A 72089-nucleotide genomic window follows, 5' to 3' on the forward strand; every position below is an offset into this window, starting at 1 on the left:
TCAGGCCAAGCATGTAGTACAATATTGGTGAACTCTCCTTTTTACCCGCAACATCTTTTTTGCATAGGCGGACTTTTTGGAGGTGTTTAGTAATAAGAATGCCCTTAGTGTATCTCTTTTGTCAAATTCAAAATTTGGTGGTTACTCTCATATATTCAAATGTTACAGACTTACATTTTTTATAGATGTCAATTTTTTATTAGAGGACTTGAACAATTTCGACAAAATAAACTCGTGCACCTTTGCTCTATAAAACAAGTACTTAATCACCTCTCTAAACACTTTTGCTAAGTCAATCGAAACCCTAACTTCTTTTTTGTTCAATCTTTTTTCCTTCATCACTTCAGTCTCAAATTTTTCATACGTAATCTTTGCTTTCTTCACTTTCTTTCTTTTTCACAATTACAAATGAAGATGTCTAGATCACACACTTGAGGGAGAGGTTGAAACCAACGTAATCAAAAGATCAGTCCCAAAAATTCCTTCTCTTTTAGACCTCAAGGTCCCATTGATACTTCATCAAGCGTTGAAACCCCTTCATATGAATGTAGAACCACTCTACCAGTACACTCGTTCTTTTGCTAAATACTGATTGAGTATGGCATTGCACTTGGACAACTATCAACGTTGTCCTGATGGACTTTGGTTGTCTTCTTCATTGATTGTTGCATGCACAATGAGCCAACACTTTTGGGTGTGTTCTAAAAATTTTATAAATTAAAAGTTACAAGGTAATGTGTTGGTGTTGGAAATGCCCACTTTAGTGTTCGACTAGGTTGTGATCCAATCATTCAAAATAGTATTTCTAACCTACACCTTAAGATGGACAAATTCATACTGTAGATTTTAGAATGGGTTTGGTTTTCCCATACGCTAGTCTTTTCATTAGGAATATATTTGTGCTCACTGTCTTTCAGTTGATTTAGAAGTATCCTTAAAACAATACCAACGACTACAAGGGGGCTTCCACTTGAGCTAGTGGAAATCGTTATAGTTAGGAATGTCTTTCAATACTATTTACAGAATCAAAACCTAAATGGTCGTTGGGAAACCATCCCTAGTAGTCGGTTAGATGACTATAATGTGCCCTCAGCCTCAGAGGCCTAACCTTTTAATTCCACAAGCAATCTAGCACAAGTTTTGACTAGGCGAATAAGAGAACCCCTTTTCTTTTTCTACGAAGTTTGCGGAATTCACTCTCGCAATTTGATCATCACACCTCCTAGTATTCTTCCTTTTTATTCTTCTCCAAGTTGGGCTATTTCTCCTATTAATGATATAGGATTTTTTCGAATTCTCACACTACACCCAAAAAAGCACATGATATGGATTTCACAACATTCCTAGGAGAAGCTCGTTCTAAGGAGAGAGTTGTTGCTGCTCCTTCTAAGAAGTCAGTAGCAAAAACAAGTTAAAATTGACCCAGAGTAACTGCGGATACTATTGAGTTTGATGAGAGTTAACACCCACAGTTATAACAGAGTAGATTTAGAAAGGGGCTACCAACACCAGAAGTTTATTCTTCTCTAGTTCCAGTAGTTCTTACAGTGTCTATAGTCCCAACAAAATCCGCCCAACCCACAGACTCCTCAGTTCAGTATGTCAATCTTCCACTGGCTGAGGTCCCAGCAAAAGCATTACCATCAAAATATAGAGTGGTTCCCACCAGTTCTCAACTTTATCAAACCTTATCTGTAGAAACAAATAATTTCTTTCCATGGCGTAACCTATATTCATCAATGACATCTTCTATTTCTATAAGTTCCATCTTTCAGAGTTAGCATAGTATGATACCAACTCAAATGAAAAAATTTCTCGGTTCTTACCTCTCCTCCAATCCAAGATTATTCCCTCTTTCAATATTAGTAAGTCCTCAAAAGCTTTGCCAGTAGAGTATGGTATTTGGAGTGGTTTCCTTCAAGAAACTAATGACTTCTATCATGAAAAAGTTGCAAGTTTAGAAAAGGTGATCAAAGCTGGTGGACATACTGTAGGTGAACTATGCCAAACTGACAAGAATAATAGGGCAAGATCAATTCATGTGTCTTGGCCTGGAAATCCAAATACTTAGATACATAGTCTAAGTGTAAGGACTTGGAAGGGAAAGTCAAGTCACTAGAGGAGAACATATCCTCTCTTAAGGAGCAACTTAAGGATCAAGAGTTGCGCCATAAAGATGAACTGGATAGTTTATGCCAATCCAATGAAGAAGCCTTCAAAAAATATTAAGAAGACACCACAAATAACTTAACTAAAGCACTGCCTAAGTTAAAGTCTAACTTTGTTCTTCACACTCAAGTGGCCCAATGAACCTAATGAACCTAAGTGAAGTAGACTTCGATTTTCTTAAGGATATCTCTACTGGTTCTCTGAGCTTTGATTTTCTTAAGGATATCTCTATTGATTCTCTGAGCTCTAATGTTTATCATCCCAAAGGCAAAGATTGGGTTGATTTTAAATCAAAATGGAAACAAACAATTGGTTTCCTATCCCATAGTACACTTAAGCAAGAGGAAGAAGAAAATTCGAAAGGCTCGATTAACTTAGAATAGAATCTAGAGGACGAGGGACAAACAGTAGAGGTCCCTACAACAGAAGAGGTTCCTTGTAATACCCCTTACCCAATCGAGACATCAAACTCAAATAATAGGATGCTACATGCAACAATAATGGCAACATCTGAATTTTATATAATATAATTCACATATATTGCAATGAAATAAATTGAAGTTTATAAGGGTTTAATTACGTGATTGGTGTATGAAATAGGATTGATTTGTAAAATTTACAAAGTTTTAAAGTTTCGAATTTGTATCGATATTTAATTCTTGGGTATTGATATTGTATCGACACCATACCTAAATAACAATACCAAAATTCAATTATGTTTGTTAGGCAAAAATAAGGGTATCGATATTTGTTTTCTAGTATCGATATTTTAAGAAAAGTATCGATACTCATATGAAAATCAATACCATTTTAGCATACTATTTGTTTCAAAATTTGTTCATATGGTCTAGTATCGATACCAAGTATAAAAATATTGATACTTAAAGTTTAGAAATGGTAAAATTCTATCTTTAAAATGTCTATTTCATGTTCAAAGCATTTAAAACTCAAATGATACTCTTCAGAAACAATTAAAGACCTAAAATCATCAATAAAAAACAAACTAACTAATAATCAAGACTTCTTGTATTCAACTAATTATCATTAAAGCGTTTTCAATACTAATCTTCTAAGGGTTATCACACGCAACCATATCAATATGGTCTCAATGGCACCCCAAGCAATAAATCAAACATTCATTTATTCAACTATTCAAACAATCTCTCATTTGACCCCACGCCACCCATGTAACTTATGAACAAAGCCTCACCAAGATCACACCTTTAAACAACTTAAAACACATCAAATATTTTCCAAAATAACATAAGTTCCTAGTTCTAACCAATATGCCTTAAGGCACCATCACATCTAATCTAATTTAACAATTCATATCATATATCAAAACATTCATATAGTCATCAACTAAAGCATAAACTACACACAACATTCCAAGTTCAACTATTTTACAAAATAGAATAAACATGACATTTCCAAAATAACTTCATGACTTCCATCATGAAAGCCTACCACGAAAACATGAAATTCAACACATTACATGCCAACTTAAACATATTACAATTCCAACTAGAACTTCAATTTTTACCACTTCCAAAACTCTATATAAATGTCACAAAATCGAAGTAACGAGTCAAAATCTACCAAGATAGGGGATTGATAGTGTAAGCCTTGAAGTTGATCCGTCCAACAAGTTTCGCAAAATGATAACTATAGGAAACATAAAAATAAATAGAGTAAGCTTATATAGCTTAGTAAGTCCATAGCTAAACTAAACTTACTTACCTCGATCAAGTAATTGAATTTAACAACTTAACTTAAAGTAACCTGATATTCAATTTACAAAATAGGTGAGATTTGCATAAGATCAAATCATCATAGAAATCATATTCACCGTAAATTTAATCAGGATCATGAAATATATATACTTTTACACATTCTATCAAGATAAATCATGTTTACTTAATAAAAAATAATTTCTATATACTCATTTAGTTCCATTCATCTTTTTGATAATTAATCTCATTTCTATCTAGCCTGATGAACTATAAAAATATGAGTCCAGTTCTCGAGTAACTATACCACAGCAGAGAGCATTGAAATGCTATTCAAAGGCACTGAAGTGCAAACCCGTACAAGTGTGCGTTCTAATGTTATTGGCATGCCAATTGTATCCTAATCATTTACTAGGTTCAAACCGACATTTAACAAGATTCATAACATTTTTCATCCAAAGGAACTTCTAGAATATCCATAAACATGTTGTAAATCAATCATGTTCTTTTTGAAAGCATATATATATAACTAATGTTTCGTATATGTTCATCACTTTACAAATAAGTCTTACTCACCTTCCAACTAATTTTAACAAATAGCAATCTCAAACCAACCTTAACATTTCAACCACAATTTAATTAACAAAGTCATGACAACACCAAATATAAATATACATATATCTATACTATGAACTTACCTATTAATTTAGCCAACGATTGACTCGTTGGGATTAATCTACGATTTTTCTTTTCTCCAATTATCTTCCAAATGCGGTTCAATTCTTAATCTATATAATAAATAAATTAAATTTGTCAAATTCAAATACATTACCATACTCATTTTTATACACATGACTTATAATATTCATTTTATAAATGTTCCTAAACTTTTACACCTCATTCAATTTAGTCCCTAAAACCAAAACTATTAAAATATTTACATTTAAACCCCAATACACAAAACCAAATCTTATTACAACCATAATCAGTCCTCAACCACTTAAAATTATAGAATTTTCATGCTAAACTTTACTTAATTTAATTTTAGTCCTTAAGCTCAAAACTAACAAAATTCCTTTACAAAATAGTCCTAATTTACAACAAAGTTTACAAATTCATAATTTAAAACCAAGATTATAACAACTCGTTTCAGTGAAATCAGAACAGTGGTTTCGAGACCACAAATTTGATGAGTAAATTAATATGTTATTATTTATTTAATGTCTATGGAATGTTAGTAGGGTCATATTAAAATTTCATCAAGAAATTTTGACATTTGCATGCTTACTTAAGTGAAAAGGACTAAATCGTAAAAGCTAAAAAAGTGAAACTCTATTAGTTAAAGGTGTCAAATAGCTATGAAACCTTAAACTAAAGGACTTGGATGATAATTAGACGAATTAAGTGATAGTGGATATTTATGGACATGGTTTTATTGAAATTATTAATGTTTTTAAAAGGAAAATTGGTAAAATAGTAAATAAATCATAAAAACAAAAGAAAGAAAAAGAGATATCATCTTCATATCACTGTCTTCAATCGAATTTCACCATAGGAGCATGCTAGGATTCGGCCAAACTTAATCCCACTTGCATGGTCTGGTATTTTTTCTCGTTTTTAATAATTTTTATGTTTTCAGGATCGTTGTAGCTTAATCTAGCAAGCTCTGGGATCAATTTGCAAAACTGTTAAAGATTTAGGGTTTTTCCATTATTTTTATTTTATGATTCTTAATTTTTTAAGTAATATTATGAGCCTTTTTTGATAAATAAACAAGTTTTGTAAAGTGATTTTTTATGAAAATGTCATTTAGGGACTTATTTGTAAAAGTAGTAAAATTTAATGGTAAATTTGTCAAATGCTGATTTGTATGGGTTGATATAGGTCCCTAGTGAATTCGGCTAGCACGAAATGATGATGAAAATGCTTAGATTTCATGATGAAGAAAATGTTTAGATTTCAATTTATGAGCTTAAGGACTAAATTGTAAAAAGTTAAAATGTTAGGGGCAAAATTGTAATTTTTTAAAATATGAAATATGGACAGAATTGAGTAATAGTAGTTGACTACATTTTTATGCTTTGTTTGTCGAGGTAAGTTCGTATGATTAAATAACATTTTAATGTTTTATTGATCTATATGTTAATGTGTTATTTTCTATGTAACTAAATGATGTATATGCAACGATGTCATGATGGTTATCAAGCCCCGTTTGAACCTTAGAAATTTCTAGGATACAAATGACATGTTATTAGGGTTTTCATGTTTCAGGTGCTGGTCTTGAATGTCCTACCAATGGCTTAGGTCCTGCATTTCTTGCGGATACTCCATAGCTCGTGTGAGTAGCATCGTGTTGCTTACATTCCGACCCACAGCTGGTGTGAGCAGGCCCATTTCACAGCGCACGTGAGCAACAATGTAAAGGAAAGATTACGGTTATATGTTTAGCACACTTTGTGTGATCTTTCTCGAGTATCCGATGATATTCTAAATGGTTCAACAGGCATGAAAAGGAAAGGAACAATAATTTTTCAAATGAATTATATCATAAAATCATGAAAAGGATTGAAATGGAAAGCTTCAACGGAAGTATGTTTATGTTCATGAAAATGATGCATTCAAAAGAAATATGTTGTTGATGGTGCTTAGGCTTGTGCCAAGCTTGTGGTTGGATTATGTTATGCTTAATCTTAATGTTATGTATTGAAATAGTAAGTTATCTTCATGTTTTAGGAACTTACTAAGCATTATGTGCTTACATAATTTTCTTTCCTATGTTTTATAGATAATCAGAAGCTTATCAGAGATCTATCACACTATCCAACGATTATATCGGTAGTTTTTGATGTTTTGGCCAAGGTTATAATGGGATGTATAGATGGACTTGTCTTTAATGTTAGTTGAATGTTGGTTGATAACTTTGGCATGTATAATTGTTTTGGCATCATACGATGTTGGTTGGTTTGTGTCATCTTGGTACCTTTGGTGCCTATTTAATATGAGTTAATGTAACTATGGTTTGATGCATGTTTTGATGGCTAATATGGTATGTGATGGATTAGTTTTTTTCTTTTTCTTTTTTTTTTTGATAGAAAACCAAAAGGTCAACTTCTATTTAAATTGAATCACTAATAACCAAGTCATGGATATCCAAAGGATAATCCATATTAAAAGACCAATTACAAGAATTCTCAATAGCATTTTTACAAATAAAGTCAGCTACCCTATTGCAACTACCGTTGGCCCAAAAAATAGGAGCCCAATGAAAATTATCCATTATTTTTTGAATTTCATTGATGCGCCCCTTCCATGTTTCTTCATTCGGTTTACTAGACTGGCGCTGTCAGTATTAAAAACCACTTTAGAAATGTTAAGAGACCACGCCATATCTAAGCTTTCCTCAAATGCATATAATTTATCTCGTTCTGCCTACAAAGTTTCTTCTTTGAAACCCCCTCCATCGCTAATGGCAAAACCATCCTCATTTCTAATAATAAACCCATAGCTTGTTTTGTTATTGTTAATAGCAGCATCAAAATTAATTTTTGGCGTAGCCTCTCGGGGGTTTCTCTAATTTTTTACAAGCAGGAATAATACGATCATTCACCAGATTGTAGATACAGAAGCTGTAGCTTAAGGGTTTGGCTCTTTCCCAAAAATATACGCATCATCTTCCTTTCCACAAAATATAATTATTTCGGTTGTTCCAGCTGTTCCAAAGAGTTGCTATAAAGTTGGCAGTAGCTTTCTTATCTAACACGCGCATAACATCCTCCAACCAGTCGATGCAACAATTACACTCTTTTGTAAGAAGCCTATTGTGTAGGCCACCAATGGAAAGGATGGTCCTCATTGTTGGGCAATCTTTAAGGGCTTGAATAAGAGTTTCTTTTTCAGCACCGCACCTTGGACAATCCTACCGAAACCCCTACCGAAACCCCTGCCAAATGAAGACACGAATCTTGGGGAGGGTTTTCAGTTTCCAAATAGCTTTCCAAAAAAATCTATGGGAGCCAAAACCCACTTGCTGCAACATGAGCCAAGAGTACGCTGCTAAAGTGTAATAGAAGCCGTGGGGGTTGTAAAACTACACCACCCTATCCCTTTGATCCTTATCAGGGATTTAATTAGCGGTCCGTTACTGAAATAGCGACCGTTATATAGCAATAGCGGCACCGTCTGAAACCACTACTGCCAAAACCGTTATTATATTTTACAATAAGTTGTGTGAATTTTTTTTAAATTCACGACCGCCATACCCGCAATGACTACAATAGCATCCGTTATGTCTGCAACCGCGATAAACGCAATGCGACTGAAAATGCGCCCCCTATCACAATTTAAATCCTTGATCGTTGTCACCAATCGAAAGGTTACTAATTTGGTCCCCCAAGAAGCTCCCATATATCACACACACTCTAGCTTTGTTCTATCTCCTGTTTTCCTCATTCCATAAGACTTTAAGTCTTCTCTAGTGAGAAGCCAAAATAGCTAGTTTCAGCACATTGCCGTTTAAGCCTTCAAAACCCCAATTGTCTGATCATATATTGATGCTTGTGCCATTTCCCACCTGCCAACCAAAGCCATCTTTGATAACCTTAGTAGCCTCTGCAATGCTAGACCAGGTGAAAGATGGTTTGTCCATTGTTTTTGGCTAGAAAATATCACCCCCAGAGAAATACTTGGAGCTCAAAAATTTATAGCATAGAGTGTCTTTGAATGAAATGAGTCTCCACACTTGTCTGCCGAGGAGAGCCAGGTTAGATAGGTGGAGATTCTAAAAACCAAGACCACCCATACCCTTGGGGTGGCAAACTTTCTCCCACGGAAGCATAGCCTAAAACCTTGCACTCTTTTTTCTCTCCCATAACATTCTACAAATCATTGATTGCATGTCATCCACGACACCCCTAGGAGCCAACAAAACCAAAAAAGCATAAGTTGGAAGGGATTGAAGGACAACTTTTATAAATATCTCTTTACCACCAAAGGAAAGAAGTATCTTTGACCAGTTATTAACCCTACAAGAAAATTAGTTAGTAATGCCATTAAAAGCCTTAGACTTTCTTTTACCAACAGGGAGAGGCAAGCCAAGGTAGTTGTCCAGGTTATCCACCACTTTCATGCCAAAGCCACCTGTCGATCCATGTGATCGAAGGGAATGTTGAATATCTATAACAAAAAGGGTGTGATCTTGAAATTAAATACATCCAGCTTTTGACCTTTTACAAAAGGTAACATGGTGATACGAGTCACAAAGGCCCAACTCAAGCTCAAGAATGTGATAGGCTCAAATTACCACAAGGCCCAATAACAAGGTCAAAGGCTAGGCAAATACGTATGAAACTAAATGGAATCGTTCAAAACTTTATTAGCAAAGCCTTAGACACATATACAAAGGAAAAAGAAAATCAAGATTCACTTTCTTGTTTTCAAGAAAATCAAGAAACCGAATCTTGGTCCAATTTTGCTATTTTGAGCGATTTCAAGAATTAAGAAAATCAAGATTTCAAATATTGGAAATATTGGTCCAAGAAACCGAATCTTACAGTTAAGGCCCATTGGATCTCAGTTACGAGCATCAACAAACCAATTTCAGGAGAGAACAGATTACAAGCCTAAGTTATTGCAGATACGACACTTAGTTGAAAATCAGGCCAAATTGTCAAAGTGGCCCAATTTGTAAAATTTTAATTCTTTAAATACTTAGTTTTAATTTTTAGACTTTATGATTAAATTCCTATGTAACAATTCAGCCCAAGAAGCCCATTAAAAGCCTTGGCCGAATTTCCCTTGAAATTAGTAATTAGTTTTTTTTAGATTTCCTAATAGGGTTAGGAAAAATACTTAGAATGCCTATATTAAGGCTTGGCCGTCCAACCTTAAAAAAACACACAACAATAGACTTGAAATCAGATTTTAATTGCTTGCAAATTCTCTTGAGTTTTTCTCCAAGAATTTTCTCTTGAGTTTTCTTTAGAAGTAGTTTTAACAATCTTTTAGATTGTGGGAGCCATCTTCAGCCTTCTTCTTGCCATTGTTCTTCATTGCAGGGGAGATTAGAGCCGTTTGAAGGGATTTGTGAAATCTTTTTGGATTTCAAGGCTTCTTAGGACTTTCTTTATTTTCTTGCTGTTCGTTCTTCTTTATTAATTTCTACTTGTGCTGATTTATTGATTAACTTGGGATTAATTGTTCTTGTTGCATTTTAGTCTTTCCAAACTTCAAGATCTGTTTCGGCTTCATTCTTAGGCATGAAGAAATGTTCTTCATTCATAATTTCCAGATTTCTTGCTGCCCAAGTATTTCTTATTCTATTCGATTTGGGTTTCTTGATCTGACAAGTTTAGTTATTTGTTTTCTATTTTCGTTGCAGCCAATTTGTTTATAGATCTCGTAAGACTTTCCCGTGACTCGACGACTCGATCTTGGTCTGTGCGCAACCCTCTATCACATGGCAAAAAGACATTGATAAAATAGCCAAAGAGAGAGAGGTTTAAGATCCTCGTTCTTTCTTCAATAATTCCAATCTTAGCCAGTATCACTCCCTCTTTTAATGAAACAAAGTTAACATCTTTCTTTGTAAACGAAAGAGATTTAAGAACACGATACATTGTATCTCTGTTAACCTTTCATCAGACATGATTTTACCTACAGCCCACGCTTCATATCCCTTACCATTTGTTGAGCTCATGTTCGAACTGACCACTCTTATGGATTCTTCTTCCGAGAAATTAAGCCTTTCCAGGAGCATGTTTATATCCTCCACCATACTTAGCGCTCAGAGGAAACACCCAAAAAAATTAAGAAGCTAGTAACCTCCAAATCAGGGAGACCAAGAAGTTACCCTTCGAGGGAATAGAGGGGTCCTACGCAGAAACACAACAAAGAGCAACAGTAAGAAATTCCAAAAAAAAAACCAAAGAAATTAAGAAAACTCACAAATAAATTACGAGGATCCAAAATCAGGCACCTTTTGGCAATTAAAGTAAAGAAAACAAAATAATAGTTGAGCACAAAACCTCCATAAAGTAGGCAAAAAATGCGTAAAAAGTAGGGATGAGCCGCAATGCCAGAAACATACACCAAAAAGCTTTCCAGACCACAAAGTATAGAAAAACCCGAAAAAATAGAAAATCGATAACACTTAAAAGAGAAAGACAAGAGGAAACTTTAAGAAGAGAAAAAAAACCCTTAAAAACCTACGTACTAAAAGAAAATAGATAAAGACAAAAAGAAAAGAAAAATAGATGTAATTAATGCACCTTTTGTAGAAAACCAACAAAAAATTTAGAAACAAATCAACAATTTTATGGAAAAATCAATGAAAGAACGTACCATTAATGAAAGCCAATTGGAACTAACGAAAACCATACAGAAAAGAAGTAAGAATCATGCGTAAGTACATACCATTTAGGCAGAAAGTGATAATAACAGTAAACGACAAGATAGCTCATCAAAACAGGTATCCTTTCCATCGACCATTCCCAGGCACAACCTAGGCTTCACAACACCAACCACGTAGGAACCACCATACACTCTCGAGCAGTACGCTAACAAGTCTTGGAAACCCCACCATGCAGTTGGGACACACACATAACTCGATCGTCTAATTATTCCTTTAACCAAAGAATAAAGACGGACCATCACAAGGAAAAATAAGAAAGAAAGGCTTCAAAATCTTGGAGAAAATCATGCGCTTTTTTACTTTTTGCTTGTAATGGATTAGTTTCTATATGGTCAAGATAGGGTATGTTTTGGAAAGGTATTGGAGTTGATGTGCATGATTGAAATGTGGTATGTATACATGTTTAAGTAAGATTTGAATGAATGCGTTTAAGGTACCTTGTATGGCATATTGGTTGAATGGAATTGGCCTTTTGAATTGGTCATTTAATGCATGTTTTGGCATGGTTTTAGTGATTTTGTCATGTGCACAAAATGCTTTTAGGTACATGCTTGATTTGGTGATAGAAATGACTTGATTTTAGCCAATTTCATGTCCACTCGGCTCGAGACACAGGTGTGTGACTCAACCGTGTGTGACACACGACCAGGCGACACGGACATGTGTCCCTTGTACGTTTTACTGCATGCAAGTTAGATTGTTACATGGCCTAGCACATGGCTTGGCACACGTATGTGTGCGGCTATTTCGAAAGTTACACAGCCTAGTGTACGGGCATGTGGCTTGGCCGTGTGATCCAACTTAGAGAGTTACACAGGCACGGACATAGGTTGGAACATGAACGTGTGTCTCTATTTAAATTATTACACGGCTTGAGACACGAGTGTGTGTCTCAACCGTGTGACCCTTGCAGTTCAATTTTTCCAACTTTTTCTTAAGCTTTACAAATGTTTCCAATTTAGTCTTGGATTATTCTGAAGTATTTTTAGGGCCTCGAGGGCTCGATTTAGGGACGTTTTGTATGTGAATGAATGGATTATATCATGTTTATGTTTATGTTTGAAATGTATGATTTAATGTTCTGTTTGTACGGTAATGCTCCGTAACCCTATTCTGGTGACGAATACGGGTTAGGGGTGTCACATTTAATGGTATCCGAGCTAGAATTTCGTTTGTTCTTGAGCTTAACGTAGCATGTACGAGTCTAGAAATACATGCCATTATATAACATGTGATAGTGTGATAACTCATGACTTGATTTGAACTATGTTTTCATATAGATAAAATGTCATCCAACCAAGCTGATTCTGATGAAGTAGAAAGTAACGCGCAAGCCTCCATTCATGGGGCAGCACCTAGTGGAAGTAGGCACATATCTGAGGGCAAGGGAGGAGAGGCTAAGGAAGCCTTTTTCTAGATGATGAATGAATGGTTCACCGAGTTCGTGGGAACAAACCCAGTGACTCAACGACCTCCACCTCTACCTGTACCCCAACCGATACCCATAGTTCCTCAAGGTTTGGAACCAATACGTGTGAGCAAGCCTCCAATTGATAAAATTCCTAAGTATAGGACTGTAGAATTCAGAGGTGCAACCGAAGACGATCCGAAAATAACCTAGTTTTGGTTAGAAAGCACAGTGAGAGTTTTTGACAAATTATCATGTACTCTTATGGAATGTTTGGAATATGTTGTATCATTGTTCAAAGGTTCGACCTATCAGTGGTGGAACACATTAGTTGTTGTTGTGCCAAGAGATTGAGTAGACTTCCTCTAAACTGAATTCCGTAAGAAATATATGAGCCAGAGATTTCTTGTTATGAAACATAGAGAGTTTCTTGAGCTGAAACAAGGCCAGATGACAACATTTGAGTACGAGAGGGAATTTGTTCGACTCAGTATGTATGCCTAATAGTACCAGAAAGAACATATGTTTTCTCCCTACTAATTGGTTAATTTGTCCCTATTTAGTTATCTTTAGCACATAATTTAATATTTTTAGTTCAGTAAATTCCATTTTATAACTCAGTGAATCTTAGCCTATTTATCCTTAATTTTGTCACGTTTTGGTACTGATGTCGCTGTATAAGTATTTCCAAATTGCACCCAAAATTGTCACCGCACCTGACAGCTATTAGGATAAGAAAAAAAATGTGTGAGCTGTCCAATCTAGTACAATCAACTTGTACATACAGAGGTAGCATGATTCTGATGAAAGGACACTTGTGCTATTTGGATAAATATTAATATTCACGTGAAAAGAAAAAAAAAGGGGAGGCTTTTTGGGGGTTATTATCTTCTTCAACCTATCTTTTGAACCTTTTTGGCTATGGTGGCTTAAGTCTCTTACGGGTGAACCGACGTGAAAGGGACGTAGATCAGCTCCTGATGAGGAACCCTAAGTGGACACAAGAGGGAATAGAGAGATTCAAGTCGAGATTTTCTAGGAATAGTATTCTCCACTTGTTTCTTTTATATTTCTTTTCTAAACGATGGTGATTTCTTTCTATTTCATGTTTGTACGAAAGTACGCATGATTTTTGGGTGAAATGTTATTTTATTCAATCTTACTTCTACTATTTAATCTTTGGGTTTGAATGTTTTTATCATGGAAGTGTTATTGCTGTCACTGACACTGGAAAGTGTAGTGACAATTCAAGCTAACAAGCATGACAATGTATGTTGCTTGAAGACTAAAGGAATTTAATTCACTTATTCTTAATAGTGTTTCATTGCCATCATTGGAAGTTATGGTTAATGTGCATGTTTAAGTCTTAGATTAGATATAGAAGTTAAGCTTGGTAAGATATTAATTGTAATTTAATGTATCAACAATCACTTATCCTTTTATACCTTGTGAACACTTAGTATTCTGTTGAATATTCACGTTGGGGATCCTATTTTATCATTATCATATTTTATCTTATTGTTTTCAAGTTATTGCTTCAAAAACTACTCTCACAATTTATCTTGTTTCTATCTATTTATTATATTGACATTGATAGACAAAAGACAACCTATCTGTCTAATATACTTGCATCGATAATGTACGCTTGCACATTATTGCTGTGACGTTAAACAACCTATCAAGTTTTGGCGCCGTTGTCGGGGATGGTGTTTGTTTGATATTTATTTTTGTTTTTGCACATTTTTTATTATATAATATTTAGTTTCCACTAACTTGTTTTCTTTTTGTCGCTATTTTCACATTTTATTTTAGGTGTTTGATTACCCGAAACAATTCAGAGTTTATTGTTTATTTTAATCCAGAAATTGAAAGAACCATTCAGAGACTTTAAGAACAAAGGAATATGGCTTTACCAAGAAATAATGAAGCCATACCCCAGGTGCAGCACCAAAATGCTAATGACCCACCGTTGCCGCAAGACGCTCAAATACAAAATAGGATTATACGAGACTTTGTAGTACTTATCTTGGATGACTTACAACCGGGAGTTGTTAGGCTAATAATCCAAGTTGGGAATTTTGAACTCAAGCTAGTAATGTTTCAAATGTTGAATTCTAGTGGGCAATATGTTGGACTGCCACATGAAGATGCACAAAAACATCTTAAATCATTTTTATTGATTTATGATTCCCTTATTCAATAAGGCGTTCCTGATGACGCTTTGAAGATGCAATTATTTCCTTATTCATTGTAGGGATGAGATCATACTTGGTTCGTTAGGCTATCTGCCGGATCAATTACTTCTTGGAATGCACTAGCAACAAAGTTTGTTTTGTGCTTTAACCAACCAACAATGAATGCTCGTCTCCAAAATGATATTACAGCTTATCATCAGTTGGATGATGAGAATCTTCACACTACATGGGAACATTATAAATCTTGGTTTCGACGTTGCCCCATGTACGACATTCGGCAGGAAATACAAATTGAAATTTTCTATAATTGACTGAATTCACACACGAGAAATCTTGTTGATGCATCAACCAATGGTCCTTTGCTAGATTGTACTTATAATAATGTTGTTGGAATTCTTGAGAGAATTGCTTAGAATGATTATCAATATTCTATCTCTAGAGCTGTACAAGTAAAAGCTACTCCGTGAGTTATTGAATTGGATACAATATTTGCACTTAGTGCTCAAGTTTCTTCTCTTGCAAATATGATAAAAAATATGCAAGGGACTAGTGACATTGCACCTATACAAGTCACTCAACAAGTTGATGTTCCTACCTTTTATTGTGAGATTTGTAGTGACAACCATAGATATGAAGGGACTTACAATCAACAACAGTAGAACTACAATCAGCACACTCAGATGCATTCAAAACACTCTTCAATGCTGAATCAACATGATCAAGGACATCGACAACAACAATACACACAAGCTTCTCTTTCTGACCCGTTAGCAGCTCTTAAGGCTTTAATGCGAGAGCATATTACTTGTACAGAAGCTATTGTGCAAGGGAATTCATCTTATATTCGAGCATTGGAGGCACAACTAGGACAACTTGCTTCAAATAAGAATACTCAATCACCGGGCACACTACCTAGTTACACAGAAAATCCCAGTCTGAGCGGGAAAGAACACTGCAAGGCTATCACTCTTAGGAGTGGTAAACAAACTAGCAAGTCGACTACAGACTATACTGTAGCACCTTAAGATACTGGTGAAGTGATCCCTGGTGAGAAGGTTCAATCTAAAGAGCTTATCAATGTACCAGACAAAGAATTTCCATAAATTATCACTCATATGCCTAATTTCTGACCCTTAAAACTGTCAACACCATCAAAGGTGTCGGTGCAATCAGATCTATCTCCACCTTTATCTTTTCCATAAAGATTCAGGGAGAATGAGCAGGATAAGCAGTACCAACAGTTCTTGAACACACTGAAGCAAATTTAGGTCAATATTCCTTTAGTAGACGCTCTTGTGCAAATTCTGAATTATGAGAAATTTATGAAGGAGCTCGTGTCCAAGAAGAATAAGCTTAGTGATATTGAAACTATTGCACTCATATAAGGCTGTAGTGTTGTTTTGACAAAAAAGTTGTCCCCGAAAATGAAAGATCCTAAGAGCTTTACTATCCCATGTTCAATTGGCAACCATTATTTGGGTAAGGCTTTATGCGACTTGGGAGCTAGCATCAACCTAATGCCACTATCTACTTTTAGAAATTTGGAAATTAGTCACATGAAACCTACTACAATGACATTGCAACTAGCAGATCAATCCTTGGCTCAACCTAAAGGGCAAATCAAATACATCTTAGCTCGTGTGGATAAATTAGTTTTTTCAGCTGATTTTATCATACTTGAATCCGACGCAGACAAGGAGGTTCCCATAATCTTCGGACGACCATTTTTAGCCATTGAATGAACTCTTATTGATGTTCACAAAGGTGAACTGACCATGCGACTTAATGATGAGCATGATACCTTCAGTGTTTTCGAATCTATTCAATGCAAGGATAAAGAAGAATGCCATACTGTCGATGTGCTAGCTGATCTAATCGAGGAAGAATTCAATGACCAAAGCACAATACTTTTTGAGTAGTTTGCAGTGCATATAATGATGAATTCTTAAATGATTGTGATAGCATGGTTGAAGTTCATAATTTTAAACTCAGGCATGGATGGCAAATTGAATCCTTAGACTTAGCCAACAGAACAACTCCAATTTTTAAGCCATCTATTGACGAAGCTCCTACTCTGGAATTGAAACTACTACCTACTCATCTTAAATACATCTTTCTTGGTGCTAACAATACCCTCCCAGTTATTTTCTCCGCAACATTGAATGTAACTCAAGAAGAGAAATTGGTCTATATTCTTAAGCAACATAAACGAGCTATTGCTTGGAGTATTGTCTATTTGAGGCATTAGTCCATCCTTTTGCATGCACAAGATCAAGTTGGAAGATGAAGTCAAGCAATCAATTGAGCAACAAAGAATATTAAATGAGAAGATGAACGAAGTTGATAAGAAAGAAATTATAAAATCGTTTGAAGCTGCAATTATTTACCCTATTTTTTATAGCAATTGGTTAAGTCTAGTGCAATGCGTTCCTAAAAAGAGTGGTATCACTGTGGTTAGCAACGACAAAGACAAATTTTCTTAGATAGCTAGAAAACAACTTTCACCTGTCCCTTTGGTGCTTTTGCTTTTCGTCGTATGCCTTTCATCTTTGCAACACACTAGCCACATTTCAAAGGTGCATGATGGCAATATTCTCGGATATGATTAAAGATTCTTTAGAGGTTTTTATGGATGATTTCTCAGTCTATGGGAATGATTTTGATCATTGTGCTGGCAATTTGGATAAAGTATTGAAGCAATGTGAATACACACATCTTGTTCTAAATTGGGAAAAATGTCATTTCATGGCAACTAAAGACATTGTGTTAGGCCATCGCATTTCTAGTCAGGGCATTGAAGTAGACAAAGCTAAAGTGAAAATCATTGAGAAATTACCTCCACTGAAAAATGTGAAAGGTATTCGCATTTTTCTTGGGCATGCGGGGGTTTACCAAAGATTTATTAGAGGTTTCTCAAAAATTGAAAAACCCTTATGCACATTGCTGGAACAGAATCGAAAATTCTTCTTTGACGATGCATGTCTGGATGCATTTATTCAATTAAAGAAGCAGCTAGTAAATACACCCATTGTCATTGCACCAAATTGGTCTCAACCTTTTGAAGTTATGTGCGATAGAAGCAACTTTGCTATAGGTGCTATTTTAGGACAACACAAGGGAAAATATTTCACGACATCTATTATGTTAGCAAAACTCTTATAGAGGCTCAAATAAATTATACCACTACAAAGAAAAAATTGTTGGATGTAATCTTTACTTTCGACAAGTTTTGTTCTTATCTTGTCAGCGCAAAGGTTACCGTATTTACTGATCACTCGGCGTTGAGATACCTTTTTGTGAAAAATGATGTAAAACCAAGACTGATACGCTGGATGTTATTGTTGCAAGAATTTGATATCGAGATAAAAGATCGCAAAGGTTCAGAGAATCAAGTTCCAGACCATCTGTCTCGATTGGAAGTTGGCAGTGAGGATGAAAACATACTTCAAATTGTCGATGCATTCCCAGATGAGAAGTTATTTACTTTAGATGCAACCTCTTGGTATGTGGACTTGGTTAATTATCTTGTGTGTGGAAAACTCCCATTGGGTGTCATAGGCCATAAAAAAGAAAGATTTCTTCATGAAGTAGTGAAGTATCATTGGAACGAGCCGTATTTATTCGAGGTATGCAATGACAACATCATTCAGCGTTATGTTCTGAAGGAGGAGATGCTTTCAATCCTGAAGTACTGTCATAATGCTCATTATGGAGGTAATTTCGGTTGCATGTGAACTGCTGTTAAGGTTCTCCACTCAGGATTCTACTGGCCTTCATCATTCAAAGACGTCTACAATTTTGTGAATCAATGCGATAGGTGTCAGTGCACTGGTTCTATATCCCGACGCAATGAAATGTTGTAGCAGCCAATTATGGAGGTTGAATTGTTCGATGTTTGAGGTATGGATTTTATGGGACCATTTCCAAGTTCATTTGGAAATATTTATATATTAGTAGTTGTTGACTACGTCTCGATGTCGGTTGAAGCTGTCGCAATCCCAAAAGATGATGCAAAGACAATGCTTAAATTTTTTCACAAGCATATACTCACCCGCTTTGGCACACCAAAGGCATTGATTAGTGATCAAGGTAAACACTTTCATTGCAACAAGTGGCAGCCACATTGAAGAGATATGGAGTTAATCATAGAATGGCTACTACTTATCATCCGCAATCTAATGGACAAGCCGAAGCATCGAATCGAAAAATTAAAAACATTCTTGAGAAGGTTGTGTACCCTTCGAGGAAAGATTAATCTTCCAAACTAGATGATGCTTTATGGGCATTGCAGTCAACATAAAAAACTCCATTAGGGATGTCACCGTATCAACTTGTTTTTGGGAAAGCATGTCACTTCACAGTTGATCTGGAGCACAAGGAAATGTGGGCAATTAAGCAAGTGAACACGGACTATGAAGCTGCTGGAAAGAAAAGGCTGTTAGATATCACTGAACTAGAGGAGATTAGGCGAAATGCGTATGAAAACATTGCAATTTACAAGGAAAATACCAAACAATGGCATGACAGAATTATTTTGCTGTGACAATTTATTGTGAGTCAACAATTTCTATTATTCAATTCTAGACTAAAATTGTACCCAGGAAAATTTTGCTCATGTTGGTTTGGACCTTTCGAAGTTGTCGAAGTATTTTCTCATACTGTAGTCACAATAAGAGATTTACATGATGGACACCAGTTCAAAGTGAATGAGTGGTTGAAACACTATTTTGGGAATATTAATCAAAAGCAGCCAGAGACCATTAAATTGGTCGAAAAGTTTTAATTTTTATTGAATTTATCATTATGTGATTTGATTTGATTTTTTTTCTTCAAGTTTGTTTTATTTTTTTTCAAAATAATTAGGAACCATTGCCGACACACTTGGGCTTTCTTGTCAACGCAATTTGTACTATTGTACTGTTGTACTGTCACTACACTCGAGTTTGTGGGTGCAAAACTAACAATTTAGAGTGAGATGGAGCTAGACCGGCAGAAGCTGCAGAGGAAGCAACCGATGATGTCGGGGCAGAGCCAGAACCTGAGGAGCGATCCAAGGATTGTGCAAAGCCCAAAGAAAAGAAGAGAAAGCGCTTCAAGGACAAAAAGCGCAAGAAAGAGGAAAAAAGAGGAGGAAGAAGAAACATCATGTAGCCACATCTATGGTTGAGGAAAACTGAGTTAGTTTATTTTCAATTTCTTTTTAGTTGTAGTGTTCATGCACAACACGTAGCTGTATTTTTTATTTTGTTAGTATAGATTGTAACACCCCGAACACTTATCCATTGTCAAATTAGGGTTACAAGGCAATACTGAATAAGACACAATTCAACACAAACATTTATCTTTTTTTAAACCAAAGAATAAAGATACATTTGTAACATTACTACAAATACATTATAATTACAATAGCCAAAACTTGTGGCTATATAGTAAAACATTTGGTCATTTATGTAAACATCAATCATATGCCACTTCCATAAACACAACTTACATCAATGCATCTATTAAATAAAACTTACTCACTTGTGCATGTTTACACCACAACATGTAATGTCATTTCATATCATTAACTAATGTCAATATAAATTATTTATAAGCCTTATACAAGTACATATTAACTTAATTTGAATTATACCACATGGAAAATAGGTAAAATTATACACGTACGTATATGTATATATAATTAAAATTTCGCATACAGTACATTAAAGCTAATAAATCATATTACACTACTTAATATGCGTTTAAATATAAAACATTATAATGTTACAAGACAACCTAACATCCCTTAAAAGTTATTCTATTATGTGCAATTCACCTAACAAAAAAAAAGCCAATTCAATGCACAGACACCACATTAATACTATCCTATCCCATTTACTAAGTACTAAATATGCCATTCCACCTGTTATACACCATAGTATATTGACCTAAATCAAACTACCCACATGGCTTCAAAGGAAAAAATAATGCAACCTTATCATGGTTTACTATATGACTGAATTTCAATAATATATATGACTAATTCATGCATCACTTATTTGACTATAATTATTCATTTTCTCAATATCAATGTTGAATCAAACATAATAACTTCCATATACTATCGTCATACCCAAATTGTCATTTACAAAGACAATTTAATTATAATCTATTCCACTAGTAAAATAATTATATAAGAAGAAATATATATCAATTTCATAGCCAAATAGTTATAGTAGCTAAACTCATTATACTTAACTACATAAACGACAATTCAACAATAAGACATGCTCATTCTTGTCTCCAAATCCACACCAACAAATTCAATTACACAAGTAAAGGTATACTCATAACTTAGCTCATCAACACATCCACAACCGAAAGTACATTCATCAAATGCAACGACATTAACTTAACCGAATTATAAGCCTATAAATCACATAAAATAAACCATAGAACACACTTCCAAAATAAATTCAAAGCACAACCAAATTCACATAAGCATTAACATCAACTTAAGCCATTTTCGCATGGCTAAATATATACACACTTCATGACTCAACAAGACAAGTGCTAGCTTATACATGCCATATGTTCAAAGTTTCGAGCTTTTAAAATACCGAAATAAAGATCGATAGTGTGACGGACTTCCTGGTTTATCTCCGAGCTTGTAACTAACCTCCAAAATCTATAAAATAGTGAATGAACAACACACAGTAAGCTTAAATAGCTTAGTAAGTTGTAAGCAAATAGTTTACAAAGGACACATATAAATTATACAAGTAGACCAAATTCTACTAAACTTGTACACATAATATATACTCATATTTAAAAGATTAAATCATCTTTTCATGTTATACCTAATACTTACCTTTACTTTCGATTTCGTATAACTCAAACATACTTGAATTTCTTAATTCAAACTCACAACGGTTTTGCCATAAAATTTCCCATTATACCATTAGGATTCAAAGAAAGGATACTTGAACGGCTCAAAAGCTCGTACAATGCCAACGTCTTACACGTGGTCTTACATGTAATCAAATAACGATGCCAGTGTCCCAAACAAGGTCTTACACGTAATCATATACGACACCAATGTCCCAAACATCGTCTTACACGTAAATTTCAAATTGATGTCAACGTCTCAGACGTGGTCTTACACAATATCACATTTCAGCATTCCTGTGGTTCGTATGTCTTTCAGATGTCGTAAATTAATCGAATTAAACTCGTAATTAATTATCCTATGTTAAATACAATTCGGCATTGTAGTATACATACATACATACATTTTGATTCAGCTATGTATAAAATAAATACATTAAATTTAACATCAATTATTCACTTGCAAACTTACCTCGGACGAAGACAAACGGATAGAATCGACTACTCGACCATTTTCGACTTCTCCTGTTATAATTCCATTTTCTTTTGTTCTTGATCTAGATAAATTAAAATTTAGCTATTTAATAGCACATTTCATTCAATTTAAACCACCAACACATAATTTGGGAAATTTGCACTTTAGGCCCTAAAATTCATATTTTTCACAATTTAGTCCCTATTTCATAAAATCACAAAATACACAAAATTTTAATTTATACATGCTAGGCCAAATATTTATACACTCCATATATGCCCATATATTTCATTTATTTCATATATTAACCCCTCTATTTCTCATTTTCACATTTTAGCCCAAAATACACATTTTCACCAAAACTCACTTAATTAAATATGACAATCTAACAATATATATTTATTTTTCATCATCAAACACAAAAATCTCAAGCTATCAACAATGACAAATGACAATATCCACAAACAATTCAAAAATTCAAGAATGGCTAGCTAGTATTCGAAGTAACGATCTCAAAAACATAAAAATTCTCAAAAACCGAGCAAAAACGAACCTTAAATCAAACTTGAACTATGGCCAAATGTTGCTTGCTCTTTTTCTTTCTTTTTTCTTTCTTAATTTCGGTCAAAAGAAGAACAAGTGCATGGCCATTTTAACTTATGTTTTATTATAATACATATTATTTCATAATTTACCTTTTTACCCATAATAAAATAATATAAAAGCTTTATAATGGTTGTCCATTACAGTCCATGCTATTATTTAATGGCCTAATTTCATTTTAAGGATTCCACATTAAAGAGAGCATAGCGATATAGCACTTTAACAAATAGAATGGAACTTTTGTATTTATGCGATTAATCCCTTTTTATCAAATTGAGCACACAAACGATAGAATTTTCACACGAAATTTTCACACATATTAATTCACATACTCTAAATACAAAAAATAATTTTAAAATATGTTTTTGACTCGGATTCGTGGTCCCAAAACCACTGTCCGACTAGGGCCTAAACCTAGCTGTTACAACTCTCCCCCTTAAGGATTTTCATCCTCAAAAATCTTACCAGTGAATAGGTTTGGGTATTGTTCTCTCATAGCATCCTCGGACTCCCACGCAACTTCTTCAACCCCGTGTCGTTGCCATAAGACTTTTACTAATGAAATTTTCTTATTTCTCAATTCTTTAACTTCGCAATCTAAAATTCGAATCGGTTCTTCTTCGTAGGACATATCAAGCTTAATTTCAATCTCAGACGGTGAAATCACATGCGAGGGATCATATCTGTATCGTGGAAGCATCAATATGTGAAACACATTTTGTATCTTTTCTACCTTAGATGGCAACAATAATCTGTAAGTAACTGGCCCGACACGCTCAATAATCTGATACGACCCAATGAATCTCGGACTTAGTTTGCCTTTATGACCAAATCAGAGCATTTTCTTCCACGAAGATACTTTCAAAAACACTTTATCCTCGATCTAAAACTCATTATCTTTCCGTTTCAAGTCTGCATACGATTTCTGACGAGCTGATGCTACGTTCAGACTATCGCGAATCACTTCCACTTTTTGTTTAGTCTCGTTGATCAAATCAACCCGGTGTATCTTATTCCCACTGAGCTCAGTCTAATACAAAGGTGTTCGACATTTGCGACCGCACAAAGCCTCGTAAGGTGCCATTTTGATACTTGATTGAAAACTATTATTATACGCAAATTCAATTAGTGGCAAATATCGTTCCCACATACCTTCAAACTCAGGAATGCAACATCTCAACATATCCTCGAGTATCTAAATAATTCGCTCCGATTGACCATCCGTCTCTGGGTGAAAAGTAGTACTGAAGTGTAATTTCGTACCTAGTGCATCTTACAGTTTCTTCCAAAATCGCGATGTGAATCTCGAATCACTGTCCAAAATAATAGATATAGGTACTACTGGTATGAAATGAGCTGATTTAGTCAATCTGTCGACAACTACCCAGATTGCATATTTCTTACTCAGTGACAAAGGCAAACCCATTACAAAATCCATCGTGATTCTTCCCATTTCCACTCGGGAATCATAATTGGTTGTAGTAACCCAGATGGTACCTGATGCTCAACTTTAACTTGCTGACAGATTAGACAGTTCGAAACAAATTCTGAGATATCCTGTTTCATACCAAGCCACTAATAAAGTTGTTTCAAATCGTTGTACATTTTTGTACTTCCTAGGTGAATAGATAACCGACTACTATAACCTTCATTTACAATCATCTGAATTAAATTTGCATTTCTCGAAACACAAATTCGGTCTCTGAACCTCAAACAACCCTCAGCATCAATTTGAAACTCTAAATCAGTATTCACATCACATTGACTCCTTTTTGCTAACAATTCATTATCCACATTATGAGCTTCACAAATCTGCTGTATAAATAACGGTTTTGCTTTCATCTCAGCTACAATTGAACCATCATTGGATAGGGCCAATTGAGTATTCATTGCACATAGGGAAAACAGAGATTTTTGACTCAAAGCATTAGCAACAACATTGGCTTTCCCAGGATGGTAGTCAATTACTAACTCGTAATCTTTTAACAACTCTAACCATTTTCGCTGTCGTAGATTCAGATCTTTCTGAGTCATCAAATATTTTAAGCTTTTGTGATCAGAATAGACATGACATTTCTCACCGAACAGATAGTGACGCCAAATTTTCAACGCAAACACAATAGCTGCCAATTCCAGATTATGCGTCGGGTAATTCTTTTAATGTGGCTTTAACTGTCTCGAGGCATAAGCTATGACTTTTCCTTCTTGCATTAAAACATAGCCCAGACCATTCAAAGATGCATCACTATAAATGACAAATTCTTTACCTGATTCTGGCTGAATTAGCACCGGAGCTTTGGTCAACAAAGCTTTCAACTGATCAAAACTTTTTTGGCAGTTTTCTAACCACTCGAATTTAACATCTTTCTGAAGTAATCTCGTCATCGGGGTTGCAATCATAGATAAACCCTTTATGAATCGTCTGTAATAACCAGCGAGTCCCAGAAAACTTCAGACTTCGGATACATTTCTCGGAGGCTTCCAATCTAGTATAGCCGAAATCTTGCTCGGATCAACCCAAATACCTAATGCTAAAACAACATGTCCCAAAAAACTGACTCTCATAGCTAGAACTCACATTTACTGAACTTCACATATAACTGCTTATTACGTAAAGTCTGTAGTACTAATCTTTGGTGTTCGGCATGCTCAGATTCATCACTGGAATAAATCAAGATATCATTTATAAATACTACCAGAAATCGATCCAAGTACTGTCTGAAGATCTGATTCATTAAATCCATAAAAGCAGCAAGTGCATTAGTAAGTCCGAAAGGCATAACCAGAAACTCATAGTGTTCGTACCTCATTCAGAAAGTAGTTTTGGGCACATCAGAGTCTTTAACTCGCAATTGATAGTAACCCGATCTCAGATCTATGTTTGAAAACACAGTAGCATCTTTCAACTGATCAAACAAATCATCAATTCTGGGAAGAGGATATTTGTTCTTTATAGTCACTTTGTTCAACTGACGGTAATCAATTCACATTCTCATCGTGCCATCCTTCTTTTTCACAAACAGAACCGGAGCACCCCAAGGCGAGAAACTAGGTCTAGCGAACCCTCTATCTGTCAATTCTTGCAACTGGGACTTTAATTCTTTCAATTTGGTCGGAGCCATTCTATATGGAGCTATCAAAATCGGAGTTGTCTCAGGCACTAGTTCAATACCAAACTCAACCTCTCAGATCGGCGGCAAACCCGGTAACTCTTCAGGAAACACATCAGGAAACTCACAAACAACAGACACTGATTCTAATTTCTTATCTGTCACATTCGAATCAATCACATAAGCAAAATAGCTTCACATCTCTTTTTCACATAAGTTAGAGCTTTCATTACAAATATCGCCACTGGCAACCCGTTCAGATCACTGGACTCAATTCAAATTATCTCGTCATTCTTGCATCTCAAATCAATAGTTTTTCATTTTCAATTCACTATAGAATCGTGCAAAGTTAGCCAATCCATACCCAAAATTATATCAAATTCATCAAAAGGTAACAACACCGGATTAGCCAAAAAACAGATATCTCGAATCATCAACGAACATTTCCTGCACATTTTATCGATCAGGACACTTTTTCCAAGGGGGTTTGATACTCTAATCTCAAATTAAGTAGACTCTACAGGAAAAGTCTTACTGGATACTAAATTCATGCATATATACAAATGAGTTGATCCTGGATCTATCAGTGCAATTACAGAAGTATCATAAAGAGTAAAAGTACTAATTATCACATCTGGAGACAAAGCTTCTTCACAAGCTCGTATGGCGTAGGCTCTAGCAGGTGCCCTAGCCTCAAATCAAATAGCTGTATCTTTTGTTTTCTATGACTTCCACTCACATTTCTCGTATTTCTAGGAGGCCTGCCTCTAGCTGAGGTGTTACTCAATCTCGAATTCTATGCAACCTCTTACTCAGCAGACTTGGGACAGTCTCGAATAAAGGGATCTAAAGATCCACATTTAAAGCAAGCTCGATCATTCAATCTACAACTTCTCAGATGTCTTTTACCACAGTGCTTGCATTCAGGTCGATCGGATTGAACATTTCCAGCACTAGCAGCAGAAGTAGTTGGAGCTTTGAAGCTCAAATACGATCTAGCTCGATCTCAGTTCGAATGTCCCATATTAGCCTTTGAACGAATATAATCATATCGAAATTTTTTTGATGCAGGCTGAAATGATTTACTCGAGGGTCTCTTTCGTGAATCTCTAACTTCGTAATCAACTTTTCTCTTTTCTTTCCCAAGTTCTTCAGCTTTGCACGCTCGCACGACTAGTACCACGAACTCTTTTATTTACAGAATACCAACTAGCAATTTAATTTCTTCATTCAACCCGTCTTCAAATCTTTTACACATTTTTACTTCGTTCGATACACATTCCCGATCATATTTGCTAAGTCGAACAAATTCCTGCTCATATTCTGTTACAGACATACGACCCTGTTTTAGCTCTAAAAATTCTTTATGTTTCTGATCAATAAATCTCTGACTAATATATTTCTTTTGGAATTCAGATTGGAAATAATCCCAGGTAATTCGTTCTTTCGGAACAACAGAAGTCAGAGTTTTCCACCATTGATAGGCTGCATCTCTCAAGAAAGAAACGACACATTTAACACATTCATCGGGAGTACACGGCATTTCATCAAACACTCAGATTGTTTTCTCGAGCCAAAAGTCAACTCTCTCAGCATCATCATCATTAGTGGCCCTGAACTCTTCAGCCCTATATTTCCAAATTTTATCGACCGGAGGCTTATTCATCAGAATCAAATTCATAACCGGAGGCACAATAGAAGTCTGAGGGGGATTAGGCGGGGGTGGAGGTTGTTGAGCAGCCAGATTCGTTCGAACGAACTCCGTGAACCACTCATTCAACAATTGGAAGGTGGGTTGTTTAGCCTCTCCCTCGTGGCTACTTGTAATAGGTCTAGAATCAGATTGTACTGCCCCTAGAGTGGGAGCGAGTGCATTAATTTCTACGTCATTTGCTACGGCTCGATCAGGATCCATTTACTATACGAAAACACATTTTCAAATTTCAAGAACCATCACACTATCGCAGTATCTATGGCATGTATAGCTAGACTCACACGCACTACGTTAGTTCTAGAATCGACTAAACCTGGATCTGATACCAATCAAATGTAATACCCTAACCCGTATCCGTTGCCAGATTAAGGTTACAAGCCAATACTGAATAAGACACAATTCAACACAAACATTCATCTTTTTCCTAACCAAAGAATAAAGATACATTTGTAACTTTACTACAAATACATTATAATTACAGTAGCCGAAACTTGTGGCTATATAGTAAAACATTTGGTCATTTATGTAAACATCAATCATATGCCACTTCCATAAACACAACTTACATCAATACATCTATTAAATAAAACTTACTCACTTGTGCATTTTTACACCACAACATATCATGTCATTTCATATCATTAACTAAAGTCAATATAAATTATTTATAAGCCTTATACAAGTACATATTAACTTAATTTGACTTATACCACATGGAAAATAGGTAAAATTATACAAGTACGTATATGTATATATAATTATAATTTTTGCAAATAGGTACATTAAAGCTAATAAATCATATTACACTACTTAATATGCCTTTAAATATGAAACATTATAATGTTATAGTACAGCCTAACATCACTTAAAAGTTATTCTATTATGCGCACTTTACCTAACAAAAAACAAAAAAAAAAACAAAGCCAATTAAATGCAAACACCACATTAATATTGTCCTATTCCATTTACTAAGTACTAAATATGCCATTCCACTTGTTATACATCATAGTATATTGACCTAAATCAAACTACCCGCATGGCTTTAAAGGCAAAAATAATGCAACCTTAACCATCCTCTACTATATGACCGAATTTCAATAATATATATGACTAATTCATGTGTCACTTATTTGACTATAATTATTCATTTTCTCAATATCAATGCCGAATAAAGCATAATAAATTCCATATACTATGCGTCATACCCAAATTGTCATTTACATAGACAATTTAATTATCATATATTCGACAAGTAAAATAATTATATAAGAAGAAATATATATCAATTTCATAGCCAAATAGTCATAGTAGCTAAACTCATTATACTTGACTATATAAACGACAATTCAACAATGAGACATGATCATTCTTGTCTCCAAATCCTCACCAACAAATTCAATTACACAAGTAAAGGTATACTCATAACTTAGCTCATCAACACATCCATAACCGAAAATACATTCATCAAATGCAACGACATTAACTCAACCGATTTATAAGTGCTAAATATATACACACTTCATGACTCAACAAGATAAGTGCTAGCTTATACATGCCATATGTTCAAAGTTTTGAGCTTTCAAATACCGAGATAAAGATCGATAGTGTGAAAGTCTTCCTTGTCGATCCCCGAGCTCGTAACTAACCTCCAAAATCTATAAAATAATGAATGAACAAACACAGAGTGAGCTTAAATAGCTTAGTAAGTTGTAAGCAAATAGTTTTCAAAGAACACATATAAATTATACAAGTAGAAAGAATTCTACTAAACTTGTACACATAATATATACTCATATTTAAATGATTAAATAATTTTTTCATGTTATACCTAATACTTACCTTTACTTTAGATTTCGTATAACTCAAACATACCTGAATTTCTTAATTCAAACTCACATTCGATTTTGCCATAAAATTTCCCGTTATACCATTCGGATTCAAAGATATGATACTTGAACGGCTCAAAAGCTCGTACAATGCCAACGTCCTACACGTGGTCTTACATGTAATCAAATAACGATGCTAATGTCCCAGACAGGGTCTTACACATAATCATATACGACACCAAGGTCCCAGACATGGTCTTACACGTAAATCTCAAATTGATGTCAACGTCCCAGACGTGGTCCTACGTGATATCGCATTTAAGCATTCCTGTGGTTCGTATGTCTTTCGGATGTCGTAAATTAATCGAATTAAACTCGTAATTAATTATCCTATGTTAAATACAATTCACCATTGTAGTATACATACATACATTTTGATTCAGATATTTATAAAATAAATACATTAAATTTAATATCAATTATTCACTTACAAACTTACCTCGGACGAAAACAAACGGATGGAATTGACTACTCCACCACTTTCGACTTCCCCCGTTCTAATTCTGTTTTCTTTTGTTCTTGATCTAGATAAATTCAAATTTAGCTATTTCATAACACATTTCATTCAATTTAAACCACCAACACATAATTTGGGCAATTTGCACTTTAGCCCCTAAAATTCACATTTTTCACAATTTAGTCCTTATTTCATAAAATATCAAAATACACAATTTCAATTTGTACATGCTAGGCCAAATATTTATACACTCCATATATGCCCATATATATCATTTCTTTCACATTTTAACCCCTCCATTTCTCATTTTTACATTTTAGCCCAAAATACACATTTTCACCAAAACTCAATTAAATATGACAATCTAACAATATATATTTATTTTTCATAATCAAACACAAAAATCTCAAGCTATCAACAATGGAAAATCAAAAAATCCACAATAAATTCAAAAATTCAAGCATGGGCTAGTTGGTATTCGAAGCAACGATCTCAAAAACATAGAATTTACCAAAAATCGAGCAAAACAAACCTTAAATCAAGCTTGGACTATGGCCGAATTTTGCTTGCTCTTTTTCTTTATTTTTTCTTTCTTAATTTTGGTCAAAAGAAGAACAAGTGCATGGCCATTTTAACTTATGTTTTATTATAATACAAATTATTTCATAATTTACCTTTTTCCCATAATAAAATAATATAAAAGCTTTATAATGGTTGTCCATTACCGTCCATGCTATTATTTAATGGCCTAATTTCATTTTAAGGATTCCACATGAAAAAGAATATAGCAATATAGCACTTTAACAAATAGCATGCAACTTTTGCTTTTATGCAATTAAGCCCTTTTTATCAAATTGAGCACACAAATGATAGAATTTTCACTCAAAATTTTCACACATATTAATTCACATACTGTAGACACCAAAAATAATTTTAAAATATTTTTATGACTCAGATTCGTGGTCCCAAAACCACTATCTGACTAGGGTCTAAGTCGGGCTATTACACTGATTGTCGTTGCATTTCTATTGTCATTGCATTTTAATTTTAGTGCATTGAGGATAATGCAAACTTTAAGTTTGGAGAAATGCATATGGGGTTTGGAAATACACCCACATTTCAAAAAAAAAATTTGAATTTTAATGAAGCATGAAAGGGTTATTTGTGGTTAATGCAAATGTTTTTGGAAATTTTTGTTAAATTCGATGCTTAATTCTTGAATCATGTGAATTATCAATAAATGAGGTGGATAAATTTGACTGAATTTTGTATCTTCAATTGTTTGATGAATGGTTTAGGTTACATTAGTAATGGATGACTAATAGCATTCCTTGAATCTTGAATGAATCTGCCTTTTACAACTGCATATATATATAGTTATGAATAAGAGACACTCTAAAGTAGGTGTATTGTGAAATGTTAAAGAGGGAATACTCTAATGCAAGCATTAGAAAAATGAATCTGGCCAAAAGTTGTCGTTGCATGAGTGTGTGTTGGCGCAATTACGTACTCCTTGGGGGTTTGTTCCACTCCATTGTTACTTCTTAGGAACAATGGTACAGTAAGGCAATGATATCCCTTATTCACACAATAAAAGAGACATATATTTATGATATTCATAGATACATAGTATTGTACAATAAATGTTGTATTGGTAGATAGAATTTAGGATTTGAAGCATGATGCTTGTTTTCATGAAGTTGCAATCTTATTCATTCATACTTATGTATTATTGATGCAATATTCTGTCATCTGAATGTAACTCATTCACTGGGATTTTAGGTGATTCAAGTTGCTAGAATGATCATTTGCCTTGGTGAATTCTTGTGTAGCCTTTCTAGTTTCTGTTTTATTGGAGGACAAGTAAAAACTCAAGTTTGGGGGGTGTGATAGTACTAGAAAGAAAATATGTTTTCTCCCTACTTATTGGTTAATTTTTCTCTATTTAGTTATCTTTAGCACATATTTTAGCCTTTTCAGTTCAGTAAATTGCATTTTATAACTCAGTGGATCTTAGCTTATTTATCCTTAATTTTCATGTTTTGGTACTGATTTCGCTGCATGGGTATTTCTAAATTGCGCCCAGAATTTTTGCCGCACCTGACAGCTATACAAATAAGAACAAAAATGTGTGAGCTGTCCAATCTGGTACAACCAACTTGTATGTACAGTGACAACATGATTCTGATGAAAAGACACCTGTGCTATTTGGATAAATATTAATATTCACGTGAAAAGAAAACAAGGGGAGGCTTTTGGGGGGGTATTATCTTCTTCAACCTATCTTTTGAAGCTTTTTGGCTATGGCAACTTAAGTCTCCTACGGGTGAAATAACGTGAAAGGGACGCAGATCAGCTCCTAACGAGGAACCCTGAGTGTGACACAAGAGGGAATGGAGAGATTCAAGTCGAAATTGTCTAGGAATAGTATTTATTTCTATTATATTTCATTTCTAAATGATGGTGATTACTTTCTATTTCATGTTTGTACAGAAGTACACATGATTTCTGGGTTAAATTTTATTTTATTAAATCTTGCTTCTATTGTTTAATCTTTGGGTTTGAATGTTTTTAGCATGGAAGTGTTATTGCGGTTACTGACACTGGAAAGTGCAGCAACAGCTCAAGCTAACAAGCATGACAATGAAAGTTGCTTGAGGATTAGAGGAATTTAATCCACTTATTCTTAATAGTGTTCCATTTCCATCATTGGAAGGTGTGGTTAATGTGCATGTTTAAGTCTTAGATTAAATATAGAAGTTAAGCTTGGTAAGATATTCATTGCAATTTAATGCATCGACAAACACCTATCCTTTTATACCTTGTGAGTAATTAATATTCTGTTGCATATTCACGCTGGGGATCCCAGTTTATCATTACCATATTTTATCTTTTTATTTTCAAGTTATTACTTCGACAACTACTCTCACAATTTATCTCATTTCTATCTATTTATTGCACTGACATTGATAGACAAAAGACAACCATCCTCGTGGAATCGATATCCAATAGACTCATATCTATCTGCTATACTTGCATCGACAGTGTATGCTTTCACATTATTGTTGTGACGTTAAATAGCCGATCAATGCCTGAGAATGTATTCCAACAGAGGTTCCTATATGCACTCAGTTTGTAGTTTTGGATCAAGCTACACGGCCGTGTGACCCCTGCAACTTGAATTTTTCTAACTTTTTCCTCAATGTTTCATATGTTCCCAATTTAGTCCCGAACTATTTTTAAAGTGTTTCTAATGTATCAACGACTCAATTAAGGGACTACCTGTATTTTTTTGAATGGTTATTATAATGTTTTGAACTGAACGTTTCTAAGTTATGTTTATATGGTAATATTCTATAACCCTATTTTGGCGAGGATACGATTTAAGGGTGTTACAGTGTCACTTTCTCTAATTGCTGACAGATATTTATGATTTACGTCTCAATTTTGGAGCAAGTTACACAAAGCTCTATGTACTCGATTGCATTTTAACATAGTGTTTCATCCTCAGACCGACGGTCAGTCTGAGTGAGTAATCCAAATACTTGCGGATATGCTTCGATGTTGTTTTTTAGAGTCCGAAGGTAATTGGGAGAGATTTCTACTGTTGGTTGAATTTGCATGCAAAAACAGTTACCAATCAAGCATTAAAATGACATCGTACGAAACTTTGTATGTTCAAAAGTGTTGAACTCTGTTATACTGGACTGAGCTTAGTGAGAAAATTTTTTTATGTGTTGATTTAATACGAGAAATTGAAGAAAAGATTAAAGTGATACGTGAAAGTTTGAAAGCAACTTCGGATCAACATAAATCCTATGCGAATTTGAAAAGAAAAGGCATTGAATTCCAAGTCGGTGACTAAGTGTTTTTGAACGTATCGTCCTAGAAGAAAGTTCTTCGATTTGGCCATAAGGAAAAGCTTCGTCTGCGGTTTATTGGGACGTACGAGATCATTGAGAGAATCTACAAATTAGCTTTATTGTCAGAGTTAGAAAAGATCCACAATGTATATTTCATGTACTGATGTTACGACAGTATTGGAAACATGAAAATATACACATTTCTTCATGCCCTTTTTAACTCAAATTCATGCAGTTTTGGTAAAATTTTTGTCGAAAAATATATAATTATTATAAAATAATTAAATTGTAGTAAAATTATTAACATGTTGAATTTTCATTAATTTTATATCAAATTTTTATTAATTTTGATTATTTTCGACAGATTTGCACAAAGGGCGAAAAACGGTATGGCAGACACTGCTAAAAGCGCAAGACCGAGAAGCAATTTTGAAGCATTAAGATGAAATAATTTTTTCAGCCTAATACGGTCCAAATTATGTGTATTAATTCATAATATAATTAATTTTAATTGTAATCCGATTTAATTTGGCTTAAATAAATTATTATTAATTAATTATGAAAAGTGGCTTAGTTTAGCTGAACCGAGAAAACTGATCCAACAAAGCACTGGGCAGCCCAAAACCGTCCCACATGTTGACCCAATCAGCTTGTTTGGCTGATTATTTTGCTTCCAAAATAGCCCTTGAAGACTCCTTCAAATTGCATTCAAATCCCCCCACTATTTATGCCATTCTAGATTTGTCCATAGCTTAAAATTGCAAGATTGAAACCTTCAAACCCGCCACATGTGTGGCCAGACATGGGGGGACTCTATGGCTGTTGATTTTTGCTAATTTTAGCAGCCACCTCAACCTATAAATACCCCCTTGGCTGCTCACTTCAATCACTCTTCACTTCTCTCTCACTTTAGTCTCTTCATTGTTCTTCATTTTCTTCCCCATTCCCTTGCCAATTTCACCTCTTGAAAAGAGTCCTTCAACCATCATTTGAGGCAGCATTCAAATGTTCGTGGAAGCCTCGGTTCAACAAGAATAAGCGGAGAAGGATGAGTGAAGCAAAATAGTCAAGCCTCGGAGAAACAACGGATTTTATTCTTGTTCCCTATCCTTTTAATTTTATTGTTGTTGTTATGAACATGTCTATGATTATTTGTGATGTTGATATGTTAAATTTAATTAATATGGTTTAAATTTAATTCGTGTTAGGTTGATTACATTCGTCTACTTGAGTTATTAAAATTGTGTTTATGTTGTTATAGACCTCGGTAAGATGTTTGATTAAGTAAAACCATGACTAAGTTGTTCTTACATTAGAATTGTAAGGTAACAAATGAATTAATTATTTAAACGAATTGAAATTGTAATTAATTGACAAGATACTTAATCAGTGCATGTTTAATCATCTAAGGTAGCTGAGGGTTAAATTAGCAACGGTATCTAACGATACATTAGCCTTGCATAACTTGCAAAATTATTGTGATTAAACTGTTTCAAGGTAGAAATACATTGTTACCTCACGTAATCTTTTATGTGCTTATGAAAATTGAATTAATTTCTTGAATTGGCATAGAGATATGTATAAGAGATTATTTTGATTTCATAAGTATGTATGTGCATTAACACATTTGCTTATTAAAATTTGTTTAATCAGTTGAATTAACATAGAGATATAGTTAAGATATAAATGGATTTTGGTAGGTGAGTCTGTTCATAAGTTAGCAAATTATTGAGTTGTCGTGAATTTATTCGTAACAACATGAACAAGAGTTTAATAATTCTAAGTTAAGAATTGTAATTAATCTAACACAATTATGTCATCTTGATTAAAATCATATTTTGAAATCGTGCATTGGAACTTTTGTTTTATTTTTATTTATTTTACTTAGTTAAAATCCTAGTTTTTAACCACCTCCTCAAATCAAAATATTTTTCTTCATCAAAGTGTTTTTAAAATTGCATTCACAAATAATTCTTTTCACAGTCCCTGTGGGTACGATAACTTGACATATACTTGTCAGTTTATTACTTGTTGCGATTGTGTACACTTGCACATTTTCGTCGTTCCAAGTTTTTGGCGCCGTTGTAGGGGATTGTTTTAAAAAGTCATTATTTTTTAATTTGTTAATTTTTCATTTTGGTTTATTTTTCTGTTAAATTTTAATTTTTTTTGTGTTGGTTTCAGATGTTTATGAGTATTGATCAAAATTATTGACTTATTGACAGTAGACTCTGAAATTGAAAGGACTTTCAGAAAAAAAAGAGAAGACAAGCGAACCGAAGAAGGATCGAAAAGATGAATTTCGAAAATCAAAATATAAATCCAGGAGGAACATTCGCTTATAATACTCACAATCCGATCATTGTTGCCGATGACAGAAACTGTGCCATTCGACAATATGCCATTCATTTATTCAACGAGCTCAATCAGAGTATTAGGAGACTTCAAATTAGGGCACAACAATTCGAGCTAAAGCCGATCATGCTCCAAATGTTGCAAAATATGGGTCAATTTAGTGGGATTCCTACTGAAGATCCACATCTTCATCTTCAGCTATTCATTGAAATGAGTGACTCATTTAAACTAGCCGGGTTGACCGAGGACGCCTTGAGACTGAGATTATTTCCATACTCCTTAAGAGATATAGCATGAGCGTGGTTGAACTCCTTATTGTCCAGTTCCATAACTACATGGCAAGAGTTGGTTGAACGTTTCTTAATGAAATATTTCCCTTCTTCTTTGATCGTCAAGATCCAAAATGAAATCACTTCATTTCAACAACTTATGAAGAATCTTTATGTAAGGCATGAGAGTGGTTCAAGGAGTTATTACGAAAGTGCCCTCATCACGGTATTCCTTACTGCATTCAAATGGAGACTTTCTATATTGGTCTTAATATTCATACTAGAATGATGGTGGATGCTTCGAAAAATGGAACCCTTCTTTCTAAGTCTTATAATGATGCTTACGAGATTATTGAAAGAACTGCTAGCAATAACTATCAATGGCCAACCAACCGAGTAGCCTTAGAAAGACGAGTAGTAGGAGTATATGAAGCGGACACACTTGCTTCTTTGGCAACCCAGGTATCCTCTATGTCTTCTATGATTAAGAACATAACTGTTAATGGTTTCAATGGTAATCTGACAGGTCAGCAACTGAACCAGTTTGAGAATATTTCTTGTGAATACTGTGGAGATGACCATTTTGTTGAAAATTGCCCTTCGAATCCAGAGTCAATATATTACATGGGAAATCCAAGTTGGAATGGTCCGCAATCAAATTCTTACAACTCTTCATGGCAGTATCATCCAAATTTTCCATGGAGTAATCAATGGAAGGACCCTAGCAACTCTTCTATGCCATTTTGACCAAATTATATGTTGAAATATTCTCAACAAGTGCAACAACTCCCACCAATTGAATCTTCAAGTAATCTTGAGAATTTGCTAAAGGTGTACATAGCAAAGAATGATGAACTAATCCAAAGGCAACGAGAAACATTGAAGAATTTAGGAAACCAAGTGGGACAGCTAGCCAATGAGCTGAGAAGCAGACCTCAAGGTGTTTGGCTGAGTGACACAAAAAATCAAAACCTTTCAGGCAAAGAACAATTCAAAGCAGTCACTTTGCCAAGTGGAAAGACATTGGAGCCCAAGGTGGTTGAGGTTCAAGATGAGCCTATTGTAGCTCAAGACAAAGAAAAATTTCAACCAAGTGTTGAAAATCCTATTTCACAAAAGTCAGACCGGGTGATCCTTTATGGGATAAACTATAAACTAGTAAGTTTTGATTATCTAACACCCTTGTTGGATGCAGAAATATTACCATAGAAGAGTTGTCCAGTTAAAGCTAAGATTCCACCACTGCCATATCCTCAACGATTCCAGAAGCATCAAAAGGAGACTCGGTTGAAAGAAATCTTTGATGATGAGGTGACTTTTAATGACTTCGATGCTGCTAAATCCCTAGATATAGTTGAAGATTGCTTTACTATTTCTAAGATGGAATCGCTGGATTCTATAGAATTGGAGCTCAAATTTATAAATAATCCATTAGAACATATTCTACTAGAGGATTCACCAAGTGATGACAAAGATAAGAAATGCTTGGCTCCATTAGAAGCTAATTCGAAGGAATTCACTCAAGAAGTTCCACTCAAATCATTAGAGTTATCATCTCAGGATTATACACAACCAAAGTCATTGGATGAAGAGCCAGCTGAATTGGAACTGAAGATTTTGTCTCCACATTTGAAATATGACTATTTGGGTCTGTCTTTGACTTTAGCTGTCATTATTTCAGTTGAGCTCACCAAAGATCAGGAACAAAAGGCAATTGTTTTTTTGGAAAAGTACAAGAAGGGTGTTGGATGCATTGTTGTAGATATTCGAGTCACGGGTTGGAAGATTTGTAGGAATTATAGGAAGTTAAACAAGGCCACCAGGAAAGATCATTCTAGGTTTTCTTTCCCTAATAAAATGTTGGAAAATTTTGATGGGAAAGAATATGATTACTTCCTAAATGGTTATGGTTGGTATAACAAATGGCCATTTGACACCACCATGGTCAATGATGATCCTGAATAAAATGGAGGGAGTTCTCTTCACTTTCTTTATCGTTATTTTATTTTTTTAGTTTTTTTTTCTCATTTGAATAAAATGTTAGACTTAGATAAAAAAAATTTGGGTCATTACATTAATTAAAATTCTGTCTAGGAGATTGAGACTTAAGCGAGACCATTTGTGACCCCTCCAATCTTTCTTGGGAGTTTAATTTAATGTAATATTTTGAAAATTGTTTTTCTAAGTAGACCAAAGAATTTAAGTTTATTTTTTAAATAAAGGGTCAACTTTTTAACCCAAACACTAATTTTTTTTTAGTTTTTTTTAGTTTACTTTTAGTACAAGAGCTTAGGATCCAAAAAGGAGCTACCATTGAGCTTAAGACACTACTAGGAATGAAATATTCAACCCTTTTTCCGTACAACCCTGTAGCCCTTACCTTGCTCCATCGCCACTCCCAAGTAGCTCCATATTGCATCTCCCTTAACTATTAATGTCACAACCCTTAACTCCCTAAATCACCACCCTAAAAACCTTTATTTGAAGCCACTAACCATTGCACCTAAACTATCATTAAAACTGCCACCCCCTTAACCTCTAAACCTTACCCTCAACTACTCACCCACCTGCCCAAAATTGAAACCATCCTTAATAGATTTTCTAAGTTTGATGTCAAGAGTCCCTTCAGCTAGCACCATTCCATGAAGTGAACAGTTTGATATAATGGCTATGCTACAACACATTCAGTTCTAGCAATAAGATTACTTGAGATGCTAAAAAATATGGGATGACTCAATTAGAGATGCATTTAAAATATATATTTCAACCCGTTTGTTTTTGTGCCTGAATTTCTAGACGTTATACTCGAACCATGGACTCTAATGTTGAGGAAGGAAAAAGATGAGTCAAATTCTGAGGGATCTACAAATAAATAAAAAAGGGGATCTTTACTTTATTTTATTTTCTTTCCTAGGTTATTTAATGTTTTAGGATTAAGTTCTATTAGGATTTCTATTTTTCTCATGATAAAACAACAGGTGGAAATGATAAATAAAAATGAACAAGTTGCAAAGTACAAAGTGTGGCAATAGATATATACGTGTCTAAGATTGGATCTAGAGAGAGCTTGGTACTTAAGAAATCAAATTGACTCACATCCTCTTTTCTAGAGTCCTACCTAGTGTATAGTATCTATTCACTTCTAACAATGAGGACATTGTTCATCTTAAGTAGGGGGACCGAAAAATGGAAATTATTTCCTCTTAGAATAAATTTTTATTTTAATTATGATTAGGTTATATTTTGTTCAAAAATTTGAAATTTTTTTACGCATGCTAAACTTCAATATGAATAAAGTTCTATTCTTCCAATAATTGTTGTTAGTTGAAGTATGACACAAATGTACTCTTAATAAAGTGTGTAAATTATACCATAAAATTTTAGTTCCTTAGGAAAGCTAGGCATGCATGAAAGTTTAAGTCTCTAGAATTGACTTAGTAATTTCTTGAGGCAAAATCCTAGGAAGCATGGAATGTTGAAAATGATTTAGACAACTTTTGTTTTGACCGTTTGAGCCTTTCAAGCCAACTTTGATGAATTTTTAGCTATCACTTTTCTCTTAATTAGCTTTAAATTGTCCCAAACACTATACTCAGTACTATTTAAAATATTCTTTGAAATAAGTTTGGGGGAGTTGAAAAGAAGTATCAAATGCTCAAAAATTTTGTAGTACATAAGCAAAATGCTCGTGAAAAAAAAGAAAAAAAAGAAAAAAGAAAAGAAAAGAGAGTATATGTATTCGAAAGAAATAGATGTACAAAAGAGCATGTGAAAGCAAAATAAGTTGGTGTATTGAAGGTAATTATTTAGAAGGTCCGATTCAAGTTGAGTCTAAGGTTTTTAGCCTAAATTTATCTATATTTTACCTACCCCTAGCCTAGCCATGTTACAACCTTTTACAAGACCTATTGATTCAAGTTTCTATGCTCCCTACATTAGTGGAGAGAAATTGCTATGTTCAACATATGAAGGCATAAGTTAAACTTAATGATTGCAGCTTACTCTTGAATAAGGGAATAAAATCAAATTGGTAAGGATTTAATGTGTCTTTATTAGGAAGAATTTAGTCTATTTTTGCTATCATAATAATAATTGCAATTAAATTGAACAATATGTATACTTAAGTAGCGTAAATCTCAAAATTCTTGTTCTTGAGTATTAAGTATACCAAATTCATAATTTTGGGAAGAATGTTGTTCTGAAGGAATTTTTCAAAGGTTTTTTCGAGAAATTCTTTTCAAATTTTTGCATTACTCGGGATAAACAATGAATTAAGTTTGGGGGTGAGGAAACACGAAAATATACACACTTTTTTATGCCCTTTTTAACTCAAATTCATGCAGTTTCAGTAAAATTCATGTCAAAAATATATAATTATTATAAAATAATTAAATTGTACTAAAATTATTAAAATTTTTAATTTTAATTAATTTTATATCAAATTTTGATTAATTTTGATAATTTTCGAAATATTTACACAAAGGGCCAAAAACAGCTCGGCAGATACTACTAGAAGCGCAAAACCGAGAAGCAATTTTGAATCATTAAGGCAAATTAATTTTTTTAGCCTAAGAATGTCCAAATTATGTGTATTAATTCATAATATAATTAATTTTACTTTTAATCCAATTTTCTTTGGCTTAAATAAATTATTATTAATTAATTATGAAAAGTGACCTAATTGAGCTAAACCGAGAAAACCGATCCAACCGAGCATTGGGTACCCCAAAATCGTCCCACATTCTGACCCAATCAGCTTGTTTGGCCGATTATTTTTCTTGCAAAATAGCCCTTGAAGACTCTTTCAAATTGCATTCAAACCCCTCCACTATTTATGCATTTCTAGATTTGCCCCTACCTTAAAATAGCAAGTTTGAAACCTTCAAACTAGCCACATGTGTGGCCGGCCATGGAGGGACTCTATGGCTACTGATGTTTGCTAATTTTAGCAGCCATATCAACCTATAAATACCCCATTGGCTGCTCACTTCAAACACATCTTAAAACCATTCATTCTGCAATTCTGTCTCACTTTTCGCTCTTCATTGTTCTTCATTTTCTTCCCCATTCCCTTTCCAATTTTACCTCTTGAAAAAGAGTCCTTTTACCACCATTTGGAGCAGCATAAAACTGTTCATGGAAGCCCTGATTCAACAAAAACAAGCAGAGAAGGAGGAGCGGAGCGAACTAGTCAAGCCTCAGAAAAACATTAGATTTGATTATTGTTCCTTATCCATTTAATTTTATTGTTGTTGTTATGAACATGTCTATGAATATTTTTGATGTTGATGTGTTTAATTTAATTAATATGGCTTAAATTTAATTCCTTTTAGGTTGATTGCATTCGTCTACTTGAGTTATTAAAATTGTGTTTGAGTTGTTATAGGCCTCGATAAGATTAATTAAGTAAAACCATGACTAAGTTATTCTAGCAATACAATTGTAAGGTAACTAATGAATTAATTATTTAAATGGATTGAAATTGTAATTAATTGACACGATACTTAATCAATGCATGTTTAATCATCTAAGGTAGTGAGGGTTAAATTAGCAATGGCATCTAACGATACATTAGCCTTGTATAACCTGCAAAATTATTGTGATTAAAATGTTTCAAGGTAGAAATACATTGTTACCTCACGTAATCTTTTATTTCCTTATGAAAATTGAATTAATTGTTTGAATTGACATAGTGATATGTATAAGAGATTATTTTTATTTCATAAGTATGTATGTGCATTAACACATTTGGTTATTAAAATTTGTTTAATCGGTTGAATTGACATAGAGATATAGTTAAGAGATAAATGGATTTTTGGTAGGTGAGTCTGCTTCATAAGTTAGAAAATTACCGAGTTGCCATGAATTTATTTGTAACAACATGAACATGAATATAATAATTCTAAGTTAAGAAATGTAATTAATTTAACAAAATTATGTCATCTTGATTAAAATCATCTTTTGAAATTGTGCATTAGAAATTTTATTTTATTTTTATTTATTTTACTTAGTTAAAATCCTAATTTTTAATCGCCTCCTCAAATCAAAATATTTTTCTTCACCAAAGTCTTTTTAAAATTTCATTTATATATAATTCTTTTCACATTCCCTATGGATACGATAACTCGACATTTATTTGTCACTTTTTACTTGTTGTGATTGCGTATGCTTGCACATTCCTGTCGTTCCAAGTATCAATCTGATTCTTCACACATGATTTCACCTGTTGATGTTGAGATTCAACTAGATATGGCTTACAGTGAAGAACCGATCTGAATGTTAGCTCGAGAGGTTAAAGAATTAAGAAATAAAAGTATAGTCTTAATGAAAGTTCTCTAGAAATGCCACAGAATAGAAGAGGCTACTTAGGAACGGGAAGAAGCTATGAAAGTGCAATACCTGAACCTCTTTTCTAGTACGTTTTTTGGGGACAAAAATTCCTTTAGGGGAAAGTTGTAACAACTCCTTTTCAGTGAAATCGAAACAATAGTTTTTGGACAATAAATCATATGAGGAAATTAATATTTTATTATTAATTTAATGTCTATGGAATTTTAGTAAGGTAGTATTAAAATTTCGTTAACAACTTTTGACGTTTGCATGCTTAATTAAGTGAAAATGACTAAATCGTAAAAGGTGAAAAAGTGGAGTTCTATTAGTTAAATGTGTCAAATAGCTATGAAACCTTAATCTAAAGGACTTGGCTAGTAATTAGACTGATTAAAGTGATACTAGATATTGACATGGTTTTATTGAAACTATTAATGTTTTTAAAGGGCATATTGGTAAAATAGTAAATAAATCATAAAAACAAAAGAAAGAAAAAGAGATATCATCTTCATATCACCTTCTTAAACCAAATTTCACCATGGGAGCATGCTAGGGTTCGACCAAACTTAATCCCACTTGCATGGTATGCAATTTTGTCTCATTTTTAATGATTTTTATGTTTCCAGGATTGTTATAGCTTAATCTAGCTAGCCCGGGGATTGATTTGCAAAATTGTTAAAGATTTAGGGTTTTTCCATGAATTTTATAGCATGATTATTGATGTTTTGTGAATGATTATGAGTCCCTATTGATAAATAAACAAGTTTTGTAAAGTAAATTTTGATGAAAATATCATTTAGGGACTTATTTGTATAAGTAGTAAAATTCCATGGTAAATTTGTCAAATGCTGATTTGTATGGGTTGATATAGGTCCACAGTGATTTCAGCTAGCACGAAATGAGGATGAAAATGCTTAGATTTGAGTTTACAAGCTTAAGACTAAATTGTAAAAAGTTAAAATGTTAGTGGCAAAATTATAATTTTTAAAAATATAAAATATGGATTGAATTGAATAATAGAAGTATTAAATGAATTAAATTTGTCTATTTAAATCAAGATAGACCACGTATGGACTTAGATCGGGGAAAAACTAAAGCCTTAGATTAGTCAACTACGTTTTTACTCTTTGTTTGTCGAGGTAAGTTCGTATGATTAAATAATGTTTTAATGTTATATTCATCTATATGTTAATGTGTTATTTTCCATGTAACTAAATGATGTATATGCAACGATGTCATGACGCTATCGAGCCCCGTTTGAACCTTAAGAATCCGTAAGATACAAATGACATGTCATTAAGGTTTTCATGTTTCGGGTGCTGGTCTTGATTTTCCTACCGATGGCTTAGGTCCTGCACTTGTTGCGGATACTCCATAGCTCATATGAATAGCATCTGTAGATTCTGACCCACAGCTTGTGTAATTAGGCTCATTTCACAGCTCGTGTGAGCAACGATGTAAAGGAAAGGTTACAGTTATATGTTTAGCACACTTCATGTGAACTTTCTCAAGTATCTGATGATATTGTTAATGGTTCAACGGGCATGAAAAGGAAAGGAATGGTAAGTGTTCAAGTGAACTATATCTTGAAATCATGAAAAGGATTGAAATGGAAAGCTTCACTGGAACTATGTTTATGCTCATGAAAATGATGCATTCAAAAGAAGTATGTTCATGTACAAATAGCTTACCTTATGTTAATTCAAGTGAATTATGTTTGATGAATTAGTTTCTGATAGGGTATGTTTTGGAAAGGTATTGGACTTGATGTGCATAATTGAAATGTGGTATGTATACATGTTTAGGTAAGATTTGAATGAATGCATTTTAGGTGCCTTGTGTGACATATTGGTTGAATGGAATTAGTCTTTCGAATTGGTCATTTCATGCATGTTTTGGTATGGTTTTGATGCTTTTGTCATGTGCACAAAATGTTTTTAGGTACATGCTTGATTTGGTAATGGAAATAGCTTGATTTTGGCCAATTTCATGTCCACACAACTTAAGACACGGGGGTGTGACTCAGCCGTATGTGACACACGGTTAGGCGACACAGCCGTGTGTCCCTTGTAGGTTTTAACGCATGCAAGTTAGGCTGTTATAAGGCCTAGCACACGGCTTGGAAAACGGGCTTGTGTGGCTATTTTGAGAGTTACACGGTCTAGTACACAGGTGTGTAGCCTGGCCATGTGACCCGACTCAAAGAGTAACACGGGCATGGATATGGTCTAGGACATGGTCGTGTGTCCCTATTTCGATTGCTACATGGCCTGAGACACAGGCGTGCGTCTCAGCCGTGTACCCCTGCGTTTAATTTTTCCAACTTTTTCTTAAACTTTCTAAATGTTTCTAATTTAGTCCTCGATTGTTTCTAAAGTATTTTTAGGGCCTCGATGGCTCAATTTAGGGACGATTTGTATGTGAATGAATGGATTATATCATGTTTATGTCAATGTTTGAAATGTATGGTTTAATGTTCTGTTTGTATGGTAATGCTCTGTAGCCCTATTCTGGCACTGAATACGGGTTAGGGGTGTTACAAAGATCATCTAAAAACCATCGATGGCAAATTTTAAAATCTTTAACATTTTTATGAAATAATCCCTGGGTTAGCTAAATTAAGCTTCAACAAACTCAAAAACATAAAAATTTCTAAAAATGCACATAAAGAGTACTCACATGCAAAGGTCGATTGAGCTTGGATGAAATTACTATGGCTTCATTCTTTCTTTTGTGATTTCGGGTAGAAGAAAGCAAAATGGGGATGATGACTTTTGCTTTTATTTTTTTAAAATTTCACTGTTCTATTTTAATATAAATATAACAATATAAATCACTAAATATATCATGCACTTACCATCCATATCAATATATTATGGCATAATTTCAATATAAAACATCCTGCATTTACTAATTAAGTTATTTAATCAATAAAATTCAATAGCGATTAAGTTTTACTTCTTTTACGATTTAGTCTTTTTTTCCTTAATTAACTATTCAATTGCTAAAATTATATAACCATAACTTAATTTAACTCTATATTAGACTAGTAAATATTATAAAATAATATTTATTGACTGGATTATCAGATATCGGGTGTATGTTTTAAAGTTACAGTTTTATGGTAATGCTCTAAAACCCTATTTAGACGACAGATATTGGTTAGGGGTGTTTCATTTATTGGTATCAAAGCTACAATTTAGTCAGTGCTTGGACTGAACGTAGCATGTACGAGTTTAGAAATACATGCAATTATATAACCTATGATAGTATGATAACTCCTAACTCGATTTAAACTATGTTTTCATATAGATAATGTCATCCAACCGAGATGAGCCCGATAAGGTCGAAAGTACAGCGCAAGCCTCCGTTCATAAAGCAGCATCAAGTGGTAGTAGGCCCGTATTTGAAGGCCAACGAGGAGAGGCTAAAGAAGGCTTCTTTCAAATGTACCAACCTATCCTTGTAGTTCCACAAGGTTTGGAACCAGTACGAGTGAGCAAGCCTCTAGTTGATAAAATCCATAAATATAGGGCTTAACAGTTTAAATGTACATCTGAAGATGATCCGGAGAGAGTTGAATTTTGGTTGGAAAATACGATTAGAATTTTTGATAAATTATCATGTACTCCTACCGAATGCGTGAAATGTGCTATGTCCTTCTTGAAAGATTCAGCTTACCAGTGGTTGAACACCTTAGTTTCAGTTGTACCGAGAGAATGGGTAGACTGAGAATTCTGTCAAACCAAATTTCGAAAGAAATATGTGAGCTAGAGATTTATTGATAAGAAACATAAAGAGTTTCTTGAACTGAAATAGGGCGGGATGACAGTATTTGAATATGAAAAGGAATTTGTTCGACTTAGCAAGTATGCTCAAGAATGTATATCGATAGAGGTTGCTATGTGCACACGGTTTGAAGATGGGTTGAATGAAGACATCAAACTATTAGTTGGGATTCTTGAATTGAAAGATTTTTTTGTTCTATTTGACCGAGCGCACAAAGCTGAAGAATTGAGTAAAGCAAAGAGAAAAGCCGATTATGAGGCTCAAGATTCAGGAAAGAGACCAGTGGGAAAGTCATACCAATTGTTATCGAAGAATTTGAAGAATATCACGGTCGTTCGTCAGCTTCAGTGGGTTATTCTAGCAAAGATAAGGGAAAACAACATACAGGTTCAAAACCTCAGGCTACGTCTATAGCTAGTGTGGGCAGTGTAAAAAACAATAAGCTCGAATGTCAGTATTACAGACGATGACACTTCGGTGACTTCAAAATGAAAGACGGGGCATGTTTTAAGTGTGGTTCATATGAACATTACATTGGAGATTTCCCAGAAAAGTCCGACAAAGAAAAGGTTCAAACTACTTGATCGAGTAATACTGCTGCAGTAGGTAGACCCTACAGAACATTGAAAATGTGGGCAATGGCCATAGTGGGATAAAGGACACTGCTGTGAGATTCGAGGCATGAGTGTTGCCTAGGGCTTATGTAATCCATGCTCGAAAGGAAGCTTCAGCGCCAAATGTTATCACTGGTACATTTTCTATCTTTGATACTGATGTTACCGCTTTGATTGACCCAGGGTCAATACATTCATATGTTTGCGTGACTTTAGTGTCAGATAAGAAATTACCTTCTAAGTCTAATGAGTTTGTGGTTAAAGTAACAAACCCCTTAGGTCAGTATATGTTAGTTGATAAAGTTTGTAAAAACTATCCTTTAATGATTCAGGGTTGCAACTTTTCGACTCATTTAATGTTACTACCCTTTAATGAATTTAATGTGATTCTGGGTATGGATTGGTCAACTCTGCATGATGTTATGGTGAATTGTAGACAAAAGCATATTGAGTAGAATTGTCAGAACGGTGAAAAGCTTTGAATTGAGTCAGATTGACTGGATAGTATATCTAATGTTATATCTGCTATGTCAGCATAGAAGTATGTTAGAAAAGGCTGTAAAGTATATATTGCTTATATACTTAATTCTAGAGTTTTCCAGTTGAAGCTAGAATCGATTCTAGTGGTATGCAAGTGTACAGATGTGTTTCTAGAGTAGTTACCCGGGCTACCACCACTCAGAGAGGTTTAGTTTGCTATTAAGATAATACCCGGAACATCTCCGATATCAATAGCTCCTTACAGAATGACACCTACTGAGTTGAAAGAGTTGAAAGCACGGTTGCAAGAATTGACAAATAGGGGTTTTGCTTGACCCAAAGTTTCTCTTTGGGGTGCTCCTATCTTATTTGTTAAGAAAAAAGATGGATCTATGTGATTATGTATTAATTATTGACATCTCAACGAGGTCATGATCAAGAATAAGTATCCGTTACCACGTATTGACGATCTATTTGATCAGCTGAAAGGTGCGACGGTGTTTTCAAAGATTGATCTTCATTCTGTTTATTACCAATTGCGAGTTAAAGACTCAGATGTGCCGAAAATTGCGTTCAGAACCTGGTATAGACATTATGAGTTTCTTCTAATGCACATGCGTTATTTATAGATTTGATGAATAGAATTTTTAGACCGTACTTAGATAGATTTGTTGTTGTGTTTATTGATGATATTTTTGATCTATTCACGAGATGAGACTGAGCATGCCGAGCATTTGAGAATTGTTTCGAAACATTAGGCGAAAAATAATTGGTCGCTAAGTTTAGAAACCGACGACATTAGAGTTGATCCGAGCAAAATTTCTGCTGTGGTAGATTGGAAGCCTCCGAGAAATGTATCTGAGGTTAGAAGTTTTCTGGGTTTAGCTGGATATTATACAAGATTATTCAAGTGATTCTCCATGATTGCTACGCCATTGATGAGATTGTTGCAAAAAGATGTTAAGCTCGAATGGTTCGAGAAATGTCAACAATGCTTTAATCAGTTGAAAGTATTTTTAACTGAAGCACCCATGTTAGTTAAGCCAGAGTCCGGTAAAGAATTGATGATTTATAGTGATGCTTCATTAAATGGTTTAGGTTGTGTTTTGATGCAAGAGGACAAAGCGATAGCGTATGCTTTTAGATAGTTGAAACTACATGAAAACAATTATCTGGTGCATGATTTAGAGCTTGCAGCGATTGTATTTGCCTTGAAGATTTGGCGACACCATTTGTACGGAGAAAAATGTCATATTTTCAAGGATCATAAAAGTCTAAAGTACTTGATGTCACAAAAATATTTGAATTTGAGACAGTGTAGATGGCTCGAATTATTGAAAAACTATGACTTTATCATTGATTATCATCCGAGAAAGGCTAATGTTGTTTCTGATGCTTTAAGTAGAAAATCACTATTTGCTTTGCAAGCTTTGAACACGTGGTTGACATTGATTGATCATGGTTCGATTTTAGTTGATTTGAAAGCTAGATCGATGTTTTGTAACAGATTTACGAAGCTTAGAATTGTGACGATGTGTTGATAGCTAAACAAAAACAGATGGAGAGGACACCTAATTTAGATTTTCATGTTGGTTTTGCTGATAGATTTTACTTCAAAGGCAAAATTCTGATCTTGTTCAAAAAATCTTACAGGAAGCTCACAGTAGTAGCTTGTCCATTCATCCTGGTAGCAATAAAATGTACGGTGATTTGAAACTGATATACTGGTGGCCAGGTATGAAATGAGAGATTTTAGAGTTCGTATCGAGATGTTTAGTTTGTCAACAGGTTAAACCCGAGCATTAGGTACCTTCTGGTTTGTTACAACCAATATTGATTCTAGCGTGGAAATGGGAACATGTCACGATGGATTTTGTATCATGATTGCCTCTATCTTTGAGAAAGAAAGATGTTGTTTAGGTCATTGTTGATCAATTGACGAAGTTCTCGAATTTCGTCCTAGTACGTATAGATTTCTGACTTGATAGATTAGCAGAGTTGTATGTCACTAAGATCGTTAGATTGCACAGTGTGCCAGTTTCTATTATTTCTAATAGATATCTACGGTTTACGTCTCGATTCTGAAGCAGATTATATGAAGCTCTAGGTACTTGATTGTATTTTAGTATCGCATTTCATCCTCAAATCGATAGCGAGTCTGAGTGAGTAATTCAAATACTCTAGGATATGCTTTGATGTTGTGTTTTAGAATTCAAAGGTAACTGGGAGAGATTTTTACTATTGGTTGAATTTGCGTACAACAACAGTTATCAGTCAAGCATTAAGATGACACTTTACGAAGCTCGTACGGTCAAAAATGCCAAACTCCATTGTACTAGATTGAGCTTAGTGCGAAAAAGGTATTTGGGATTGATTGGATACGAGAAACCAAAGAAAAGGTTAAAGTAATACGAGACAGTTTGAAAGTAGCTTCGAATCGACAAAAATCCTATGCAGATTTGAAGGGAAAATACATCCAATTCCAAGTCGGGAACAAAGTGTTTGTGAAAGTGTCGCCCTAGTAGAAAGTTCTTCATTTTGCTCATAAAGGAAAGCTTAGTCCTCGGTTTATCGAGCCAAACGAGATCATTGAGAGAATCGGGCCAGTACCTTACAGATTAGCTTTACCGTCAAAGTTAGAAAAGATTCACAATGTATTTCATGTATATATGTTACGACGGTATCGATTAGATCCTTCCCACGTTTTTTCACTGACCAATGATGATATTTAGCCTGATATGACGTACAGTGAAGAACCGATCAGAATTCTAGCTCGAAAGGTTAAAAAATTGAGAAACAAAAGCATAGCTTTAGTGAAAGTTCTCTAGCAACATCATTGTATAGAAGAAGCTACTTGTGAATCGGAAGAAGCTATGAAATTGCAATACTCGAACCTCTTTTTTGGTAAGATTTTTGGGGAATAAAATTTCTTTAGGGGGAGAGTTGTAACAATCCATTTTTAGTGAAATCAAAATAGTGGTTTTGGGACCACAAATCCGATGAGTAAAATTTAATTTTATTATTATTTTAATGTCTATGGAATATTAGTAAGACCATATAAAAATTTCGTTTAGAAATTTTGATGTTTGCGTGCTTAATTAAGTAAAAAGGAGTAAAACATAAAAGGTGCAAAAATAGTGTTTTATAAGTTAAAGGTACCAATTAGCTATGAAATCCTAAAGTAAGGGGATTTATGTGGTGATTAGACCATTATTATTATTAGTGGACATTTATGGACATATAATTAAGTGAATTTAAGGTTAATTAACAAGGTTAATTTAGTAAATTAATAATTATGTTAAAGTAAAATAAAGAAACAAAGGATATCATCTTTTGTGCCATCTTTTTCCACCGAAAATTTAAAGAAGAAATTCCATGGAAGCTTGCCAGGTATTCGTCTAGGTTGTTTTGCTTGCATGGTATGTTTTACAACTCTGTTTTTAATGATTTTTATGTTTTCCAGATGATGCAGCTTAATCTAGCTAGCCTAGGGACTAATTTGCAAAACTGTTAAAGGTTTAGGGTTTTTCCATGAGCATGTTTGCATGATTCTTGAAGTTCAATGACAGATTAATAGTCCTTGTTGAATAAACAAGTTTTGTAAATGGATGTTTGATGAAATTTTCATTTAGGGACTTATTTCTAAAAGTAGTAAAATTTCATGGTAAAATTGTGAAATGTTGATTTGTATGGGTTGATATAAGTCCCTAGTGCATGTAGCTAGCATGAAATGTGGATGAAATTGCTTAAATTTCAATTTACGAGTTTAAGGACTAAATTGTAAAGAAGTTAAAATAATAAGGGCAAAAGTTTAGTTATTCAAAAGTATGAATTTCTGACTGAATTGAATGGTATGAGTATTAAATGGATTGATTTTGCTTATTTAGATCAAGATAAACCTCGTATGGATCTAGATCGAGGAAAACTAAAGCCTCGGATTAGTTTATCCCAATTTTATGTCTTTGTCATCGAGGTAAGTTCGTATGACTAATTAACATTTTAATGTTATATTGAATTATATATTCATGTGTTATGTTATGTCTATTATCGAGTCCTGTTTGAACCTTAAGAATATGTAGGATACAAATAACATGTCATTAGAGTTACCATGTTTCGGGTGTTGGTCTTGAATGTCCTACCGACAGTTAAGGTTCTGCATTTGTTGCGAATACTCAATAGCTTGTGTAAGTAGACCCATTTCATAGCTCGAGTGAGAAACAATGTAAAGGAAAATGAAAGGAAAGGTTATATGTTTAACACACTTTGTGTGAGCTTTCTTGCGTATCTGATTTTATTCTAAGTGGTTTAACAGGCATGAAAAGGGAAGGAACGGTAGGTATTCAAATGACTTATATCATGAAGCTATGAAAAGGATTAAACAGGAAATATTCTATTAAAGTATATCTATATTCATGAAATTGATGATTTTAAGTGATGTTCTTCATGAAAAATGACTTATCTTATGTTAATTCAAGTGAATTATGAGTTGATGCACTAACATGTGTTGTTGATGATGCTTAGGCTTGTGCCAAACTTATGTTGGATTACATCATGTTTAAATTATAAGGTTATGTATTGAAATGGCAAGTTATGTTCATGATTTACAAACTTACTAAGCATTATATACTTACATAGTTATTTTTCCTATGTTTTATAGATAATCAGAAGCTCGATCAGTTTGGAAGCTTGTTAGAGATCTATCACACTATCCAGTAATTATATCGGTAGTTCTGATGTTTTGGTTAAGGTTATAATGGCATGTATAGGTGGACTTATGTTTGATGTATAGTTGAATGTTGGATATTAATTTAGCATGTATATGTCATTTTGGTTGATGTACTTTTGGTATGTTTGATGCCTTGATTGTATGTGTTTATATGGCTGGGTTTTAATACATGTTTCAATGGACAATATGGTATGTGATGGAATACTTTTAATATGGTCAAGATAGGGTAAATTTTGAATGGTATTGGACTTTATGTGTAAGTATGAATTGTGGTAAAGTTTCTATGTTTAGGTAAGGTTTGATTGAATGGATTTAAGGTGCCTTGTTGGCATATTTGTTGGATGGATTTATGGTCTATTGAAATGGTCATTTTATGCATGTTTTGGTAAGTTTTGAAGCCTTGAAGTTGTGCACAAATTGTGTTTAGGTACAAGCTTGAAATGGATAATGGAAATGGCTTAGTTTTGGTCAATTTCATGTCCACATGGCCTAAGACATGGGCGTGTGTCTCAGATATGTGTGACACACGGCCATGCGACACGACCGTGTGCCCCCTGTAGGTTTCAAGGATTGCAAGTCAGGCAGTTACACGGACTAGCACATAGCCTGGCACATGGGCATGTGAGGCCATTTTGAGAGTTGCACGGCCTGGCACACGGTCATGTTGCTTGGCTGTGTGACCCAATTTCAAAAGTTATACAAGCTAGAACATGGTCGTGTGTCCCTATTTTGATTGTTACATGGCCTGAGACACGGGCGTGTGTCTCAGCCATGTGAGTCACACGGTCGTGTGACCCCTACAATTTAAATTTACTAACTTTTTCATGAAATCTTCGATTGATTTCAATTTAGTCCCCAATTATTTCTAATGTGTTTTTAGGGCCTCAAATGCTCCATTAAAGGACGATATGCATATAGATTAACGGCTTATGCCATGCTTATGTTGAGATACTAAATGTATGTTTTAAAGTTACAGTTTTATGGTAATGCTTCGAAACCCTATTCCAGCGATGGATATGGGTTAGAGGTGTTACAAACATATACAAAACATACCAATTCAACCAACCTATATGTTCTAACTAATATGTCATTCCAAGGCACCACATTTCAAACATTTATCGTAAATGAATTTAACATCAGAAGTTCAATCATTTAACATACTTCAAATATACCAAATACTCACATCTAAAAACATTTCAATAAACAATTTCATTCTTAATTTCAAAAGGCCATGCACAACCATTAACATCTTGTAAATACACTTCATATACAAACCATCAACAAAAGCATTAAGGCACACCAAGGCTTGGCACAATCGATGCTATGAATCAATTAATTGAAATTGAGTTCATTTTTCAAAAAAATCATCGAAAAAAGTGATCTATTTGTTGTCATTTATACGACCAAAATATTATGATCATGATCATTAAGAATTCAACGGGACCCTTCCTCGCGAATCAGACAAAGAAAGAGGAGGCGAGCCTTGTTGAGTTCTTACACTTTCATGCCTATAAGTTAGTTCATCCCATTATCCATTAATACATACCAAATAGACATGCAACCTTATACATGCCACTCATAACCATTTCAATATATTTAAAAGCTACCAAAGTGGATTGATGGATAGTGCGATCGTGTTACAATGAAGATTCCAATCGTTCGAGTTTTCCGATGATCTACAAAACAATGAAAACAATTATATAAGTAGCCAGTGCTTAGTAAGCTCGTATAAAGGAACTTAAACTTACCAATTGCATTAAATTAAACAACCATAAGTAATTTCATTTAGTCATAGACCAAATTTCGTTTTCCTATACACCATACCTCACAAGGTTAGTAGGTGAAGCCATGCACATATAAATCCAACCCAATCAAGGCATATAACATACCAAACATTTCAATTTCACCATTCATCTATCATATGACTACTTTATACCTTCATTTTCTTTTAACTATACTTATCATATATTCTATATCCTTATTTTAAATCATATATCATTTCATATAGTCATATACTCGTAAAGCATTAATTACGTTAATATCATGAAAAACGTTTCAATATGTAAACCATTCATCCACATAATTCAAATGTTACCTTTTCAATCCAAATACATCAAAATAGCCTCCATTTTAAAAGAACTTTCATATCATAAATCACATTTACTCAAAGTAACAATCCGTATATGTAAGTAAGAAACTCATTATAATATATTTCACCTACCAATACTATAAATATGTCATAATATATAAGCACATATATAGATTGTATTTCAAATTATTTCATAACAACTCATCAATAGAAAAGTACTCACAAGTAAACAAATAGTTCATTTAACATTTAACACTTTCTAATTTCTTGTAAATGCTTCAACATTTAAACACATAAGTAAACCGTAAATTTCATTAACATTTATCCCAATAAAATAAGTAACTCGACTCAAATTCTCATGGAACTAAACCACACTAGAGGCATCATAGATGCATAATAGAGGCACCGAAGTGCTGACAAAGGCACAAATGTGCAAGCAAGGGCACCGAAGTGCAAATGCTGTACAGGCACACATACTAACCCTATTGGTACACATATCTTATCTTACATGATTACTATGTTCAACCAGACATCACACTTAAATTCATTACTTAAATATATTTCCATCATTCAGAGGCACTTCATCCTTTTTGTACACATACCATAATTTCATTACTTTCATATCTTTATTATGCAACCTCAAGAAACAATACTATCAATTTCTCGACTTCATATGTACTAATTTGCAGTATTTCAATATATATGTAAATAAACAAGAGAATTTCACATATATACTAGCAACTAAGTAGAAACAATAGTGTAATCACAATTAGCTTACATTTACATAACAACTCACTAGGAACTTACCTTAATCAAAGTAAACATTTAAAGAGGCAGTTTATAATTCCTGATCACCAAATACAATTTCACCAATGACATTAATAATTGTTCACATATCATTTAATTTGATTAATTTCTCTAGTTGATCCATAATAACAAGTTATCGGATAACTACTCGTAGTAAAGTGGATAGAACTCGGTTGACCGTAGTAAAGTGGATAGAACTCGGTTGACCGCCTCCATTTGTCCATCCATTTGAGGATGACAAGTGGTTGAGAATAATAGTTTAGTTTCGAGTTTACTCCATAAAAACCTCCAAAAGTGGCTGAGAAATTTTGTGTCACGATTAGAGACGATAGTTCGTGGGAGTCCCTGCAATCGAACAATATCCCTAAAGAAAAGATTAGAAACATGAACACCATCATCATTTTTCTTATAGGCAACGAAATGGGCCATTATAGAGAATTGATCTACTACAACAAAAATAAAATCCTTTCCCGTTTTTGTCTTAGGTAATCCAAGGACAAAGTCCATAGAGATATTCATCCAGGGGCCTTCGGGAATAGGTAAGGGAGTATACAAAACGTGTGGCTGAACCTTTGATTTGGATTTTTTGCATGTTAAACACATTTCACAAACTAGCTCAACATCTCACTTCATTCCAAGCCAATAGAAATGTTCATTGAGGGTTGCTAAAGTTTTATGAACACCAAAGTGTCCCATGAGTCCTCCACTATGGGCTTCATCAACAAGTAGTTCACGAATGGAACTTTTTGGAATGCATAACCTTCTTTCTTTGAATATGAAACCGTCATGCCTATAGAAGTTCTCAAAAATAGAATTCTCACAAGAAGAATAAATCTCGCCAAAGTCAACGTCATTACTATACAAATCCTTTAGGAAATGAAAGCCAAGTAACTTTGATTCAAGAAAATTCAATAATGTATACCTTCATGAGAAAGCATCAGTAATAATGTTATCTTTACCTTTCTTGTGCTTTATAACATAAGGAAAAGACTCAGGATACTCAAACCATTTGGCATGACGCTTATTCAACTTATGTTGGCCCTTGATGTACTTCAATGCTTCGTGATCAGAATGAATGACAAACTCTTTTGGCCAAAGATAGTGTTGCCACGTCTCAATAGCTCATATTAAAGCATACATTTCTTTGTCGTAAACAGGATAATTAACCGGTGCACCATTAAGTTTTTCACTAAAATAAGCAATGGGCCTTCCGTCTTGGGTTAGAACAGCGCCAATTCCCACACCTGATGCGTCGCATTCAAGCTCAAAGGTTTTAGAAAAATCAGGCAGTGCAAGCAAGGGTGCATTAGTAAAACAATTTTTAATTTCAATAAAGGACTTCTCTTGTTCGTCGGTCCAATGAAACATCGAGTTTTTCTTAATGACACTTGTCAAAGGTGCAGCGATAGAACTGAAATGGGGTACAAATCGTCCATAAAAGCTTGCCAAACAATGGAAGCTCCTCACTTGGCCAATATTTGTAGGTCTCGGCCATTCTTGTATAGCCTTTATCTTCTCTTGATCCACTTCCAGTCCCTTTGAACTAACTACAAATCCAAGAAAAATAACTTGATCAGAAAAAAAAATACATTTCTTAAGATTAGCATAGAGAGTTTCCTTACGCAGAACCTCCAAAACAGATTTGAAGTACTCCATATGTTCTTCCAAGGACTTACTATAAATAAGAATATCATCGAAATAAACAAAGCAAAACTTACCAATGAAAGATATTAAAACAGAATTCATTAACCTCATGAAAGTGCTACGGGAGTTGCTTAAGCCAAACGACATGACCAGCCACTCATACAAACCGTGTTTCGTTTTGAAGGTTGTTTTTCACTCGTCGCCTTCTGGCATTCGGATTTGGTGGTAGCCGCTTTTCAAATCAATTTTTGAAAATAGTTTGGCCCCACTTAACTCATCTAGCATGTCGTTTAGCCGTGGAATCGGATGTCGAAATTTGATGGTGATTTTATTCACAGCACTACAATCAACATACATCCGCCATGTACCATCTTTTTTTGGCACTAAAAGAACGAGAACGGCAGAAGGGCTAAGGCTTTCTCAAATGTAACCCTTGTCCATCAATTCACCAACTTTTCTTTGCAATTCTTTGGTCTCGTCAGGATTCTTTCTATAAGCGGGACGATTTGGAATAATAGCTCCGGGTACGAAATTAATTTGATGTTCGATTCCAAGGAGTGGTGGAAGTCCACTCAGAATCTCTTCCGGAAAGACATATTGAAAATCCTGCAAGAGAGACAAAACAGACGAAGGCAGGTTTCCAGAAAATTTGTTAGTGTTTAAACAATTTTCCTTGTACATGAGTAAAAGAACGGGTTGTTTCGACGAAAGTGCCCTCCGAATATCACCTTCTTTTGCAATCAAACCTTTTTTTGTATTTTCTTTTTCTTTTTCTTTTCTAATATTCTTTTCACTTTCTTTTTCTATTTTTGTATTTTTTTATTTCACTTTTCTTTTCTTTTTCATTTTCTCTTTTTTTCTTATTCAATCTTTTCTTTTTCTTTCATTTAGGTTACAAAGGATTTCAACCTCACTTGATCTTCAAAAACTTGCTTCGGGGTTAATGGAGCTAGTGTGAAATTCTTTCCCAAATATTTGAATGTGTACCGATTTGTATATCCGTCATGGATAACTCTTCGGTCATACTGCCATGGTATTCCTAGTAGTAAATGACTCGCATGCATAGGAACAACATCGCAAAGAATTTCATCTCCGTACTTGCCAATTGAAAAGGTAATACAAACTTGTTTAGTTTCCTTGATTTCACCACCGTCATTGAGCCATTGGAGCTTATATGGACTCGGATGCTTAGTGGTTGGGAGGCCAAGTCGTTCTACCATGAGGGAGTTTGCCACATTGGTACAGCTTCCACCATCAATAATCAAGCTACAGACTTTTCCTTGCACTTGACATTGGGAATGAAAGATGTTTTCCCTTTACTGCTCGTTTTCTGAACTTTGAATATTTAGACTTCGCTTCACAACAAGTAATTTGTTAACACAATCGGACATCAATTCCATGCCGCTAATCAAAGATTATGAATAGTCCTTTCACAAATAACTCACTTGCAAAACTCACAGTTCACTCAAAAAGAAAATAATTGTCACTCGCACTCGTGTTTACACTCTTGTTTAAGGCTTTTTTCTTTGGTAATTCACTCGTGCCTTTTACCACTCAACCTCGTCTCACAATTTCGTAATTTTTCTCGTGTAGAATTAATTTGCTACTTGAGGGTCGGTTTCAAATTGGTTTCAAGGGATAGATTATAAAGGTGTAGGGTAGGCTAAAACAAAACAAAATCAGGGTATAAGTGTGGCGTTTGAGTAGTAGAATGGAAGTGACATAAAACTCTCGTGATCGGTACTTGCAAGAATAAGAAACAAAATATTCAATACTTCTTTTTTTTTTATATTCGAACTCCTTTTTTTTTACTTCGTATATATATTTTTTTATACTTTTCAAATACAATATGCTGAATACAAATGAAAACAAATACAACCTTTTTTTTAAATTCACGAACCTAATTTGAATGCTTTGGTCTTCGACACTTCTCATTTTCAAGCTCTGATACCAACTGCCATGATCCAGCTTAACGATGTAGAGTCGAGTCACTTGTTGCCCGATCATCGATGAGAAGTTCGTTTAAATTTATAGGTAGATGGAGTTAGGTTGGTTTATAAGCGAAAGTAGTCAGAATGGGTTCAAAAGATGGCTTGGTTTGATGATTGATAGGTTTAGTTTAACAAATAAAATAATTTATAAGTTGATGATAAAAATGGAATGGAAATACGAACTCAAGCGTCAAGACCGATTCAATACTATATGAAGTATTGCCTCGAGACTTATATTGCTTAAGGTGGATTAAATGAAAGTCGAAGATGGACCTTGACCCGTTACCTATATAAAGGTAAGAACCAAAGGTATAAAAATGTGGTTGAACGCCACACCGAGAGGGTGATAAGTTCAAAGAGTCGGGTTGACGCCACTAGCTAGCTAGATAAGTCAGAACGAGACTCAAACGAAAGAAGAGAGAAGGTAACCTCACAACTAAGTTTTAATTAATCAAAATGTCTAACCTTTTTACAAAGAGAAATAAACTATTTATAGTTTACATTTGATAGCCGAATGGACAGAATAAACAAACTTAGAAACTAAGTAATTCGGCTTTAATTATATGAATTAATCTAGAAATGTATTTTCTATTAGCTATGTCTAAATTCGGCTGGATGTAAGGTTCAATGTTAAGCTTCAAAGCCAAGGAAATGAATGTGGCAGTTGGTGAATGCATAGGAGACCATCGGCCATGTCTAGGTTCGGGCAAAGTGTGAATGGTCCCTCCAATAGATGCCTCCTGGCCGAATAAACACATAGGAGATCAATAGCCAGCAAACGATGCATGTAGCTGAGTATCCATGCACTCTTCCATTCATTGTAATGAACCTTTCATGCACCATCCTTAATGCATTCATACGTTGAAGGTAGTTATTCATGCACCCGCACGTACATTGAACCAGCCCGTTCATGAATCATCATTGATTGTGTTTTCCATATTCGGCTGTACCTACAAAAACCATGAGCAAATTAAATTCAAGGTATATTCGGCTGTCCTTAGACTAAATAATATCAAGACATATTAAATTAACAAATTAAAAACACATAATAAAAATATAGCTAATAATTAATTTGGCTAACTCAATAATAGATGAAATTCTTAATGAGCTGAATTGATCTAGAGAGTTCAATCATGAGCTGTAGTAAAATAATTAAAATAAAACTAATACTCAATTTATTTAAACGATAAAATTAACGAGTTGATAGGAAGCTAAAATTGAGCTCAAATGGACTGAATTGAGCTCAAGTGAGCTGGTTGGAGCTAAAATGAGCTAAGGGAGTTGATATTGAGCTAAAATCAGCTTGCACTAAAGTGCATGGAATCTTCAATGGATTAGCCCGAGCTTTCCCTTCGTTAACAAGCTAATCCTCCTTCCAAAATCTAAGAAATAAAGCCGAGACAGCTTCTTGAAGTCGCTTGGATCGAGCTCGGGTCATGGGTCCCTTTGGGAACTCGATGGAATCATAGTTAGAACTTGGTGGTGCTTAGGGCGTCGTCACGTCATAAGTTCACAACTGAAATGTAATGTGATAGGATAAAATGATTGATGAATTAAAGGACTTACCTATATATGAGAAATTTATTTATGCTAAAGGTGAATTTACTTATGTCATGAATCATCACAATAATTTGTGAATTCATAATGTAATTAAGCTTATGCTAAGTAAATGGAATGGAAAGTAAGTATGTGGAATAGTTCATCATTTTAAGAAAATATTGATGATTATGTAGTGCAATTTATAAGATCTTATTATGTTATGAATAGAAAATATATGTGAGTTGATGTTTTATAGTTTGATAAATCTTGTGGCATTGATAAAGCTTTACATTTGTCGTATAAAGTTCATATATATGATGAAATTTTATGTTTAATATTCATATCAACTTACTAAGCATCCATTGCTTACGTAGTTATTTTCCTTTACTTTACAGATTATTAGAAGCTTGATCAAGCTAAAAGCTCGTCGAAGATCTATCACACTATCTATCGATTATATTGGTAGATTTGATATCTTGATAAATGTTATAATGGCATGAATAGATGAATTGTGTTTGATGAGATGTTGTTATGTTTGGCTTGTAAATGTGTTATTTTGGTTGGTTTGCTTTTGGCATTTGATGTCTTGATGGTTGGTGTTTTTATTGCTAAATTGATGCATGGGTTAAATGGCCAAAGTGGTACGTCTTGGCATGGTTGAAATGTGGTCAATTAGGTTATGTGTTGATATGGAAATTAGCTAAGGATATTTAGATAAAACATGATCATTTTGATGCAAATGTAAGTATGAATGCTTGGTTATGTGCCTAAATGGCATATTGGTTGAATGGACTTATGGTATATTGAAATGATCTTATTATGCAATTTTGGCATGCTTTGGTGCCTTGATCATAGGTTCATTTGGCGTGTTGGTACTTGTTGAAATTGCGCGAAATTGGACGTGTGTCTTGGCCGTGTGACCCATGTTTGTGAGCTACACGAGAACAAGCACAGGTTGGGGCACGGCCATGTGTCCCTATTTCGAATGTTACTCGGCCTAAGACACAGACGTGTGTCTCATTCGTGTGAACTATACGATCATGTGACCCCTACAGTGTAATTTTTTCTAACTTTTTCCTAAACTTTCTAAATGTTTTTCGATTTAGTCCCGAACCGTTTCTATTATATAATTTAAGGCCTCAAGGGCTCGATTAAGGGACATTATGAATGTATTTGAATGAAATTAGAATATGTATTGCATTGATATATAAATTGAATGGTTTACTATTATGTTTGTTTGGTAATGCTCTGTAACCTTGTTTCGGCGACGGATATGGGTTAGGGCTTTTACTGATATAGACCCCAAAAAACTCAATTAATGACTCTAATCAACCCTCCAAGAAATAACCCTTGGCAAATTGAAGGGTGAAGGATGAATTCTCACGACTCCTTGAAGAAAATTGAGAAGAGAACTACTTCTAAAAATCACAATAAAGAAATCTTGCACAAAGAAATTAACTGCCAATGTTGAAACCTTTATTTAAAAAAATTATCTTCTTAATGAACAATGAAGAAGCCTTTATATAGGCTAGCTAAGTACATCAAAATAAAACTTTTCAAGATACTATAACTCTAATTAACCTAAACAAGTAATTTTAAATTAAACTTTCTTTTTGACATAAAACTCATTAATAATTATCAAAAGTCCAGAATAAAAAATAATAAAATAATAAGTGCTGATAAAAAAAATGTTGGACTCATATATAATAAAAATTTAGCCTAAACCTAAACCTAATATGATTTAAAATCGAACTAAAAGCCCAAAACACGTAAATAATCTCGTCTAGAAATTCTATCCGCGCAGTCTTCACTAAAGCGATCATAACACGAGTTCCCAAACTCAAAATCCAGTGATTCAAAGTGTATTTTGAAGCTAAGCTCGAAATCAAGTGATCATAACATGCTATGCAGACATCTAATTTCAAAACTGCTTGGATTCCATCCAAAAATTTGTTGCAAGTTGACTTATCCTTTCAGCTTTAAAATTGTTAGTTTGGTTGAATTGACTTTGATAAATTTCACTCATTCTGTGCATGTATCATTCCCCCTTTCCTTGAAAAGATCCATCCTCTCATATTGTCTTTGATTGTATCTTGGTTTTATTTGTTCTGCCTTTGATCTTGTTATTGGGCCTTAACGTAGTGTAAGCTCAAATGTAATTCCATGTGCTTGAAATTGAGCCTTAAGACTTGAATCACGATACCTAATAAAAGGTATTGATATATTTTTAATGGGTATCCATTTTTTTTTGTCAATTTTTGAAAGATCATGAAAACATAATGCAAAAATGGTATGGATATAAAGTTTGGTATTAATAAAATTCAATAGGTATCGATATATTTTTGAAAGTATCTATACTTATTGTTTTTGTTCAATTTTTTATTCAAGTTAGAAAGTAGTTTTGGTATCGATAAAAATAAGGTATCAATAAAAATTCATATAAGTATCGATACATTTTGAAAATATTAATACTTTCGTAGGAGAAGTTTTCAATTGATTTAAGATTGTTTCAATCAAGTTTAAGAGTTTAAAATTATTTTGAATTTTGTCCAAAGTATTCTAAGTGTTCAAAACATTTTCTAAGTTGTTTGAAGTTCTTGAAACGATTTTTATGCTTTGAACTTAATAATTATTTGTTCAAAAACAAGTTTTATTCAAAAACATTTTGTTTGTTATATCAAAACAATTTATCAAATAAAGCCATCTAACAATCTCCACATTTTTATATAACAAAACATTTTAGTAAATTTGTTTTTGAATTTGTTACTCCCATTTTAAAATTCAATTTGAATCAATGACTTGATTTTTATGAAATTTTCAAACAGATTTTAGAGTGAAAAATTGGTCATTTCATGTTGGCATTAAAAATGTCATAAAATAATCAATCAAATACCAATAATTTACCTTTCTTCTCTTCTCCCCATTTTGTTATATAAAAAGATCACCAAATAAAGCTTAGAGAGAAGCATTGTTAGTCCAAGAATAGAAATTTAAAAATATGAAGACATAGAACTAACATTAATATACCAAAAGAAATCATCAAGTATTTACAAATTATATACCAAAATAAACATTGAGTTCTAACATTGAGATAGGAAAATGTGCAATGAAAATAAGTAAAATGCATGAGAAAATGAAATATATGCATCCTAGTCTTCTTTAGGTGGGGGAGGAGGATGGAATTGAGATATTAGAAATGCAATACTTTCCTCATCCTAGACATCCTAGAGTCTAGACTACTAACATTGTTATTAACTGGTTGAAGTGCATCATCTACTTGAGTGTGGAAACCTATAAACTCCTCACTCAAAGAAGAAATAGCATCAAGGATGGCGACAGACATGTCATCAGAGGGAGAAAGAGCTGAAGGTGGAGCAGATGAAGAAGCCAATAAAAGGTCCTGCTTTGTAAGAGGAATATCATCATGATCTTCTTCAAGGTCTTCATCATTATCATGTTAAGGAATATGATGGTCATCCTTAACCCAATTTCCAGTAAGAGGATCCAATTTAAAACTAGCTCGATGAAGAGCAGAAAAACTAATGGATTGATATTTAACAGAAAAATGAGGATCGACAATGGTTGGGATGTTTAGGCATTTAAAAATATATGATAAGTACATGCCAAAAAGGAAAAGAGAGCTGACTAGCATGCTCTTTGCCTATACGTTTGGTAATGTCACTAAATAAAATTAAAGCAAGATCTAGATGCCTATTGCTATGAAAACAATCAATCCATCAATAGTTAGTAGATAGAAGAACGACATGTTTTGAAATAGGACGCAATATCCATGTGATCATAAAATGCAAAACGCGATCATGAACATTGAGCTCAGATGTATACAAGCATTGAACATTCAAGGCCGGGTTATAAGGGCCTTTCTCATTTGAGTCACCAACAGGAGGAAGTTTCAAAAATTCACCAAAGTTCTCCAAAGTGAGACGTATAGGACTATTCATGAGAAAAGAATTAATAGCAACCATAGTCTCACTGAATTCATCATGTTCGAGTTTAGTCTTTGAATAAAACGCTCGACAAGATTAGCATGTGTTGGTGAATTCATTTTAAGAAAGTCAACCCAATGCCATTCAGGTAATGTTTTAAGAAATTGAAAATTGATTTTGGTTAAAAATTCGATATCAAGAGTGTGGGAAACATTAACTTTTTGTTTTGAAAAATACTGATAAAACTGGTAAGAATTATTGTCATTACCAAAACAATAATCAAAAGAAATGGGTTGAGAAATAGATGAAGAAGTAGGACTGGAATGAGGACATTTTGTAAAACCCTAAACCTGTCTCCATCGTCAAATTATGGTTATGGAGTATTATGACACATATTGTAACATTTAACATCATTTAACCATTCATATATTAATCTAAATATCAATATTCAAAACTAAATGTAATTCATAGCATAAATACTTTTACGGGCCTAAAATCAAGCCTACGAGGGCCTAAAAATAGTTCAAAAGCAATCAAGGACTAATTTGAATCAAAACAATAAAATTGAAAATTTTAGAAATAGGGGTCACACGGCTGTGTGGCCAGACCGTGTCGCCAAACCATGTAACAACCTGGTGCCATGTGGTTCAGGGTCACACGGCCATGTCTTAGACCGTGTGCCAGACTATGTACAACTCAATGTAGGGGTCACATGGTCGTGTCATAAATAGTGTGCAGCTCGATGCAGGGGTCACATGGTTGTCGCTAGTCTGTGTAACTCTCTGTAACCGTGTAAGCAATCCTGCACCTAAAAACAATAAGACTCATGGCCATGTGGTGAGACCATGTGTGTCATACGACTATGTGGTAGCCCGTGTCCCAGGTCGGTGCACCTTAAAAAGCTTACTAAACAAGGCAAACTTTCATCCAAACTTAGGCACCAAGCCAAACCAAAATCAACTATTTCCATACCTTAAAAGCACAATCAAACAAGCTTAAAATATACCAAAACATACAACTTAGGTGCCTAACCAATGTGTCCTCATTGACACCATAATTTAGTTATCAAACTCAATTCACCTATCACACTTACCTAATTTGCATTCAAGTTCATAAGTTCATACATAAAACTCATTCCAAACTTACCATTGCTTCCTATTTATTCACATTCATTCATACCATGATTGAAACACTTATATAAGGTGTATATAAAATGACCAAAACAACTTTATATGAACATATTCACACAAAAACCAACGGTACATACACAACCAAGCTAATACCAAGCTTAAGCATCTTTGCATCAATCTCATATGTAAGACATGTAATAAACATTCAAAACATATACAAAAACACACTTATTACATGACATATAACTTAAAATAAACATATCAAAATCTACCAAAATATACCGGATAGTGTGATTTTCAAGTTGATTCGATCTCTCAATCTACAAAATGTTATCTACATGGAAAAGAAAATGACACGAGTAAGCTTTTATGTAGCTTAGTAAGTTCAATGGTTAAAATAATAAAACTTAACGTATAAACATAACAATTACATTAACAAGATTAGCAAACAATAATTCTTGTCAACCACAATCATTTAACAGGTGAGTTTATACATATCCATAAATGAGTTGCATAGTATATCCAATCACATGAGATCATCAAATATCAAGTCATGATAATATCCAAAAAAATCATGAAATCCACTATACAAATCAGTAACAAGTCATTTATCACTGGACTATTTGCCCAATGAATGATATAATAGATGTGAGTACACGGTTATCCACCCAAAACAAGCTAGAATGCTCAAACGAGCCAATCCAATTGAAAACATGCCTTGGCAGCAAGTGCCTAGCCCGAAGGCTTTACATCTGCCCCCGGTAACATGCCAAAATCATTGTAAATATAACACGATAGTTTGCAAAAAAATGTTGAACTTCTGATCCACTATAATTTGGTCTTGCAGATTAAACTAGTTTTCACATTTAAAGAGCTTGAATACAAGCATTTTTGTGGTGTTTTAGTTAAGTTTTCTTACATTTATTTATATTCAATTGAAATGTGCAAATTGAGTCTTTTATTGACCTTAGGGGCCGAACGAGGCCTAACGGTGAGCTAACACAGATGACTCAATGTCGCAACATAAGGAGCAAAATAGAGAAAGCTCAAGACTGTCTTCGATCTCACGACACAGACTAATGGTGTCATGACATACCCCTGAAGATAGCTGAAGCGGAGTATATTGATTGCTATGTCACAACACAGGTCCTGGTGTGTCGCCATATTGACTCTGTGAAGGAAATTAAACACGAATCAGGGGTGTTTTGGTCTGTACTTTCAAACTTAAGGAATGTCAGCTAACCTAGGGTTAAGGACGACAGCCACCTGAAGGCTATAAATAGGTTCATTTGTCACTTGTTATGGACATGATTCCTTTAGGCTAGATTCTCTGTTTAAAATTTAGTTTAATATTTTCTTTCATTCTTAGGTTTTAGATTTATTTTAGTTTTTCTTGTTGATTACAAGAGATCTAAATTGTGGAAGCATTCAAAATTTGTAGGATTCATGATTAATCTCAATACAATCAAGCTCTTTCATTTACTCTATCATGTTGATTTAATTAGCATGCTTTCTCTTTACATCGATTCTATATTGTGTATGAAAGCCATGAGGAACTAATCCTTTTATAGGGGAATTAGTGAGTGGAGGTATGATCTGTTAAATATTTTGTAGGGTTGCTCCATAGATAAGCTATTTGGGAAAGGAAGAACGTGAAATAAACCTTAGGCCTGACAACTCCGAGAAATGATCAAGGTAGGAATTAACCCAAAATTGGTATGACCCATCTATGAAAACCTTCACCCCAAGCTAATTTGGACTATGAGGTCGAAAGATAAGTAGTTCTTGCTAACTCGATATGTTAGTGGAATATCGGAAGATCCTACTTGGGTAGTGACTAGTTGATTGAAGAAGAACCTGGAACAACAATTGATGGAGATTACCAAAGCGAGCTAATCACCCATAATCAAGATTTGATTTATTCTCCCTTTTCTATCTGTTGAAGTTTATTTCTTTTATGCTACTTTGTCTTTATTATTATAAAAACCCTAAAATCCTTTATTTTCTATTTCCATACTCTAAGTAATTTAAAAGTACTAATTAGATCTTTTGGTGTTTAGGTTAGAATTGATTTGGCACTCACCTTCCTTGGGTGTGATCCTTAGAGTACTCACCTACTTCATTGTAAAACTATATTACAACTCGACCTGTATACTTGTGAAAATTGCCTTCTCTTTCCATATTTTATTTCATTATTCACACTTCGGACGTTAGTAAGTTCGAAGGCAGTCAAGTTGTTGGTGTCGTTGCCGAGGAGGAAACATCACTAGTTTAATTTTAATTTTTACACTTAAAAGAATAATTAGGAAATTTTTAAGTTATAAATACTATTTTATTTTAATTATTATTACTAATCTTTTCTTTCTAGGTTTAGTGTTGTACTAGTAGTAGGGATACACCTATTATAGCCGTCACAGATCCAAAGAGAATAACCCAAAGAAATCGATGATAGCAACAGGAACATCAACAATAGATGCAAGATCCACCACCACCTACTGCATGTAACGTACCACGTGAAAATCCACAGTTTGGTGATGCTGACGTTAACGCCTTAAGAAACCCAGCAGCACCATAGCTACCCACAAACATACACATGGCTTGGAACAAAAGAACCTTAAAGGATTATGGCTTACCAAGTCTAGTCATGGTCCAAGAAAGTATATAAAGGCCAAAATTTACAGATAATAATTTCGAGATCAAACCGGTGATGATTCAGATGATCTAGAATAATATGCAGTTTAGGGGCACAATGATAGAAGACCCTAATCAGTATTTAAAATGGTTCATCCAACTCCGTGATACTTTTAAGTATTACAAGGTCACTAATGATGTTGTTCTTCTTCGGTTGTTCCGCTTCTCTTTGATTGGTAACGCCTATTCTTGGTTAGACTCGCAGGCACTAGGGTCTATCACAACATGGGATGAACTCGCTAGAAATTTGTTATAAAATTTGTTCTCGATTAGCAAAGTTGTTAAACTAAGAAGAGAGATTTTTATCTTTAGATAGATGGAGGGAGAAAGTTTCTATGAGGAATAGGAATGTTTCAAAATCTTGATTCAAAAATGCCCACACTATAGATTTCCTGAGTGGATGTGACTGCATGTATCTTACAACGAGTTAGAGGCGAATGTACGATCTGGATTAGATGAAGCAGCAAGAGGAGCCCTTATGAACAAAACTTACAAGGATGCGTAGTAAATCATTGAGAACATGGCATTATCCTCCTGCCAGTGCCTTATCAAATAATTTACATATGGCCATGAACCCGCTACAGTTAAAGCTATCGAAGAGGATGAAAAGTATCAACAGTTAGTGGATAGACTCAACCGTATCGAATTTGCTTCTACACCGTCTACGCATAAGGGAGACAAACCGCTCTTCCACTATATCAGCAATCCTAGCGAGTATATAAATTACATAGGGAATACGGGTGGAAACCCTTATTCAAATACAAATAATCCTGGTTGGAGAAATCAACCAAATCTGAGATGAGGAGGGAACCAAGGAGCAAGTAATAGTTCAAATCAAGTTAAAAATACAAATTATCAACCTTTTTATTTGCAGAAACCCCAAGATAGGACCAACCCAAGTGACTGTAATGCATGTGATCAATGTTTGGATAGAATTGAGGGAGAAATGTAATCAATGAGAACCAATGTCAAGCAGGTGCGGTCTGAGTGCACCAACTCAACAAGAACATTGACTAAGCTTGAGGATCCAATGAGCCAATTGATGAGCATGATGGGTGACATCAAAAGACAAATTGGCACAGGTATTCCCAGCAAAACAGAAGACAATCCATAGAGGGAAGGTAAAGAACACGTGAAGGTGATAGCACTTCGATTGGGCAAAGTACTGAGTAGCCCAGAAAACCCTACCCCAGAGTTAATTATGGAGAATATTAATGACCCTCAAGAGGAATCCCCAAAAGCTAAAGATGAACTGAAGCTAGAAGAGGTAATGACCCCGGTAACTAAACTAGAAAGGGAAACACCTCAAGATGCTGAAATCACAAATATCTCATTCCCTTCGAGAAGGTTCCCAAGTACGCCAAGTTTTTAAAGGAGATGATGGTGAGGCGTACGAAAATTAAGGTAGGCAAACAAGTAACTTAAGTGCTTCTTGTATTGTGATTATTTCAAGATATGTACCTCGAAAATAGAAAGACCCGAGAGTTTTACTATTCCCATAGAAGTAGGGAGACTTCATTTTAATAGAGCTCTATTTAATTTAGGAGCTAGTATTAATTTAATGCCTCTATCAATTTTTGAAAAACTTGGGTTGGGAGATCTTAAAACTACTTAGAAAACATTACAGTTGGCTGATAGATCTTTACTACATCTGAAAAGGGTATTGGAAGTTGTGTTAGTCAAGGTGCAAAGTTTCATTATCCCTTTAGAATTTGTGGTGCTTGATTTTGAAGAAGATCACAAGATACTGGAATGACGGAAATGTGCAAGTGTACACAATCACAACAAGTAATAAAGTGACAAGTAAATGTCGAGTTATCATACCCAAAGGGACTATGAAAAGAATTATTTATGAATGCTATTTAAAACACTTTGGTGAAGAAAAATATTTTGTTTGAAGAGGGTGATTAAAAACTAAGTGAACTAAATAAATAAATCTCAAATGCACGATTTCAAAATATGATTTTAATCAAGATGACATAATTGTGTTAGATTAATTACATTTCTTAACCTAGAATTATTTAGCTCATGTTTATATTGTTACAAATAAGTTCACGGCAACTCGGTAATTTGCTAACTTATGAACATACTCACCAACCAAAATCCATTTATCTCTTGACTATATCCTTATGTCAATTCAACCGATTAAACAAATCTTAATACGCAAATATGTTATTGCATATACATACTTATTAAATCGAAATAATCTCTTTTACATATCCCTATGTCAATTCAAACAATTAACTCGACTTAATAAGCACATAAAAGACTATGTGAGGTAACAAAGTATCCTTACCTTGAAACAGTTTAATCACAATAATCTTGCAAGTTATGCAAGGCAAATGTATCGTCAGATACCGTTGCTAACCTAACCCTCAGCTACCTTAGATGATTAAACATGCACTGATTAAGTAATGTGTCCATTAATTACAATTTCAATCCGTTTAAATAATTAATTCATTAGTTACCTAACAATTGTAATGAAAGAATAACTTAGTCATGATTTTACTTAATCAAGCATCTTACCGAGGCCTATAACAACATAAACACAATTTTAATAATTTTAACAAACAAAATGCAATCAACCTAACACGAATTAAATTCAAGCTAAATTGATTAAATTAACCATTCCAACAACATAAATATTCATAGATATGTTCAGCATAACAACAACAGAAATTAAAGAGATGGGGAACAAGAATCAAATCCGGTGTTTTTAAGTGGCTTGATTAGTTGCTCCGTTCTTCCTTCTCCGTTGTCCTCGTCGACCAAGGATGCTATGAACACTTAATATCTGGTCCAAATAGCTGACGAATGTCCCTTTCCCAAGAGGAGAAATCGGCAAGAGAGCAAGGGAATTTCGGAATGGAAAAGAATAGAGAAAGTGGAGAAAAGAGAGGAAAGATGTGAATGCTTGAGGTGTGTTTCTAAAATGACAAGCCTAAAGGGGTTTTTATAGCTAAGGAGGGCTGCTAAAAATAGCTAAAAGTATCAGCCAAAGAGCCCTCCCTTGGCTGGCCACACATGTGGCAAGGTTGATAGTTTCAACTTTACTAATTTAGGCTTAGGGCAAATCTTGTAGAGGGGTTTGAATGCAACTTGAACAAGTCTACAAGGGCCACTTTGCAAGCTTAAATAATCAGCTAATAAGCTGATTTGGGTCAGCTCTTGGGATGGTTTTTGGGTTGTCCATTTCTTGGTCGGTTCGGTTCACTCGATTTAGTTAACTGGACCACTTTTTCATAATTAATTAATAATAATTTATTAACCGAAATTAAAGTGGATATAAATTAAAATTATTTATATTATGAATTAATACATATAATTTTGGACCATCTTAGGCTGAAATTTAGTTTGCCTCGATACTTCAAATTGCTTCTCGGTTTTGCGCTTCTAGCAGTGTCTACTGAGCCATTTTTCGCCCTTTGTGCAAATCTGTCGAAAATAACCAAAATTCATCAAAATTAATTATAAAATTAACTAAAATTCAACATATTCATATTTTAAGTGCACTTTAATTATTTTGTAAAAATTAATTATTTTTTTGATAAGAATTTTATCGAAACTATATGATTTTAAGTTAAAAAAAGGTATGTAAAAATGTGTAAATTTCCATGTTTCCAGATACATATCTTATTAGGAAGACCCTTTTTGGCTACTTCTAGGTCTACTATTGATTTAGAAGGGAATGAACTGACCATGATAATCAATAGGGAGACATAAATATTTAAAAGTGGCCATCAATCAAGCAAGAGGAATGTTGGAGGAAGTTAGGAGAACAGTGTAAAAAATTATCTATTTCT

At 34.1% G+C, this 72089-nt stretch overlaps 1 protein-coding gene and 2 non-coding genes across 3 annotated transcripts; all 3 read right to left on the reverse strand.

The window, feature by feature from the left end:
* Positions 1 to 24433: 24433 nt before the first annotated feature.
* LOC128041730 (uncharacterized) lies at positions 24434 to 24892 on the reverse strand. The gene has a single exon (XM_052632032.1). It carries the CDS (start codon positions 24890 to 24892, stop codon positions 24434 to 24436), a length of 459 nt encoding a protein of 152 aa, XP_052487992.1.
* Positions 24893 to 36636: 11744 nt separating this feature from the next.
* Positions 36637 to 36742, reverse strand: LOC128042233 (small nucleolar RNA R71). Its single transcript, XR_008197438.1, has one exon. It is a non-coding gene; the product is annotated as a small nucleolar RNA R71 (small nucleolar RNA).
* Positions 36743 to 68569: 31827 nt separating this feature from the next.
* Positions 68570 to 68676, reverse strand: LOC128042176 (small nucleolar RNA R71). The gene has a single exon (XR_008197382.1). It is a non-coding gene; the product is annotated as a small nucleolar RNA R71 (small nucleolar RNA).
* Positions 68677 to 72089: the final 3413 nt, after the last annotated feature.

The sequence above is a fragment of the Gossypium raimondii genome, chromosome 6 (genome assembly GCF_025698545.1).
Source record: "Gossypium raimondii isolate GPD5lz chromosome 6, ASM2569854v1, whole genome shotgun sequence".
In the NCBI taxonomy this organism is placed as follows: Eukaryota; Viridiplantae; Streptophyta; class Magnoliopsida; order Malvales; family Malvaceae; genus Gossypium; species Gossypium raimondii.

What these genes read in the sequence shown, in the direction of transcription:
- LOC128041730 (XM_052632032.1), bottom strand. Translation starts at nt 24,892, where the DNA reads ATGACTCAGAAAGATCTGAATCTACGACAGCGAAAATGGTTAGAGTTG.